Source organism: Gordionus sp. m RMFG-2023, chromosome 3, assembly GCF_954871325.1.
Source record: "Gordionus sp. m RMFG-2023 chromosome 3, tfGorSpeb1-WG-v2, whole genome shotgun sequence".
Classification (NCBI taxonomy): Eukaryota; Metazoa; Nematomorpha; class Gordioida; order Chordodea; family Parachordodidae; genus Gordionus; species Gordionus sp. m RMFG-2023.
Window position 1 is genome coordinate 49,991,925 of NC_088777.1, and position 72,089 is coordinate 50,064,013.

The 72,089-nt window shown below is 26.9% G+C and overlaps 2 protein-coding genes and 1 long non-coding RNA gene across 4 annotated transcripts; all 3 read right to left on the reverse strand.

The window, feature by feature from the left end:
* Nucleotides 1–896: 896 nt before the first annotated feature.
* On the reverse strand, nt 897–2,709 carry LOC135926628 (uncharacterized). Its single transcript, XR_010571933.1, has 4 exons — nt 2,650–2,709; nt 2,051–2,176; nt 1,432–1,624; nt 897–1,321 (listed from the first exon to the last, which is right to left on the reverse strand). It is a non-coding gene; the product is annotated as an uncharacterized LOC135926628 (long non-coding RNA).
* A 19,572-nt stretch (nt 2,710–22,281) lies between these two features.
* Nucleotides 22,282–35,109, reverse strand: LOC135925908 (exocyst complex component 7-like). Of its 2 annotated transcripts, XM_065461478.1 has the most exons (18): nt 35,015–35,109; nt 34,885–34,969; nt 34,701–34,809; nt 32,622–32,739; nt 31,381–31,422; nt 31,144–31,264; nt 31,020–31,083; nt 30,493–30,664; nt 29,738–29,799; nt 29,015–29,242; nt 28,603–28,842; nt 26,532–26,598; nt 25,729–26,092; nt 25,420–25,518; nt 23,293–23,428; nt 23,149–23,190; nt 22,873–23,006; nt 22,282–22,422 (listed from the first exon to the last, which is right to left on the reverse strand). In XM_065461478.1, exons 2-18 carry the CDS (start codon nt 34,953–34,955, stop codon nt 22,320–22,322), a joined length of 2,172 nt encoding a protein of 723 aa, XP_065317550.1. In that variant the 5' UTR covers nt 34,956–34,969; nt 35,015–35,109; the 3' UTR covers nt 22,282–22,319. The 2 variants fall into 2 exon arrangements, with proteins under 2 accessions (XP_065317550.1, XP_065317551.1); XM_065461479.1 differs by lacking the exons at nt 32,622–32,739; nt 34,885–34,969; nt 35,015–35,109 and having other exon boundaries at nt 34,701–34,756.
* Nucleotides 35,110–35,649: 540 nt separating this feature from the next.
* On the reverse strand, nt 35,650–36,909 carry LOC135927085 (piggyBac transposable element-derived protein 3-like). The gene has a single exon (XM_065463022.1). The coding sequence runs from the start codon at nt 36,907–36,909 to the stop codon at nt 35,650–35,652; it is 1,260 nt and encodes a 419-aa protein (XP_065319094.1).
* Between the last annotated feature and the right edge of the window lie 35,180 nt (nt 36,910–72,089).

Here is a 72,089-nt window from a genome sequence, read left to right on the forward strand (position 1 = left end):
GCCACCTATGAGCAAAATCTTCAGGTTTGTATAATATTCATCTAGATAAAATATTGAGTTAGCCGTTTTTAAAGGCTCAAATCGAGCTGTTTAACAACACTTTTCTATAATTATTTCAAGGTTGGGGAAAAAAAAATTTACTTAATTTTTTTTTTATAATTAACTTGATACCGTATAACATTTGAGAGGTGGATATTTAAAAAAAGGAAAATTTTTTTAGATTTAGATTTATTTAAAGCAGAAATCTATAGATCAGGGCCCAAAAAAATGATAAGATTTTTAAAAATCGAAACAAATCTTAAATAACATATTAAATGTTAACTTATGAGGATATTTTGCCTAATATTACAGAAACTGGGCCTCTAGCAGGTATTTTAAGTTTTTCAGGGGTATGAGAGCGTTCGCGTATTCTATAATAATTTTTTTTGTATCTTAAATATCGCTAAAACTGGGTTCGGGGTAAGACCATAACGTTATACTTGGGGTCGATTTTTGATCCAAAAATCAATTGAGATTCGAAGTTTATAGTTTTAATCTTATTTTAAAATGAATTACAAACTCTCAATTTCTCAAGCGTTAGAAATTTTCTAATAATAAATAATTCTATAGTGATAATTCTACGATTTCTTTTATTTCATAAATATATATATACGATATCACTATAATAATAATGTCACAATGATACAATTCTAAAAATTTTCAAAAAAAATTATAAACAATTTAAAATCTTACCTAATAAAAATTATTTTTATATTGTTGTAATAGTGGTAGTTTTTAAAAAATTGAAATCACAAATATAATATGTATTGTATTATAAATATTTTGTTTAGAGAGTTGATTTATAATATATTGAATGATATATAAAATTTTTTTTTGCGAGTATAATTGTGATAAGATAAATGATAATATCGAAAAAATGTATTATGCCTTAATAATTCTCTTAATTTTAATTACCTCAATTCAATTCGATAATTTAAATAAAAAAATTTTCTTATAAGAAGGGGAATTTAAGAGATAAAATTTGTCATTTCTATTTTTGATAATTATACATTTAAAGGTTGTAAGAGAGAGAAATTATAAAAAAAGCGTGTAGAGAAAATTAAAATTTAAAAAATGTAAAAGTTGAAATAATGATTGGTATAATATAAAGTAATCATTAAAAATTCAAACATTTTCATTTATGTAACGATTGACAAACGATATTTTTTCAAAAATTTTTTTACTAAAATAAAATATTATCTATTTTATTTTCTGTTTTCTAAGGATCATATCCAATTGAGAGAAAAACTTTTGCTCCAACACTACTACCGCTGGCAGTTAACTTTAAAAAAATGAAGATTAGCAAATTGAGAGAATCAGATAAGTCCAAGAAAATAATACATTATTTATCTAAAAAAATGGTTAAAATTCTGACAAATATCTTTTTTTTACCATTAGACAGGCACCCAAGCCTGGATCGGCACCTAGCAAAAAATTGACGCTTTCAACAGTGAAAACGCCTTTGTAAGGAGCGGTACCTTATTTCTCGTAACCGTCGTTCCAGCAATCGGTGTGTTCATGCCAACTACTAAATTTGTTGAACCCGTTATCACACCTGTCATCATATCAAGTGTTCCTACAGCAACTAAGGATTGATAACATAATTATGTGACAAAAAATATATATATTATTTTGCAATAGATTTTTAAAATATTTTTAACTTATCAAGGCTTTTTTTTTAAAAAAAATCAATACATAAAAGTTTTATTCCCCATTAAAATTAAACGGATAACTTAAGGCTGAGAGCCGCGTTAAAGAGGACACAAAGATATGTTTCCAAAATATCAAATTCATTATAGCAAATATAGCTAAGTTAATTTAACATTAACTAATACAAATCCAGTTATACAAAAATTAAAATTAGATATTGTATACATTCAATAAAAATTAGAAACCTGAGTTTCTCAAATGATTTTCGTAACCCATATTATCGGTTTTACGAGATAAAAAAAATAGAAAAAAATGTATTAATTCCTTTCTAAGAATTATAATTAATATATTTTTTTATTACTATTGCTAAAGTAGGGAGTGGCAGAAACATTTGATGCTAATCCTTGGACAACTAAAAAAGTGGCAAAGCAGTCTGGCGGCACAAGTTGTGAATGTTTGAGACAGGGACCATTTATCGTTCCTGATACTAAAATTTTATTTTATTTATTTTTTTTTTTACAAAAAGAAATGTTAAGAGTATTTTTATGGTAAAATTGTAAATAGAGGGAACAAATATTAGGGTTATGCTAAATTATAGAGTTTTGTTAAAAATCACTTATATAATTAAATTTAAAAAAAAACGATCGTAATTTTGTTTTTTAATATATATATATTTATATACATTATAATTTAGAGGGTTCATCATTAAAAAAATAAAATAAACTTTTTTTCTTTCTTTCTTTCTTTCTTTCTTTCTTTCTTTCTTTCTTTCTTTCTTTCTTTCTTTCTTTCTTTCTTTCTTTCTTTCTTTCTTTCTTTCTTTCTTTCTTTCTTTCTTTCTTTCTTTCTTTCTTTCTTTCTTTCTTTCTTTCTTTCTTTCTTTCTTTCTTTCTTTCTTTCTTTCTTTCTATGTAACATTTGAATGACATATATTTAATTTGTTTTTTTTTCTTCTACTACCTCTCGTGGAATATGAGTAGGTGAAGTTGCGAAGGACGCAATTCGGAGGTATCTCTAATGAACAAAAACATGTGACTCCTGTTTCTATACAATTATATTATAGTAGAATATCAGTGAACTATTGATTCAGATAATTATTATATAAAAATATGTATAATGAAATATTCCGATAATAATAAAAAACAACTTGTTTTTTTCTAAAGAATAAATAAATTTCTTTTCTTCTTAAATGTAATTTTGTTTTTTATTTTAAGCTTAAGGATTTACTAATAATTCATAAAAGAAAAGTAAACACTTACCAACATGTTGTACGAAGAAAGGTGCTACCAATATCAATACCCATACGGATAAGAATATATTTTTCGATGGATATTTCATTATTTCATATTTTATTTATTTTTAATTGTAACTTTAAAAAAAAAAGGAGCAAAATATGGAATGTAATTAATTTATTTTAATGGAAATTGGGAATATTTATTTTTCAAATTTAAATGGATGGTTTTGTGATATTGAAGAAGGTATTTATAATAGTTTCTTAATATAATAACCTTGGAAGAAAAAAGTTTCAAATTTCATAGAAATTTTACACAAATTTTTTTTTATAAATTTAACCAAATTTAAAAATAATAAATATTTTTTTCAAGGTAATCTAACCATTATATGTAGAATTTATTAATAACACATTTAAAAAAATAAAATAACCTTTATAAATTATTGTCGTTTTTATATTCTTGCATTATTTTTATATCATTTTAAGTCAGTATCTAGTCAGATTTTCTGGTCGTGTGTTGTGTATTTTTAACGCAAATTCTTTTGGGGTACTCTCCCATTAAACATTTTTAGCCATAAATGGATGGTTGAAACCTCTAAAGTTTTGATTGTAAAACAACAAAACAAATTATACGTGGTTTTAAAAGAGTTGTATTCATGCTTTTTAAATTTATTAGTAAAAGGGGTGAAAAAATATCAAAGTCCATATATATAATAATTATTTAAAAAATTTGGGATCTCTATTACCTGAACCGATTATTTTAGAGCATTCTTTCAAAACAAAATTTTGTCTTAAGAGGAAATGTATAGTGTTAAATTCCCAAAATTCTGTTATATATGGTATTACTCTAAGGTCTTAAGATTAGACCAAGAGTTTTTAAGCTTTAATTCTGGGCAAAATAGTTTACTTATTATGTTTATAAGCTAAAATCTTCATTTATCCGTTTAATTTTTTAAATTGAATGAAATCTAAGTTTTAAATAATACTAATGTGTAAATTAGTGATGCATCGTGCCTAATTTTTCAATCCCAGAACCCGAAATTTTTTTTTTTTTAAATTTGCCGGCTCGGACCGAATTTATTTAAATATAGAAAATTAATTTTTATAATTACTCAAAATAAAAGATATTATGTTATATGGCGTCTAGTCCATAAATAAAATTAAATATTTTTATTTTTACATTAAAAATTTAACACAAAATTGATGAATTTAGACATATTAAAAATAATTTCCGAGGCACGATCCGACATGGCCCGAATTTTTTTAAAGAATATTAGGCCAGATCGAACCCGATTTTTTTTTTAAAAAAATTGGCCAGGCCCGGTCCGAAGCTTGTTAGAGCCACGTACAGGCCAGGCCTACTTTTGCAGTTCTCCTAGCGTAAATAGAGAGATAATAAGGATAAACTATTATTTATTTTATGACCTTAGTTCTTAAGGAATAAGTATTTTATGGCGTAAAAGTGAGGGTGGGGAGTGTAAAGATGCTTTTTATTGAAATCCCATGGTCACGTAAATAGATGATAGTTTTATTTTATAGGCCATTACCCCTATCTTTCCAATCGAAAATAGATTTTAATTTTTTTAATAAATATTGTTCGAATGATAAAATTTCCTTATTTAAGCCAAGTCGACTATAAAGGAAAGATATCTACCAATAAGGTTTGATAAATTGATCAACCCATATAAAAACCAAATTTTCTATCATTGTTGAGACATGCATTCAGGTGCAACATACTAAAACGTATAGTTAATACTATTTATAACTTAACAAATAGCTCAATTTAATATTTTTATTTGATAGGAAATGACGATGATAAACTAAAATATACACACTAAAAAAATGCTATTGTGGAATGGAGGTGGAAGGGGGGGGGGGTGTTGACTTTCTAACCTTTCTTATATTTATAATGCAACATACTAAAACGTATACGCAAACTTAAAAAAAAACTTCAATTTAATATTTTTTTACTTAGTAAAATAAAAACAGATTAAAAAATACCATTTGGGGGAGGAAGATAAGAGTGCTTACTTTCTAACCTTCCTTATCGATCCATGAGTATTCTGTTTTTTAGCCAAAGTTTATATTCCACCAAAAAAATCCATAGATAAGAAATAACAAAAAAAAATGTATACGAAGATATTTCGTGTTAATTCAAAAGAAACCGCTATAAGGATATCAAGACATTTAATGAAATAATTAAGATAGTCACAAAATGACCCGCCTATTCCTCCCTCCTTTACATTTAGATTCGATTCATTTATAATGTCTTTATCTTATTTGTTTAGGGCAAATCAAAATTTTCGACAAATTTATTGTCAAAAACATTTTTAAAAGTCTTATTATTTTTACCAAAGCTAGGCTTATCATTATATTTAATAATATACTTTTCAAAGATAAATTTATATTTCTGTTATGTTAGTAAAACTATATATTTCAAAATATTTATATTATTTCAGTTTCGAGCTCCCAATTTATTTTTTTAAAAAATGACTAATCTAGTTTTTGTTATTTTATGAATTTATTTTTAAAGCTTAGTTAAATTGACAAATTTATAGCGCCTTCCCTATTCATTTTCGTCTAAATACTGAATTCACAGTTTTGCGAATAAAAGGCGAAGTTATACAAAAGCGAAAGTAAAATTATTACATTCATATCATATCTTTGGTGGACTAAGGTCGCCAACAATCTTAACATGGCCCCGATAGGCCATGGCGTATTTATGGATAATAAAGAATATATAAAAAAATTTTTAATACTAATTAAATTTTTATTTTCAAATTTTCAAATTTTAGTTAATTAGGATACCCCCGGGTTTTATGAAGAATTTTTTTTTATATATATAGATACAAATCGGTTATTTTCAGCTTATATTTTAATTTTTAATTAATATAATTAAAATTTAAAAAATCAATTATATTGATAATCATTCTTAAGAGTCAAAAATTAGGAATATTTATTTATTAATTTAATTATATTACAGATATCTGCTGTTCTGCATACCTATCTGATTTTAAAAAACTACGCGGATAAAACCAAACTTATGTGAGTTATTATTATTATAGATATATGAGGTTTTTTTTAGTAATTATTGTAAGAAACTTACCATTTTGATTCAAATTCAATTCTAGTTTAGTAAAAAATTTTTGTGCTAAGTTTAATTCTAATTGCATGATATTATTTTAGTAATTATAAATTAAGCGAAAAATTAGTTCGAGTTCATTATAGCTTGATATATTTTTTATCATAAAAAGTGTGGCTTCTAACAGATTGATATTTTAATATTCACTTGATATCAAGCTATAAATTATATTAGTGGATAGTTTAGGGCTATGCTACCAAGATAAGGGTAAGTGTTTATATAAGATTATGAGAAACTCAGTAATATTAGAAACCAGACACAAGATTCAGATCAAATCTTAACGCTAAGATCATAAACAGTATTAGTGGTTAGATTATGATTTTGCTACCAAGATAAGGGTTAGTTTTTATATTAGAAGAGGATAAATACTCTTTTTATTAGACAACGCCCACACATTTGGTAGTATCTAAAAGATACCTAAGGCTACTGATTAGATGCTTATTTGCCAATAAGTTTCCATTAATTTATATAAACTACGTGGTTCACGTTAAGGAATGATCTTAATCTTGTTATCATATTAGGGCTTAGAAGGCATGCAACAGAGATAAGCGTTTATATTAGAATATGAGAAATAGTATATTTCATTAACCACCGAACTCATTACATTTGGTAAAAACTAAAAGATACTTAATGATTGCTTAGTGCAGGTTAAGTCACCAAAATTTTGAATTGCGTTAGTGGTTAGTTTATTGTTATGCCACAAAGGGTTATATTAGATTATGATAAATACTATACTTTATAAGGCACAATAACTAAAAATCAATCCTTATCACAATTCCATTCAATGAAAAGAATTGTAAATATTTTACATCTCAACATGTATAAACACATAAAAGAATCTTATGAAAGAAATGGAATTGAAAATCTTTAAATAAATATAGATATTAATTTTTGGAAAATGAAATATAAAGCTCTTATAAAGATATTATTAGCCTATATATTTTTTTGGACCAAATAAATGATATAATTATTAAAAGTTAATTAATAAATCCATATTTATATTTAAAATGACAACATATACTATACTAATCTTATACATGCAATAAAAATTAATTATCATATATTTTATTTTTTTTTACATTTAGTACTTATTTAAAAATTTTTGTTTTAACATGATCTATATAACAGATAATGTATATAAGAACGTATAAATAAAATCTATATTAAAATGGGACAAAATGTACGAAAAATTTAAAAAATAACAATGAAGACCGGGGATGGTATAAAGCGAAGGAATAAAAATAGGAAGTAGAAAGGTCTATGATAGCTCTTTGACTAGTAGACTACCATTGAAGCTTATTGGACTTAAGTATTGCTATGGCAAGCCTTTGTCGAAGAAAAAAACCCCCTCGAGGTTCTTTTGAATGTTTGCTGATTTGATATCCTAAATTTTTAAAAAAAAGGTAAGATAAGTTTGCCGAAGGTGGCAGGTGTGGTTAAAATGATTGGAATGAAACAATGGTCATTAGTAATTTCTGTGTATTTCGAGGTTTTAAGTTGTTTCTTCTGGTCGAGATGGGGCAAGGGGGTCAATACATGAATAGTCTTATACCAACAATTGGCCTCTCCTCCACGGAATTTGAGTGATCCCTTCAGGTCATTTACCGTCAGATCTAAAAAGACCCTGGGGTTATAGTATGGATGAGAGGTGTGCTGATTTCAAGGCATGTTGAATGATTGAATTACATTGCGTGTGTATGATAAATCGGCCATTGCAGAAGCGACAATGAAAACTATATCTTCCATTAGTTTCAAAGGGCGAGTTACAACCTGAACAGATATGAGGGTGTGTGATTGAGCTATTTAGACTAGTACCTATGGCGTGGGTAAGTTCATTGTTGGAAAGTTGTGACAGAAATAATGGCCTCAAAAACTCATACTCAGTTAGCAGGGAAGAGAATAGGGTGCGGTCAGTTAATTGCATGCTAGATAAGAGAGTTCAAAGCAGCGAGAAACTACTGGAGCATCCCAGCCTTTCTGTCTATGGTTTGTGTGGGGTGAGAATTAACATTGATCCAAGTTTTACAAATATTTGCCTCAATAGGAAAGGTCTTCTTTAGAATGATTGGCGTTGGTTATTTGCTTTGACAAGAAACTACTCGATATGAAAGAGGTTATTGTTAGGTCATAAGAAGATCTTGCAAAGTCAACCGGATTTGGTAGAGATAAAGCTTAAGCCCAAGCGGATTTGTTGAATCTTAGGTTTATTATTTTTCCATTAGGTCTTTTATTCAGTTTTCAAAAGTTTTTAGTGGAGAAGGATATTTAAAAATGGGTATTAAGCGGAGTGCATAAAGAATTCTTGGTATAAAAAAGAAATTTTATAATAAGAAAAAGAACATATGTCAAGGAAGAAGAGTAAAGATATACTCCAGTTTAAGAATGATGTCAAGAGTGGAGTGAAGGGAGGTACAAATTGCCTCACGTCCTCCTTGAGGAGAACCAAGATGTGTTAATTCACTAAGAGCAGTGAATTTAAAATTATGAGTATTTGGAGCGTTTGAATTCAATTGGACGAATTTGGATTTGCTCGGGTTAAGAGAGAATCCGATGGCAGTGCCCATTTCATGAATTATATTAACTGCTTTGTCAATTTCACTGCGGGAAACACTTAAGATTCCATTATCGATGTACCAAGCATGAAGCGATATACAAGAGGAGTTTATTGATTTTATTATTTTATTGTTTCAAAGACTAAAAAGAAATGATACTAGGGGGTCCTTGTTGAATACCATCGACTGAAAGTATTTTTTTCTTGTTAAATTATAAATTTGTTGGTGATTGGTAGCAAGATAAAAGAATTTGGTGTAAGCAGGGAAATAGGAACAATTGGAATGCAAGAGGTATGGGCACACAATGAGAGTGCCAATAAGGTTGAGGATGGGAAAACGTAAAAGAGGAAAAGGCCAAAACTTCAATGGGGCCATAAAGTTAGAGCCAATTTAAAGAAGTATAAATTAGATAAAAGAGATAGAATGAATAACATAAAGTGGAGAGAGATATTGAAGGAGCTTACCACCAGAAAAGGTGAAAGCTAAAGAGAAAAAAAAAATTTCCATATCATCAATTCCCCCTCTTTAAGTAGTGATTCTAGTGTCGATCAAACAAATTTAATCTTAGCAATATAAAGAAAAAAATTTAATAACTGGAATAAGAAAAAAACAGATATAGAGAAAAAATTTTTATTTGTATCCGAGTGAGAACGAATAAAAATGAAAGATATCGCAAAATATATAGATATGTCTTTAATCTATAAATAAATTAGGACCCTAAATTTATTTTTAGTGGACTAAAAAATTTTGATTTAAAAATAGTAAAGTAAATTGTAACATTACCGGCATATTGATAAAATAATATTTAATATAATCATATTTAATGTAACATTATTAAACTGTCACATATAATGTATTGTTTTTATTTCAGTTTAAATAAAAAGCTTAATATATTAAAATATATAATCCTATAAAATTCAGTCCGCAAGTTGGCGTTTTATTTTTTTAAATAATTTATATTTATTTTTTGCTTTGTATAATTCTAGAAATTATATTAACATTTTTACTTAAAAATAATCTTTACATTTATTATCTATAAATGAAATTGACTGAAGCAAATTACTTTTTAAATTGCTATATTTTAAATATAATTTTTTTTTAAATTAATTGCAAATGGTTAAATTTTTACGGATATCTATGTCTATGTTTAATTTTAAAACCCTAAACTAAAACTAAAACTAAGATAATATGATAATTTTTTAAATAATTTTGGTCTACTTGCTGTTGCTATTAATATTTTTCCTTACAATGGGCTCACTTGCCATTAATATTTTGTCTAATATATTGCTTGCCATTTATATATTTATTACATTACATAGATTTATTATAAAATCCTATAAAATAATATACTTCTCAATGTTTATCAGAGACCTGCAGAGTACTCAGGCCCAGCGCGTAATACTTAAAGGACGAGTATTTTAAATAACAAATAGTTTAAAAAAATTCTAGCCTGGCTTGAAAATATAATACTTTAATAAACTGGGCTGAAATTTTTTTTAAAATCCGGGCCGGGCCAAATCGTATCCCTGCAAGTCCAGGGTAAGATAATATTTTTGTAATAAATTTTAAAAAAGTCAGAGAGTGTATTTTTATTTTTGCACATTACTAACAAAATAAATGACTGTCCATATATAATATTGTATTAATATATAACGAAACAGATCTAAAAACTACATAGACTAAAAAAATTTACAAAGTATATATTTTATTATAAATTTTTTTTTACATATATTTTCGTAACTTAAATTTATTTTTAAAATACAATTTAATTATTTTTTTTTTCCAAATGTTTAATATTACGACATAATACAAATTCATTTTCATCAATTCCATCTATAAATCATTTCAATATTATCAATTCCCTCATTAAATTAAAATAGTGATTCTATTGTCGATACATATCTCAGCAATACCCTAAGAAGAAAATGTAAAAAGTGGAATAATAAAAAAATAGATATAGCGAAAAATTTAACCCATTGCCGATAAAAACACATTGACGCTAACATATATATTTAAGCAAATGTTCCGGTATTTGTTCCCATTCGATACTTTTTCAATAATTTTAACTAAAGTTCTCATCCAAGAATGTTCCCTTTTAATTTATCGACTATATTTACAATGTAAATGCTTTTATTTTTTTAAGCTGACACAATTTTTTCATGTATAAATCAAATTTATTTTCCGTCTACATTTTTATTGATTTAAATATTAATACATAGGTAATATTTTATGTACTCTATTTTTGAAATGTTTAACAGATTTTCTTAAGAGTGACACAACTTCTTCTCTGTAACCAGGATTAAAGAGGAGATTAAGATAGAAAGTAAGTATAACGTACACATATTCCATTGAGGTGCAAATACTGAAAGCCAATTCTTCATGGTCAGATATAATATGAGGTTTCAATGAGTGGATGTATATTAAGTATAGAGGCTTCGGAAATAGGAAAAGGAAATATTCCAACATATATATGAGCACCATTCTTTTATTTATATTGTATTCTGTCCATTTAAATTTTATTTTGAGTTCTTGATCGATCAAATCTGGGGGACTTTTAGTCCTATCGTATTTGAGAATCTTTATGGAACTGTTCCTTACTTTTAAACTGATAACGGTGGGTTGGAATTTTAAGGTGGAATTCATCTCAACTCTCTCTCTTTTTTGATTTAACAATTTAAGGTTAGATTTATATTTCAGCAACTTCTTCCTATGCTTCAAGGACCAGATGTTAAAACTAATGATTATACTTAATGGTAAGAATTTTGTCAAAAATTCTCTCAAGAGTATATATGTTATCCAAGCATTTTTCTCCCAAGATATTTTGCGAGGTAAAAAATTTGGCGGATACAACATGAAGGCGGCAAAATCCATGTCACAAATATCAATATTCACCAATTGGAACCACCAAGCAGTTGGTAAGAACCATATTAGTACATAAACGAAGCATCCTAAGATCATAAATTTTATCCCGCGCATGGTGAAATGTTGCCTGTAATGGAGTGGATATAATATGGCTACTATTTGTACAAAGGCGAATAGGACGTATATATTGAAGGAGAGGTTCAAAAAAATACTGGATAGTGGAAACACTATATTAGCTAGGTAATGCCTAAAAGCCTTACCATACCAAAATTTCCATTGCCGATATTTTGCAAAGCTCCCTAGCAAAGGATACCATAACATAAATTTCATGGTGACCAGATTTATAGTGTATAAGGTTTTCATCAAAATTACTCTTACATATTTCGACTCATCCTTCCAAGCTGCATAAAGTCCCATCGCATTACCTATTATACCCATTATCCATATAAACAAATTAAAACTTATGTAAAATCCAAGCTTCTCGAAAGTCTTTGAAGGCTCGCATTGTATACTGGTGTTATTATAATATTTTTCCAAGAATGTGTGTTGATTTAATGATAAAAAATGGTAGACGTACGATACGTTTTCTGTAAAGTTCAAAATCATATTTAAATTTATGGGAAAATATAAATTCAAAAGAAATAAAGAATCAATCAAAAATAATCTTATATGTTTTAATAAAAATTTACATATTTTTTTTTTCCTAGAATTTATATTGATTAATTATTTATATGTCTTATAAAAGTTGATAGAATTAAATTTTTTTAAAAAAAAATATTAGTTAAAAAAAAAAAAAATTGTAATATTAAGCTAAACAATCTGAATAGATTTTTAAAAAAAATTTTTATAAAATTTATATTTAAACATTACATATTAATTATCATTAAAATAGATACATAAAGTAAAAAATTTATATATTAGTTATTTCTAAAATTTATTAAAAATCAAATCATTACAATTTAATTTTAGAATATCAGTCTGATATTAATCATATAAATAAAGTATTTTAGTAATGATTCATTATAAATAATTAATGTATGACGTCAATGGATCTAAAATCAATCTTAATTATTTTTATTTTCTTATTGCCCTCATTTATTTTATTTGTCTCCATACCCTCGCGTGATATCAATTGGCGAGATAGTTTATCACTAAGAGATTTATCACATTAACACTTTCATCGAGATTACGTTTATTACGGCGACATTAAAAAGATATTAAAAATAGACCATTCATAATCGTAATATTGATCTAATTTCTAATTTTTTTTAAAAAAAATATTAATTTAGATAATAGAAAAAATTAATTATAACGAAAATAAAAGATCCAAGCCAGATGCCAAAATTATTTTTTTCAGGTAGCATGTTTTAAAAAGTCAAATATTTTCTTTTTTCGAAATAAATATTTGTTTAATTTTAAGAAAATGTAAAAAATTTTGTTAGTTGGGTAATATGTTTAAAAAATTAGGTAAATAGTTATATAAGCTTACTTTAATAATGAATATGTACCTAGAATTAGAAAACAAGTATAATTTTGTTTAAAAATTTTAAGTTAAAGTTTTTGTTGAAATAAGGGTTCGCGATTTTTGTTTGTTATGTTAAAAATTTTTCGTGATAAAGTTTTTTTTAAAAATGATGTAAACTATGAAAAAAGTTGATATGACTATTGGTTGAAATATAAAATTATTTAATTTTGAATATTTATTAACTTTTTTATTTTTCCCACAAGTAAGAGGGCTTGAATTAATTGATGAAGGAAAGGAGGAGCGCTGGTTGCGTCCCAAATAAGGGATATCCCATTGGACCTGGGTGTGCAGGTTAAACCGCCGGGTCTGAGGCTCCTGTAATGAGAGGTTGGTAGGTTCAAGGATGTTGGGTATTTTAGCCTTATTAAAAGCGTTATGTATGATTTTATTAATTGCTTTATGCCGAAAATGGCTACCTTGGCTGCGAGTACAGTTTAGGTCATGTCTGGCGTTAGGTAGAATGGGTAAGCTGCATAGGTGGCAAGTGTTTGACTAATGTAAGCGAATATTCAAGTCTAAATCCTATACTAACTCTCAGTTGGTCATTGATTAAGAGATTATCTAAGGTTTGGCTTGGAAGTGCTTCGAGCCATTCATGTCCGCCGTATTTATTGTTGAATTGTAATAGTTGTATATCGCTAATATCGGTAAGGTTAAAACTACTTTGTAATTTATTTATTACGGGTTAGATGATAGATTTATTAGAGATTTCGGTTGGAAATATATAACCGTTTGGGGTAAGTAGATTCCATCTTTCAATTGCTGCTGTTAGAAGATCATCATTGGGAGTTATGAATGATGAGATCGCAGAATTGAGCTATAGACGATTTGAGATGAGATAGGGAAAGTAGTTCTAAGTGGATCAAGTCATACCACCTGGTTTAACGGGTAATTGGGCTAGGTGCCAATTAAAGTCTGATAATGAAAGGTTGATAATCCTTTCTATAAAGGTCTTTGGGCGAATATTGTGTTGAATGAAAAATTTTGAGGAGATGAATGAGGAGGATGAATGAAAGAGATGTGAGATTTTAGGAAGATATAAACACTTTTTAATAAGTAAAAAAGCTGGTGCGATGGAATATGATTGATGAACTTTTCCAAGTTTTGCATCTCAGAAAAGGTTTTATCGATAATTTTTTCGGATATATTATTATTGAGTAATGGGGAGCCCAAGAGTTGGATCTCTTCTTTTTCGATAATAATGTAACCTTTAAATAAATTTAAGGGAATCTCAAGGTTGAGGAAGCATATTTCAATTTTAGTTTTGTTTAATTCTAAACCAATTTTTCAGCATTCTCTTTCGAGGTGGCTAAGGGCTTTGCTAATTTGATGTGGATTACCACAAAGGATGCCATCATCTAGGTACCATAGGTGAAGGTCTAGGTCAAAATCATATTTATCTTTCATCATATTGTGGATAGCTAAGCAGTAAAGAATAGGGCCGAGGGGTCGCCATGTTGTACTCCCTCTTCGGAATATATAACGGATGTTATATATTCCGAAGAGAGAGTAGAGTAATGGGGAAATTATAGTAAAAAGATTCGACCGAGGAATGTGATATTGTAATGAAGGCATTTTAAAAATCGATTTTGCATATAACGGAGTTTATCGGTGAATGTTGAAGGTAGATTCGTAGGCTCTGAGAGGCTATATCTACGCCTCCTTTAGTTTCGTATCCTAATTGGTATTTGCCAAGCATGGAAAGAGTATCGGATTTTATTTTTTTTGCAATAATTTTAGCTATCAGCCGTCTGAAAAAATGAACCAATTGCAATTGGGCGGATGCCTCCATTATGTTTCTCAAAAGCAATCAAGTTAGTTCCAAATATAATTTGATGAGCTAATGTGGGAATATCTTTAGTAGTTATATTATTAGGAAATGTGGTAAGTGAGTTAAAAAATTATTGGAATTATGAGATTTTAGAAATGTTTGGAAGTAAGATGGTCTATAGCCATTCAGGCCTGCTGCTGAAAATTTATTAAATTCACTTACTGTTTCACGAATATCTTGGTTTGTAATTATGAAAGTGGGGATATTGAGCGGAAAGTATGGTAAACTAGTATAAGAGGCATATGGATGAAGGATTTTAGGTTGTCAAGGGTCAATTCGTTAGAGGGGCGAGTTTTGTTTGTGAAGAGATTAATTCTTGTGCACCGCATATGACGCCTTCATTTATTTTTTTGGATATTTTGTTGCAGGTAAAACTGAAACTTTCATTAGAATTTTGACCGTATTCTAATAGTGATAAATTTTCCAAATTTTTAAGTCTGTCTTTTATTAGGTTAGGTAGTGAGATAGATTTGTTATCTTTTGGGATTGAGAGGCATTTGAAAGGGAATGTGAATAGATTACTCCAATGATTTAAATTTGACAAATCTTGGTTAATATTATCTTATATATTTTAAAGGTTACGTTATATATTTTAAAGGTTACGTTATTTGAATATTATATTATTATAACTTTCCTCCATTTAATATTATATTATGGAGGTCATTATAATTTCATATTATTAGAAGTTAAATTACATAATTATAAAACACTATATATAGAACAGAATTTAAAATAAAGATACCATTGTTTTAACTATAAAAAATGGCGACGAGGTAAAATAAAAAAGTCGCGCGGTTTTTCGATCTTCGGTCAAATATTATATAGAATTTTAAATTTTTTTTTTGTTTCCAAAAAAAATAATAGATCTGTTTAGAAATTATGGATAAAATAATATTAAATGATTTTATAAAAGATGAATGTTCTATTGACGACTACATCGACTATATAAAATACATACTGAATGTTAAAAATATTCTTCAAACTGACGCCACTTTGAAAAAATTATCTATAGCTTATGGAGGAATAAATATTATAACTGATATAAAAAAATTACTCTTTCCATGAAAAATTGATGATGTAGTATGGGCAGATATATACAAAATTTCAAAACAACTTTATAAAGATGAAAGAACTGTTTTGGCATCTGGAATTGATTTTATTAGATTAAGTCGGCCCTACTGAATCCGTAATGAGCTATTTAAAAAATATAAGCTATCCCGAAGATGTGAATTTGAAGATAACGTAGAACTAAGAATTCGCGATCAATTAATCGCCGGACTAAAGATGTCACAACTAGATAAAGAATTACGTTTAAGATGCTCAGATACTAAAGACTAAGATCAACCATTAAGTTTAAACAAAGTTGTAGAAATGGCTTTAGCGATGGAACGGGGCCGACTTAGAAATAAATAATACTACTAAAATGGTTTATAAAATCAAAGAGATGAATAAACATAATGATAATAATAAACGATTAAATCAAAATGATAAAAATAATCGACACTATCAAAATAATAATAAAACATAGGTAAAAAGAGAACCAATGAGATATAATAACTACCACACAAATAAGAGAAAATCGTGCTATTTTTGTAATCGTTTTCATGCTATTAGAAATTGTCCAGCATACGGAGAAACGTGCAACAAAGGTATAAAATCAAACCACTTTGCCGTGTGTTGTAAAAGTAGAGGAAATATTTACGGTACAAATTACAATAATAATGACGATGATTCAGATTTTTCAATAAGAAAAATCTACAAATATGGACAGCACCCAACAATTACGGTATTAATAAACAACCACGAAATTAAAATGGAATATGATACAGGTTCAGTAGTACCTTTATTAATGCAACAATATGGAATAAAATTGGGAGGCCAAAACAGAATGGCTAGAGCTCCAACTACATATGGAAACAATACAATAAAAATTATGGGCGAAGCTTATGTAAAAGTGCAATTAGATGATAAAATAAAATAAATTGGCTTCCGTTATTAGTTACAAAAACAAAGGATGCAGCACTATTTGGATTTCCATGGACTATAGAATTTGATTTATCAAATTTAAAAATCAATATGATCAACAATAAATATAATAACAATGATAATGGTAAGGTGAATATTGACAAAGTATATAAGGAATTCGCTACGGTGTTTGATAATAAATTAGGATTAATAAAAAATGTCGAACCAGTAAAACTAAATTGGAAGAAGATACAAAACCAATTGCACCAGCTAGAAGAGTATCGTTGGCTTTAAAAGTAGAAATTGAAAATGAACTGCATTTGGAAGAAAATAACATAATAAAGAAAATAGATCCATCAAGAACAAGAATGATGGAGTATTCCAATGGTAGTGGTAAACTTTAAGTAAACTACGATTATGTGGAGATTTTAAATTAACATTAAATAAATTTCTACTAAAGGACCATCATATTCTACCAATGTTTGAAGAATTAATCGCAAAGATCGCTAATGGAAATAAATATACAACATTAGATCTCAAAGACGCATATCTACAAATGAGCATTGACGAAGAATCGCAAGAATTATTAACAATGGTAACACCAAATGGATACTACCGCTATTTAAGATTAGTATTTGGTATAGCTACAGCACCAATAATATTTCAACGATATAGACGATTTACTGGCTGATTGTAAAGATACAGCAGTTTATTTAGATGATGTTGTAATTACGGGAAAATATGATAATGAACATATAGAGAATATAAAACAAGTCCTCAAAAAATTACAAAATAGGATTAAAAGTCAAAACAAGAAAATAAATTTTATGAAAGTAAAAGTATCATATTTAGGATACATAATTGATCAAAATGGAATACACCCAGATAAAAATAAAATAATTGCAATACAAAAATACCCAACTCCAAAAGATAGACATGACATAAAATCATTTTTAGGTATATTAAACTATTATACATGATTCATACCAAACTTACATGGAATCATAGCCGAATTACATAATAAAACTAGTAAAAATGTTAAATGGAATTGGACTAAAAAAGATGATGCATTATTTGAAAAAAGCAAAAGGAATAGTAACTGAACAAAATACTATACAATTTTATAAACCGGACCTTGAGTTAATATTAGAAACAGATGCATCTAACCAGGGATTTGGAGCTGTACTTATGCAAAAATATGATAATGGTAACGAATTCCCAATAGCTTACACCTCGAGAACTTTACAAGATGTTGAAAAGAATTATTCAACAATCGACTAGGAGACCAAAGCGATAATAAACGGCGTAGAAAAATTTTATAATTATTTGTATGGACGAAAATTTAAAATACGAACGGACCACAAACTTTTAATAAAAATATATGGTGATAACAGATATTAGGCTCATTAACAAAATCAAAGATTATTACGTTGGGCTTATAAATTATCTGCATATGATTATGATATATTGTACAAGAATGGCGCTAATAATATAATTGCAGAAGCTTTATCACGAAACCCAATAGAGAAAAATGATAATAAAATAACGAGTGAAAATAAAATAGGGAAATATATATGAAATCTTACTTATGACACATTAACTCTATCAAGAGAAGAACTTAGAGATGAAACCGCGAAAGATCCAATTTTAAGAAGAGTAAAATATTAATAAATGGTACATATATACAAAATCAAACACCAGAATTACAAGCTTATAGAACAAGAATAGATGAAATAGAAAATGATTCCTGTATTTTATATTGGAATGATAGATTTATCATTCCATACTCACTACAGAAAGAGTGTTACACATATTGCATACGAGACATTCGGGTATTACATCAAGGAAATCCATTACAAAACATTATATATGGTGGGCACAATTAGATAAAGATGTCGAAAAATTAGTTAACCGCTATATTGGGTGTCAAAAACATCGCAGAGATATACCAGGAGTTGCCGTATACCCTGAGAATTCGCCAGCACAACCTTGGGAAAGGGTACATTTAGATTTTGCTGGACCACTAGGGGGATTTTAATGGCTGGTGGGAATCGATGCGTATTCAAAATGGATCGAGATAGAGAATTAAAGATACCACAAGTAAGAATTTAATAAATAGATTAGAAAAATTGGGTACTCAATATGGTATTCCACATCAATTTGTCATGGACAATTGTCCACAATTTATTTCAAATGAATTTTATAAATGGTGTAAAAACAAGAATATACAACATATAAAAACTACACCGTACCATCCGAGAAGTAATGTGTTAGTAGAAAGATGCATACAGACTATCAAAAATCGGTATTTCGCAAATAGAGAACAAACGAATGATGGGGAAAAATGCCTAATTGAAGTATTATTTACGTATAGAAATTCCGAACACTCCTCAACGGGGCGAATAGCAGCAAAGCTATTTATGGGGAGAAGATTAAATATATTATTAGACTGGGTCAAATCTTCAATTATTGAAAAATTAATAACTTCTGTATAAAATCTGACCAGTTAGAAAAAGGCGTACATAGATATTTTGGAGAAAAGGATTTAGTTTGGATAAAACACCCAATTGAAAAGGGATGGCATGAAGGAAAGGATAGTAAGCCAACAAGCTAAATTCTCTTATAATGTAGAAGAAAAAGGTGAAATCGTACGTAAACACGCCGATTAACTACTACCAAGAGTTGAAACCGAATCAATAAAAATAATGACATTATAAAGTTAGGAGATGATAAAACAGTAGAAACAATGGAACTTAGTCAAGAAGAAATTCAACCCCGAAATCCAACGATGAAACGAAAGCAAACAAAAAGATTAATAAATGAACTCGAACTTGGTAAATAAAAAGATTGATAGATGATCTTAACTTAGTGGGAAAGAAGATGTTATATTTTAATATCTTATATATTTTAAAGGTTACGTTATTTAAATATTATATTATTATAACTTTCCTACATTTTGGTCAATATAGTTGCATATTATTAGAAGTTAATTTACATAATTATAAAACACTATATATACAACAGAATAACATAAAGATACCGATTGTTTTGACTATAAAATTATCAAATAATTTAGTAAGATGGTCAGTGATCTGGTAATTAGCACAAAAGGGATGTGTCTTATTGTTGGTATTTTTTTAATAAAGATAAATTCTTCTAGTGATTTGTTATTTACATGTATGTGTTTGGTATTAATTGGGGATTCTATTAGTTTTGTGCAAAGTGTATTAGAACCTGAGCAAGGGAGGGCTTGGGGGCCATGTTTGTATAGATGGTCATCTTTTTTTAAATTAATAAGTTTATGACAGATTGGGCAGATTCCTTTCATGCTAATGATGAGAAGATGGTTAAATACCAGAGAAGTTTGCTACTTTGAGTCTAAGATAGTGAAGGTCACGATCTTTGGTCCGGACCGATACCCACGGACAAGACCGGACCACGGTCCTTAAGAAAACGATCAACCCAAACCGTGGTCCTAAATAAAAAGACCGGTCCAGGACTACTTTTTATTTGTTAAAACATATTTTTTTAACCTAATTTAATTTGTTTTATCATTTTATTAAATATAAGAGTATTATATAAACAATAAATTTTACCCAATGGTATTGAAGAAAGTGATTTTTGTGGAGGGCATAGAATAGATATTTTCATTTTCATCATTAAAAGTATATATTTTATGTTTTATCAGATGTCTGCTTAAGGTACCTAATTATTTTATTAAGAATAAGGTTAAGTTATTTTGACAATGAATTATTCAGACAGTTTCTCAAGAAAAAATAGAACTATATAAATAATAACATTTTAATAATAATACTGCTTATTTTGATTAATTTATTGCTTAAAAAATAATGAACAATTATTTTGTTACTTGTTGCTGACGATACATTAAATTTGGTACTGCAGTGAACACACACTATATGTTTTTTATTGTGACTATAAGTAAAATGTTTCTTGGACAAACTTATGGTTTTTATATTGTAAAATAAAAATTAATAAAATCTAAAAAACTTATCTAGAAAAATATCATAAAATAAAATATACAAAAAAAAATTATATTAATTGAATAGTATAGCAAACTTAAATAATAATAAAAGACCGGCCCGGACCACGGTCCTCAAAAAAGATCGATCCGACAATAGGTCCGGTCCAGTTCCGGTCTAAGATCGATAGGACCGGACGGTTGATCTTCACTAGTCTAAGACAAAAACATTGGAGTAGAGTTATTTGCTGGTATGTTGGTATATAAGGGTTTTATTGTAGATGGAATCAGAATAATTAATTATGTATAGTGTATGTGAGTTTTAGAGGGTTTCTCATTAAAATTATTAATCAAGAAAGGGCTGAAGGAGAATATAAAGTGTTTCTTTCTTTCTATGTAAAATTTGAAAGATCCATTTATTTAATTTGTTATTTTTTTTTACCTCTTGTTGAATATGAGTAGGTGGAGTTGTGAATGATGCAAGTCATCGCTATTGTACATGCACATACGTTTGTTACTATATAATTATAGTTATTAGTGTTCTATAGATTCAGATAGTTATTAATATTATATAAATAATAAGGTATAATAAAGTATCCCGATAATGAAAAAACAAATAATAAAAAATAACTTGCTTTTTTTTAAAGGAAGAAATTAATTCATTATTTTTCTTAAATCTAATTTTTTAAGCTTAAGGTTTTACTAATTCATATAATGCATAATTAAATGATAAAAAATTAAATTTCAGAAAAATTGTTCAGAGTTTAATAAATTTCAAAAAAGACCCGCAAAAAATAGGACCCCCCCCCCCCGTAAATTTTTTTTAGTTGAGTCCGGATATTGCAAAGCCTAGTGACGTCCCTGCAAGTAATATTTCCTCAAGTATCTCGTTATTATTCGCGATTCTACTCAAGTCCACTAGGTCAAAATTCTCCGTCAAAAAAGCATCTTTGGCTGATTAAAAGATTTTTTGAGTGCTAATAAAATTAATAATCACTTTAGATGTCGGACTAGGTCATGTTGGGGGGGGGGGTAAAAACTTAATTTAAACTAGTTAAAAGAATTTTTAAGTGTCATTAATCATCATTCTTAATTTTAGGATCAAAGGTTATGGTGGTGAGTGGGGAGGAGGATCAAAGCAAACAATCTGAAAGGAGTTAAAATAATAAAATATCTTCACATGTTTTAAATTAAAACTAACAACAAAAAAAAAATCTTTTTAAAAAAAAAAATTAAGTAAATAATAATCAAAATGCTTGGTCTTTTATAACAATTCCATTAATACTTACTTTCCTGTGGGGAAAAAAAATCGGTTGATTGGAAAGCTTTTAAGAAAGAATTTCTTGGTAGTTTTCGGGCCATGTAGCCCCCCCCCCCTCAGATCATTACACTTTAAGGAATTTTATAGCCCCTTGATTACCTTATAATAATTTATTTTCTTCAATATATTTTTTACTTTATATCATAAATGTAGATAACGAAAACACAATTTTCAATCGAAATCGTTTAATAACAAATATGCTTATAAAAATTAATCTCCGTTTTAATCAGTTCCAGTAAAAAATTGGTCAATTTCTTCGGAAATTCGTTCATTCTCGTATTTAATATATTTTTCGGGATTTTTCGAAAAGGGAACATTCATAAATCTAAAATGTAAAACGAGATTAAAAAAAATAAATTTTACAATTAATATATATTTTTTTTCCTCCTTTCTTCTTCTGCCTTCACTCAATTTAACTTGTCTCACTGCAGAAACAACTATCAGAAAAGAAATAAAGAAAGAAAGAAAAGAAAGTTATTTTTTTTTACAGGAGAAAAGAAGAGGCAAAAAAATGAATTTCTTATCAAATTTAATAAGTTTTTAGCGTTTCAAAAAATATTAGCGATCACGAAACATAAGCATATTTTTTTCTCCTAAAAATGTTAAAAATAATGATAAAATGGAAGCGACTAATAATTGATAATATAAGAAATTTCATTAGATATTAAGATAGTAGCTTCCAAGATATAAATAACCATTGAAAATTAGGCGATTTTTTCAAATGAAATTTACGATAGATATATATTTAAAATAGGAAAAATATTCGAAATCTTACTTGTTTCTAAATTCTTTGTATAACGGGAGGATGAAAGCCTTGGTCTCTAACCTCAACGTTTCTCTCATCTTCGGGTCGGCCACGAAATATTTTTTGTGCTTATTGGCTAATTCTTCGAATTCCTTGTTGAAACCCTGGATATAAAAGCAAATAACATGCAGTTTTTTTTAAACATTTATCTAAATTTGTTTGCTTGGCTTTTCTTCTTTCTTTCTTTCCTTATTTCATTCTTTTAGCGTTAATATTAATAACAGTCGAAAAAAAAGAAGAAATTACCGTAAATTTGTCCTTGATAGCTTGTTTATCCTTGTCTTTCAACTTTCGTTTGTGTGTTATTTTGGAATATAAAAAAAATAAAGTGTCAATCAAGTCGTTGTAAAATGCATATGTTTTTTTTAAACCAAAAAAAATATAATAAACTTTGAAGGAAGCCGTGTTAGCGGTTATGCTTCCTTTGCTAGAATAGACATCGGGCGAGGTGACAGATGTCATAGCTTTGGGAATGTTTATGTGAGGACCGGATTTTTCATTCATGTAATACAAAGCCTTACCCCAGCTAAAAAAAAATTTTTTTATATATTTATTTTATAAGAATACTCCAAATTTTCTTTAATTAGAGTATGAGGTGTAATATTCTATTCTACGCGTAATTTTAAAATTATCACGAATTTATAACTGTCAGTTTGTATGGACCTTTATGGACGTTTGTCTTATAACTCGTATTCGAGGGGAAGTAGTAATACCGTTTTATGTAATATAATTTTGCTTATTTTTTAAATTGTTAAAAAAAAAATATTATATTCTATTTCTGTACTTTTGTTGGTTAATATTTTACCATGTGAAATTATTTTTGTTTTTATAATTATGGAAACATAATATATAAATGTGCTTATTAAAACAACGGGTTTCAGTAAATATTGTACTATTATCAATTTTAATTTTAGAGAAATATTTGATAAAACATATGCGACCACGACAAATAAAATAAGGGATAAAACAAAAAGAGATAAGCTATAAACCTACCTTCTAAATATTCAGATTAGTAACGTACAAACATATATATAAATTAGTTTTTGCTAATCGGCTCACTTTGAGCCGATTTCTAAAAACGGTTAACTTTGAGCCGATTTCTAAAAACGACTAACTTTGAGACGATTTCTAAAAACGGCTAACTCAATATTTTACCCAACAGAAAAATATTATGAAAGCCTTGATATTTTTGCTCATAGGTGGCACAAAGATTCGAACATCTATCAACGAAATCTCGAGTCTTAGACAATATTTTTTTTTGGGCTAAAATATTGAGATAGCCATTTTTTAAAAAATCGGCTCAGCTGTTTAACAACGTTATATTATAATAGCCATTATTTTATAAAACAACTCGGGCCAACTTTATATTCTTTTTTTTAAAAAAAGGGGCCATTTTATATTAAAAAAAACATATATAAAATTTACGAGAGAAATCCAAGTCTATATTCGCGCAAAATTAAAGGGGGGGGGGGGGGATCTAATAAATTTTCCTAGAAATTTATGCTCGAAAGGGAACGACATCTCCTGTACCAAAAGAGGGAAAGATACATTTTTTTTAAAGGGAAAAGTTGCTGGACCGGAATAAAAAGGGATAGTTAACATAAAATAATAACATTTAAAAGTAAGCCCGAAATAGACACTCAAAACATATGCTGTAAAGGGGAGGGTGAGGGGTGGTAAATGATTAGCATTTAGTAAATGTAAATTTTTTTCCCCAGTTTTAAAATAACTACGATTTATATATCAACACCTGAGACTTGGTGAGAATTCTCGCACGGGTAGAGGCCTGGTGCAAATTTAATAAATTTACAGTTTGGCATTAGCAGCCATTTAAAAAAAAAGGCAAATAGGTTTTGCTTTCTCAATACTGTTTTTAATACTTCGTTTTGTAATATTATTATAAAAATGTAATTATAAATAACTTACTTATAATCCTAAAAAAAAAAGGAATATTTAAAAATTAAAGAAATAAGAAGGCAGACGATAATATAATTTTTCAAAGACAACCTCATTTTAAGCAAGGAACGCGTTACGTTCTTTTTTATAAAATTTAAGGCAACATATAAACGCTCAATTTGTGTGCGTGCACTATTATATATATTATTTTGTTATAAGCATTCTAAAAAAAGGTAATTTTTTTTTGTGAGTTTTCTCTAGCGTTCTTCTTACGTAATTTAATTAATTTATGTAAATTAAATTTTATAATAATTTAAAAGCTCACTGGAATTTTACACTCTTATAATAATACTATTTAAATAAAACACAAAATCTTGCTAGTTTTGGTCATATATATTTGGTTAAAAAAAAGTAATAATTATTAGGAAATCGTATTGCGTGAAAAAAAATACTCCAGTTTTGGCTTTCCCTAATTTCTAACATTAGAATATTTTTTGACCCTTTTAAACTCAACGTAGAATAAAATAAGTACGCAAGGTCGTCATCTAACCAAAAAATAAATAGCATTCGGATTTCAACAATAACATTTTCGTTTTTCAGGGGGTGGGGGGGGGGGATTACCATTGCGAATAAATCCTCTTGAATTCCTGAATCTGCTGTTCGTAATATTCTTCCACTCTAGGAGTCGATATCTTGACCACTTGCAGCAAGTGAGCATTCCTTAATATATAAATAAACGCGTTGGTAATAATATTAAAAATATTTGTGCCTAAATTAAAGATCTGCCAAAAGCAGTCCCGACCCATACCCGGCTTTTTCTCTAATCTCCTTCCTATTCTCTTCACGCTCCTTTCGTTTTTAAGGGGAAAAATGAAATATAAATGAAAGAAAATGAAAAAAAAAGGAAGAAGTAAAATTGATTTTTTTTACTTCCGTAAGAATTTGAGCACGTAAGAGAAGTTATTTATGAGGAATACGCTACCCAAAGCCTCCTCGTTGTAAGCCTCGAATTTAAGTCGCAGATTAAGGCCCAACGTCGATAAAATTCGGCTCAGGTAAACGGAAAAGGCCTTTTTGGTGTCGGCCGTCACGTTGTTAAGTTGGACAAATGTCGAGTTCACTTTGGACATATTTTCGTCGCCCGTGGGGGTAAATGAACCTGACCTAGGGTAACTTTGATAATTATGATTAGATCTGTGAGAGGGTGAAAGGGAAGAGCGAGTTGAATGAGAAGTAGAATCGCTGAGAAGGGTACGAGGGGGCGAAATCGAGGATAGAGGGTAGGTTATGGGGTCTAAATTTCGATATATATAAAATAAAAAAGAAATAATTTTAAAGAGCTTTTTTTTCTTTCTCTGAATGAATTCCAGGAGGAAAAATGTATTAATCACTGTGGAGGTGGTGTAATAAATGGTAATGGTTCGTTTTTTTAAATATATTTATTCGGCCATTAAGAGAAAATAAAGCCATTCATCTGAGAACCCTTTTTTTAAAGTTTATGAATCGTGTCAAGGTTACCTACATCTCACCAGTTGGTAGAGATTTATTAAGAATAAATAAATATTATTACAATTCTTTCTCCTTTTTTTCTTTTCTTTTCTTTCCTTTCCTTCTTTCTTTCTTTCTTTTCTTTCCTTCTTTCTTTCTTTCTTTTCTTTATTCTTTCAAAAAGTATAATTATCCCGGGTTTCGAAGTGAAGCATCAAATATCTTATTTAAAAACATGAATAAACCTTTTTTGATGAGAATGTTGCCGATGATATCCATGAACTCCGATATGTTTTCCAGGAATAGGCAAGTCTTTATCGGTGAATTTAAATATTATATATATATATATACACATTATTTCTTTTATACTTATGTAAACAATTCGTAGAAAAATTTTGTGACAATTGGACTCGGGTCCTCCTTTTTTGGATCGGACTTTTTATTTTTTAGATTGACACTTTTTAAAATGGCACTTTTCCTTTTCTTTTGATCGGAAAACCCAGTAACGATGGCACATAATATATAATTTTATTTATTTGGAATATTTTTCAGATTTTTGTTTTAACCCCTTGTTTGAATATTTTTAGTTTTTTTATATCAATATTCTTTATAGACCTAAACAATAGCATATGATATTGTATTCCACCCTCATAGGAGAAATTAATAAGATATGTTCATAAAAAAAAATAGTTTTAAATCAAATTAAATTATAGAAATCATTTTTAAGACATATTTATTATCAGAAGTAAAAGGGATTTAAATCAAATTATCTGCTGCCACCTTCATTCTTTAGTTTTTTATTTATACTAAAAAAAATTAACAAATTTTTGATAAATAATAAAATTGGCAGGAAATTTTACATGATAAAAAAAGGCACATAAAATATGATAAATATGCACCCGACAAAAAAAAGCTAAACGCGAAACGCGGGAAAGAACGATAAATCGCAACTATATAGTGTTCACAAATTGGGCGTTTACGTTTTGCACTAATTTTTTAATCAAAAAAAACGTAACGCATCCCTTGTTTAAATAGAGGTTGCCTTTTTTATTAATATCCGTCGATTCAAAATTTTAAATAAGTTCTAAAAAAAGGATTTGTTTTTGAAAAATACGTCTGCCTTTTTATTTCTTTAATTTTTAAATATTCTTTTTTTTTTAAGATTATAAGTAAGATATTTTATATTACATTTTATTATATAATATTACAAAGCGAAGAATTTAAAACAAACAATGAAAATGCAAAACCTATTTGTGTTTTTTTTAAATGGTTGCTAACGCGATAACGGTAATTTTACCAATTTGCGCGAGGCCATTTGAAATGCATTATTGGCGTTTGCAACGCCGCATTTGAAGCATTCAATTTGTGCTCACTATTTTAAATGAGCTTTGATCATTTCATTTTTTTTTACTATGGTAAAAACTAAATTAAACTCTAATTTCGTTTTAGAAGATTTTTTTCCTTGATTTTCTGGTATCATGTCTAAACGGATTTAATTTTTAGATATTTGTCGAGGGATTTTTGACCTTCTCTTCTTAAACCTATTAAGAAAAATTATACTATGCAAATTTAAAATGACGATAAAATGGGTCATTCACATATGTTTAAAAAACGTATGGATGTATTTTTAGTTACCTTAAGCCTGAACTTTTTTTAAACTTTTACTATACGTTGGCACTGTTTTTTAAAATGGATGACAATTTGAATTCGTTGAATCGTAGAGAATCCTCAGCTGATTCAGGAATATAATCATGATACCATTCAATGTTATATAATAACTAGACTGTCAATACATTCATAATAATGAATTTGAAAACGTGGTTGAATGCAAATCAGCTGGACCCGCCATTTTGGTAACCCATATAGTACTTATTTTATTCTCATATTAAAAACTACTATTAAATTGATAACTTGCTTCCTTATTATCTTGATGATCAGGCAATTCTTTAATAAAGTTTGCGTCAGACATAGGAATAAATTGGCCTCTCGTTTAAAAATTTTAATAATGATATGGGTAATCAAAATGGAGTTCCGGTTGTTTTCATTGATGTACACTTTTAATGAAAGCATTGTTAGTCTAGGTATTATTATATGTCATTGGATGCCATCATTAATCAATTTATGTCATGTTACCTTTTACGTAAAAAAAATGGCAAGTGTGGGGAGAGACTGAGCCACCCACTTATTTTTAATATAATTGAATCAGTCAAATTGTAACGATGCCCAATTGACTCCGCCAAATAAACAGTAAAATGGTTCGATCGCTACTCCACTTAGCAAAAAAAAAATTTTTAAAGGAATAATCTTAATCGCTACATTGCTAGTTATCTCGTGGACTATTCCATCTTTAGGTAGGTTAGCGTAATAGTTGGTGCTGGACGAGTTCAAGCTCGTGTAGCCCTCAAATTCGTTAATATTTGACGAGCCAGAGAGGCACAGCCCCGAGGCGTTGTTGCTTCTGATGGTTTCCAGGTAGTTTTCCAGGAGTTCGAAGCTGACCTCGGTCATGTGATCCATCAAGCTCTCGAATTTTTGTTTCGTGACCTGTTTGCAATACTAGCGCGAATGGAAATTTAAACAAAAAATGCTTCGCTTTATATAAAAAAAAACTTCTTCCTTCTCTTTCCATATTGTTTTCTTTCTTTTTTCTTCGTTTTATATAAAAAACTTCTTTCCTTTCTTTCTTTTTTTAAAAAATGAAGCATATAATATAAGAAAAAAAATTTACTATAAAAACGGAATCTAGTTGAGGCTTAAGCCCCAATAGGTATTTGAAAATCGGGAATATGCAAATGGCCACGGGTGAAAAGTCCTTGGCTTTTATGGCGGTTAGAACGGCGTTAACGATGACGTCACCTTCGCTGAGCATAGACTCCAGCGGGGCTTGAACCAATGCTCCGAATATTTGCCAGAACAAAGTTTCGGGGAGGCATAAACCCATGAGTTTTTCTTCGAGCTAAAAAAGAAAGAAGTAGGTTTAGGGTTACACAAACGAAATGGGTGGGGGGTAATGAGTATAGTTAGGTAATTACTATATTTTTAGCCGGCTAAAAAACGGCTAAAACCAAATTTTTAGCGGAAAGCTATCATTTTGGCTTTGGAGGGTTTTTTTTAAAAGATAGCAGCTGAAATTTGAAGGTAGCTAATAAAATAAAAACGCCATAATGTTAACGGATTTTATCCGGCACTTGAGCCGAATTAGTCGACATTTAGACATTACCCAACTATAGCAATGAGTAAGATTTGAATAAACAAAACGCGCGGTCAAGCTAGGTAAAATAAGACCTATAACATACTTAAGAACAAAATCCTACTATCCCAATTTACAGTAAATATAAGTCACGTGATCAGTAAAAGACATGTGAGGGCACTCCGTCACTTACACGTCGTTAACATATGTTGTTTATATTTTACTTTTTTAAAAAAAGGAGTAATAGAAAGTTATTAAAACCTGCATGAGTTTTAGTAAGGCGTGAAATGCTGTCAAGTATATCTCGATATCGATATCTTTATCTAAAAAACGTCGCATAAAAAATAATTTTTAAATTCAGCGATTATATCGCGAATGACATGAAATATTTTTAAAAAAATAACTAAATTTACGAACCCTTGAAATGGTTAAATAATATGAAATTTTAATGTTTGAAGTCAGCTGCTTTGCTCGTAACTTTTATATTATATCGGAGAGCTCCCATGCCAAACAAATAATCCGGGCTGAGTCGGGTTTAAAAATTAAAAAAATAAAATATATCTGGGCTTCAAATCCGAATCGGATCCAAAGTTTCGACCTCTGAGGTCTCTGGATAAATATAAGCGTATTATCTATTATAATTTTTGTTTTACAAAAAGAAAAAAAATGGAGTAAAACAGCTGACTCCGAATCAGAGGCCTGCAAAAATCCTCCTTTAATCTTGACCAGGCACAGTTGTGGATCAAATGTAAAAAAAAAGAATCTTACAGGGAATAAATCTAGAAACCTTTCTTATTTTTTCTAAAATTTATTTTTTCAATCAGGAAAATAAATGGAGGAATAGGAAAGAAATAAAACATTATTCGGGCCATCAGCTGATTTTATTGCCATAACGGCATTAGAGGACCAAAACGAGAGGCCAGTTTTTAATAATATTTCGTGTCATGGGTGTAACTCTTATCTTTCTTCGCTCCCCATCAAAAAAAAAATCTATAACTTTGATATAAAATACATACCGGACGATGTGTTCGCATTAGGGTTCGCGTTGTTATTAAGGGAGGGAGGCAAATTACTCGATTTGAAGGAAGCCGACGAATTGCGGAAAAATTTTCTCCTGAAATTTTTGAAATTAACGAAACTCTCGGAGGAGTTATTAGTGTAGTTGGAGAGCTTGTAACTGCTACTCAGCTGTTTTGGATATTAAAAATAATTGCTTCCAATAAAATTTGTATAAATATCGAGATTTTTGAAATCCTATGAGCATGCAGGATGTTGTAGCCCGAACATTAAATAATTTCTTGCCCCACCCCTATCCCTAAGCACTCAAATCAGAAGAGAATTGAGCTATATATGCCGAACCAAAAAAAAATGGATTCTGGTTCCAAATATTTTTCAAAGGGTTTTCTATTTCCGGTTCCCATAAATTTTGAAAAGAGGGTGGAGGAATCTGACCACAAACTTCATATATTTTTCATGTCCCAACGTTAAAAAAATATTTCTAAGGTTTTATAAAAAAAAAAATTAAAAAAAAATTAATTCTCACGAAGCTAGAGGGAGTCGAGAGCGAAGATCCGCTTCCGCTTTGAGATTTAACGTGATCCCTCAACCTTTTTTTAAAAAAAAAAGAAAAGCGGACACAATGTTTACATTTAATTAACTAAATATACCCCCTCAAAGATTGTGCCAAATTGTCGCCCCTTACGTTGGAGTAGGTTCCCATAAAATTAGGTGATTCCGAGCCCTTGCTTAACCAACTGGATAATTTGTAGAGGTCTTGACAAACATTGACTTTTTACATTACATTACATATATAACATATTCTTATTTTGAAAATATATAAAATAATAATCTAGATTAAGATGATTAAAAAAAAAATCCAAGAAATTTATTTAAAATAAATATACCCGGGAAATTTGTTATAGTTTGGACATTTTCGGGAGTCAAATCTTAAAAAAAAAATAATCGATAAATATTGTATATAAGTAAATATAGGTTTTAGATATAGATTAATTTTGCCAATGTACGGTGTTCGTATTTTGGATACGGAATTTCTCGATTTTTAAATCATCTGTTTTTCAATTTTCGAAAAAATCTCATTCGACCGGAAATACATTTAGGCATGAAAGAGGGGGGGGGGAGTGAACAATACCTTATGAATTTCAGGGAATAAAAAATGTAAATTCGAACCCCGGTTAATATAGCCGAGAAAAAAAATATATTAATACAAATTATGTCGTTATCTCTTCCCTTGAACATGCGTCAAACGGAACTAAAATATGGGAGGATAAAATAAGAGCCCTTACATCAGAACCCAAGGAATTATGATTCTCTTTAAAAAATAAAAAAATATTCAAATTACCATTTTTAAAAATATAATTATTCATGTTTTTTTTTGGCGGGGAACTTGTAGTTCCAATTCTGTTTTTTGTTATTGTTATTAATATTATTGGTTATATATCTATATATATTCAAATATTTATGGCGAAAGCTGTTTAAAATTTTATAGGATAAGAGTTAGAGATCTTATTCAGGCCCGGCACAAAATCTAAAAATGTTGTCATAACCCGAAACTAAGACAGAAGTACCTTCGGACCCCGAGAATGTGGAAGGTTGGACCGGGCCTTGGAGATCATTAGGATAGGTTATTCTACACATGCTAAAAAAATACATTCTCTCAGTAAAATCGGGTTTCTAAACAAAAATTTTTAAATCGCACACTCAGTGGATAATTTTGTTAAAAAATTGAGAGATTTTCAGAATCCCGAAGAATTCCGTATCCCAATATGACACGTGTATTAATATTGTAAAAAAAGGTTTCTCCGAAATTCGCGAAAATTCGAATTCTCGATTTTAAATCGTAATCGTTTTTCATTGGATGATTTAAAAATAGTGATATTCCTAATTTTGCGGGGATAATTTTTAATATCCCGCAAAAAAAACTTATGATCAATTTATAAATGTTAGTTCGATTGGGCAATAAATGCTCCCTCTTAAGAGTTCTAATTGAATCCTCTTTACAATTTTATACAATCTTTTTTTTGAAGTACTAAATTATAGGTGGATCGGGTAATCGATCGAAAACTCCTACAAATAACTTTTTTTTAAGGAATGTTATTTCTAATTCATAATTATTTGTTTGTTATACCTTCCTCGTTATTCACCAAGTCATTTATGATGTGGGGCGGAATGGGCCTGCTGTTTTGGGTTAATACGTATTTGAACTCCTTCTCCAAATTGTTGCATCCTTGATTATAGAGTTCATTCTGTGGCGAATATTGATAGTTTGTCTTATATTATCTAGTTACGCGGTTTAAGATCCAGAGGCCCGCTAAAAGTAGGCCAGGATAGTTTCCGGCTCGGCTCTAATGGGCGTCGCGCGACCCGAGCCTTTTTTTAAAACATCTGTTCGGGCTGAGTAAGGTATAATATTTTCGAAAAAAAAAAATTCGGGCTGGGATGGTGTTTAAATTTTTTAAAATAAAATTGATATATATTTTTTTTAAATTTTTGCAAGAAACAGGGCGATAATACTCGACTATGTTCAATGTAAAAACTATACGAGACTAATAAAAAAAAATTGGTTCAGGCTTGGGGAATTTTTGAGGTTTGAAAAAATTAGGATGCATGGCATGATCTTCTAGAGATCAACATGGTGTCCAAAGCCCTCCCTCCATTGATTAGTTCTAAGGTTTGCTATTTTTTGTTTTTTTTACTTCATAAAAAATCAGTAGGAATCAGATGGATTTAGAGATCATAGATGATCGAATTTCCATTTCCATCATACAAAAAATATTTTAAACTTCTAAAAGATGTTGATCCAAATGATCAAACAAATTTAAGGGCAAAATGTCTTTTGTGTTTAAATAAAACTATTTAATTTCCAAAAGTGAGCAGCTTCAATCTAAAAAAGCTTCTAAAAGTAAAAAATCTTTCTTTTAAATACAAATTAATTTGGAAGATTTTTTTGGATTCCATGAAATTGATCATCAGGAAAATAATATATTGGACAAATATTTTTTAAATAATAATACCAAAATTGCTATTTTTGATAAATTCCCTGAATTAAAAAATATCTTTATAAAATACAATACCCTGATTCCCTCTAGTGCTCCTCTGGAGTGCCTATTTAGTATTGCAAAACAGGTCTTAGGAAAGAGGCATGGATGTTTGTTAGATTCTAATTTAGAAAATTTATTACTTTTAAAAGCTAATAAAAGGTTATAAATATTTTGATAGATCATTTAATATAAATAAAGCTTTTTGATAAAAAAAATATATATTTTGTTTTGTATACCTTCAAAATGAAAATCAAAGGAGCGGTTATGGAGTGGCACTCCATTACTTGGAGTGGGAGCTAGCTCCTTTTAAAAATGTAGCAGTGGGAGCGGGAGCTAGCTCCTTTTGAGAAAGTAGGAGGGAGCGGGAGCTAGCTACTTTTAAAAAGGAGCAACTCTGATAATCATTTTACATATTTTTTTTCTAACTTGTATTAGGGTCAGGGAAGGTTTTTATTTTTATTATTATTATATCCTATTAAAATTACGAGGGTGGACAATTATAAATCAAACTATAAAATTGGTAATACTTGATTGTATAAAATTTAGGGGAAATTTCGTATATGTTGTTAAAGCCTTTATTTTTGATCATTGGGTCTGAGTGTTTAAGAAAGTCAGGTTCAGAACCTGGTTATTATGGAATGTCCATAAAGATTATTTCATTTGTTGTTTTAGTCTTTTAAATTAAAAGTTACACCTAATAATTATTCTTTTAAGTTAGAAATGTAAATGGTTTATGATGGTGAAAAAATGAAATAAATTTCATAAAGTAAAATTTAAAAAAAAATATATTTGATTAGTAGTCATTATTTGGAATTTGGTTAAATGCATTATCATATTCAAAAATATGATTCACTTATAAGTATTCAATCCAACTATCTAATCCTTCCTAACTGGGACAGATAAAAATGAAAAACACTTACATAATATTTTAGAGTATATGAATGATTATTATAAAATTGAAATTCAAATAGGAGCATTAATGCACTGAATGACATTTAAACAAATTTTAAAAAACCCTGATCTTGTCGAGATTCAAAAATAAAGTTCATTATAGAGATAAAAATGAGATATTTAAGTAATCAAATTCAAATAATGAGTAGATTAAATAAATATATATAAATAATTTATTTTATTTCTACTTCATAAATTATAATTATTAATATTACAATTTTGGATAATTCATTGCTTGATAGGAGATTCTCAGCAAAAAAATCTTTGGCAACAACAATCTTATCCATCTGGCTTAAATATTCCTCAACATTTTCATCAAGATTTCTTGAAAAAAATATATATTTAACTGTTTTTGGTATTTAGAAATGCAATAGTTTATTGTTGAATTTTGAATATTACGTTTGATTTATTATTTGTTCAGATTCTTTAAATGTATTATAATACCCTAAAACATGATCAAGACTTTGCATCAAGTTTTCAGCATCTAATAATATAAAATATTTAATAACCATAAGTGTAATAGCTATACTTTTCAATCTTGTTTGTAAATTTCCAGATTCTTTATATATAGGTGAGACAGCTTTCTCAAGTTTCTCCAATTTTATATCAAATGTATTTAATATGTTAGCCATACTAAGGGTTTCATTGTCACATTTATTTAGCATATCTTTTAGACTGTTAATAGTCCTAATTTTCTTTATTTTTTTTTATTATTATTTAATAATCCGAAAATAATAAATTCATACTTTCTCCAATTCCATTTATACGATCAGCTGTATTCAATGTGTATGATCTTATAGTTTCTTTGATGGCTAAATTGCTAAACAACACTCTTTTTGAATATATACAAAAGAAAGAATTTTATATATAAGTTACAAAAAAGCACAAGTTAGTAGGATTCAAATTGTGCTAAAAGTATTGAGATTCATTAGAGAATAATTTTGTAGTATTGTCTGAAAAATAATATATACGATGAATATTAACCCTTTCGCGCCCGACTTTTTTCCCCTCGATGAAAAAAAATTTTTTTTTAAGAGTTATTTTATATAGACACAAATAACACATTTTTATCAAAAAAACTTATTTCGAGTATTTCTATCAAAAGATATTCAATGATTCCAATTGTTATCAATGGGCAAAATGCAAGTTCATTTAAAAAATATTTTATTTCATATGAAATGACAAATAGCAATTTCGTTTATTATTTAAACATAAATAGATATTACATTTTTTGCAAATAATTCTTGAATAGGCTTCTACGCAATACTTGCACCTTTGCTTAATACTTACGGGCATTAGGAAATGACCTACTTGGTCATATCTTATATCCGATATAGGGGCAATGTTGATAGCTTTTCTTCTTTTAACATCTATGCTGGAAGGTCTGCCGGTTTTCTTTGTATTATCCTTTCCTGCAAGCATCAACCCTTTTGCTATCTGCGATTTAAATACCAGTAAAGGCATAAATTTTATATTATTTAACGCTTTCATATGGCGTCTATATAGGAGCCAGACATTTACCACACAAGAATTCAATAAATGGAAAACCATTCGCATATAATATCGTTTCCATTCAATATCTGTCCGATATAACTCCACCAGCATATCGTTAAGATCTACTCCACCCATACCCTCATTATAGTTTTTAATTATTGCGGGCATTTCTACATTTATAAAGACTTTATCCGAAACAGACCATCGCTTAACTTTGGTTGTAGGTAAAACACCTATAAAGTTAGATATAGTAGTAACGGCTTTGTTGTCCTGCCACTTGCAGATAATAATACCATTCTTTTCGCTTTTGTAATCTATGGCACCTCTTCCTTCTTTTTTTAAAGCCTTATCATTTTTAAGTGTGCACCCTGATAAGAGATTTGATCTTATCGTTCCAGATACCATAATATCCCTTTTTTTAAGCATCAAATATAATTGATATGAGGAGAAAAAATTATCCATATATAATTTGTGGTTTATGTTTGGAGGTATAATTTCCGATATCCGAAGAACGATATCCCCACTGATACCCAAACATGATTTTATGATGTTTGTTGACTTTCCCTGGTATATTTCAAAATCATACATGTACCCGGAAGAGCCACATAAAGCAAACACTTTTATCCCCCATTTATGGGGCTTCGATTTGATATATTGTCGTAATATTGATCGTCCCTTGAAGGGAATTATGAATTCATCGATGGCTAGCTTCTCTTCAAGTTTAATTTTTTTGAAATTTTGTTTTAATTGGAATATGAAGGGTTGAATTTTGAATAATTTGTTGTATCCTTTGTCTTCCCTAGCTACCATATCCTTGTTATTATTGACATGGAAAAATTTCCGGATCAAAAGGAAACGGTTGCGGGACATAGTTTCCGCTATTTGTGGAATAGATGTTTCAACAGACCAATATTGTCGTATAGAAGGCATCTTAACTATACTAGTATATAAATGTATCCCAATAAATTTTTCAATTTCATCACATCGGAACATTGGAATGAATAAATATTTGTTTCCGATACAAAATTACTGATTATCTGATTGTCAAAAAATTTACGAAAATATGGTAGTGGAGTTGAATCCTCTTCAGGAATTTCTAATATAGGGATATATTATGTATTCATATTTCCTATGTCTTTCTTAGACCACATGGGGTTATCTTTTATTTTAATTATAGAAGTATCTTCTATTATATCCTCCACATCAAGGCCTAGTTGATTTGTTATATAAGATGAAGTCGGCAAATCATCTGCCAGCAAAGAATAATAATTGTCTTCTTCGTCTGAGCCCTCTATATTAGCCTCAGATATATCACCCTCGGGAATAAGTGTAGTCATATCTAATAAAAAACATTAGTCATAAAATATTTTTACAAATAAAAATAAGCCTGGAACAAATATGAAATATATTTTTATTAGTTTATACAAAATAAAAATATAATAAATTACTTGTATTGTATATAGCTTAATATAAAAGCATGGTAATAATTTATTCCAAAATAATAAATTTATTTATAAAAAGTAAGTAAACATATAGTTGATTTTACTCTATTATATAGAATTAATTATAAAATACTAGGTAAATTTCCACTTTTACAGACATATTTGACAGTTAGGGAATATATTACAGTTAATAAAATAACAAATTTTACTAATCAATGCTCGATATTAAATATAGCAACAATTTGCATACAATTATTTAACGCCATCTATTTATTTTAAGTAAAAATGATATTTAAATTTATTCATATTATTCATCTCATAATGTCTTTAAAAGATATTTTCTGATGTCCTTATCAATATTTTATAGTTTTCTGTAAAATTTATAATTTACTATATTAGTAAAAATTACTTGATTGTCATTTGATAATTAGATATACTTAGTGTTGTTAAATGGCTCGTTTTGAGCCGATTTTTAAAAACGACTAACTCAATATTTTAGCCAGAAAAATATGGCCTAAGCCTATAGATTTCTCTAATAGATATCCAAACCTTTGTTCCTTCTACAAACAAAATCTTCAGACTTGCCTAATAATATTCTAGATGAAATATCGAGTTAGCCGTTTTTAAAAATCGGCTCAAAACGAGCCGTTTAACAACACTAGATATACTGTAAATCTACGACATATAATATTCCACTGTTTATATTGTGCTTTAATATTTTTTTTAATTTATGATTTAATTTTATCAATAGTTTTATAATTATATTTTACTTTTATTAAGATAAATAAATTAAAATTACATACTTTATAAAAAATTATATTTGATTTATATTATTTAGTAACTTTATGGATTTATTATTAATAATTATAATACATTTCACTTCTGTCTTAAGACTTATTTTTGGCTTATATTCCATTTATTAAAAAACATTTTTGGTTCATTTTATATATTTAAAATTTATTTTTCCAAAAATCTATAAATTATGATGAATAGTTTTATAAAAAAATATCAACTTTTACATTCTTTCTTTTAAATTATTAATTAAGATATATGCATACATATTTGAGGGTCAGGGAGTGGAAGGAGAACTAAGGGGGATATTTTTTATTAGCTAAAAATGATATTTACAAAAGGTGCTGAATTTTTGAAGGGGGGAAAATTTCCCCTTACCCCCCCCCCCCTAGCTACGCCTATGTGCGTTTGCCTTAATTTATTTGTTGGGCTTTAGCAGTTCCAACAAACTCTCTGTTACAAAAAAAAGTAAACCACTATCGCTACAGCTAATGTTTTCAAAAGAAGTAGCTCGGAAGTATCTAATGCTACTCTTTACGTTACTTTGGAATTTTTTTAAAATATTTTTTAAATATCTCTATTTCCACAAATAAAAAATATGACTAAAATTTCAAATTATATAATTTTATTTTTATTGCATCTCAATAATAATAACATTTTCATACTGTCATATCCAAATCTAGAGAGACAATCGGAAAGTATTGGCTATCACAAAATAATCTTTCATCACTAGCACTTAAGGGCAATTCAGTATTAAATTAATATATACGTATTTTTTATATAAAAAAATCATCAAAAATATTTATTTGAGTATTTTTAGATTTAAAAAAAGTTCTTTAAAGGATCAATAATATTATTATTTCTAATTGTTTTTTTATAATATATTTTATATTAATTTATATTAGTCAGGGCGTCGCTAGCCTTTAGAATCTCAGGTTGCTCAACTAAAAATTTTTTATGTAGCGGGCTTTTTTTCTTTCGGCCGTGTTTTATAAGCATATATATAATTAAAACAATACAATACAATTCTAATTTTTTTTAATACAAAATCTATTTATTACAGTATAATTATTTTCAATGGATGATATAAAAAAATTTGCGTCAAGAATTACAATTATAAAAATGGTTTATTAATTCATTCATATGCCTCAATTGACAATGGTTTTAAAGAACCACATAATATAATATAATTCTTAACAACTTACACAGACAAAAGGTCATAAAACTAATATAACTCTCTGTTACCGTTTTAGAGAATGTTTTATAGAATGGACTATAAGGAAAAATTTATAAGTCTAACCAAATCAACAATTCTTGAACAACCAATCCTAATCATAAAACAATATGATGGTTAGAGCTTCCTTTTAGATGACATGATGGAAGCTTAAGTAATCGAAAAAATTATTATGAGATATTAAATTTCTAAATATTATATCAATTTTTCATGATATATAAACGACTAGACAGTTATTGCGCATTTAAATTATGCAATCATATGCTTTCAGCAGCAAGAGTAATAATTCTAAATTACAGGGACGTCGCTAGCCTTTACAATCTCAGGGGACTCAACTAAAAAAAAATTTTTTCGGCCTTCGGTCGGGTTCTATATTAAAATATTATACTTTTTTAAAATTTGCGAACTCTGAACAATTATTCTGAATTTCATATTTTGTCATTTATTATATAATGCATACAAAATAAACTAGCATAAATTAATAAAACAATACAAGATATTTCTAACAATAATATTTTTTAATACAAAATCTATTTATTAGAGTACAAAATATTTTTGATTGCTGATATAAAAAAATTTCGCGTCTAAGAAATTACAAGTGGTAAAAAAGGTTAATTAATTCATACATATGCCTCAATTGATAATGGTTTTTAAAAACCCCATAATATAATATAATTCTTATCAACTTACATTGACAAAAGGTCGTCAAACTAATATAATTCTCTGTTAATATTCTAAACAATGTTTTATAGAATGGACTAATAAAAAAAAATTTATAGGCCTAACCAAATCAACAATTCTTGAAGAAGTGAATATAAACGGCCAATCCAAATCATAAAACTATATGGTAGTTAGAGCTTTCTCTTAGATAAGATGATGGAATCTAGATAATTAATCGAGAAAATTATTGTGAGATATTAAATTTATAAAAGATTATCTTTCATTTTTAATGATATATAAATACACAGTTGACCAATATTGCTTATAAAATATAATATGCTCTCAGCAGCTGTAGTAATAATCTTAAATTACATAGCCACTCAAATGATAGATGCTGGTTAATTTGCAGTCATAGCCATGACACTAACGATGTTAACTCTTATCAGAATTTATTATGTTAGATAATTGATAAAAACATTAAAAATCTAGAGAAGATATTATGCAAATATATTGAAGCCTTAAGTTATTTACACGGTAGGGATGCCATATTAGAAATAATGTAACTATAAAATAAGAACCAGAGTGATATGATCAAAGCAATTAAGATTTTATATATTATTGTCGCACCACCTGTTTGTATGTTATATCTTAAAATAATAGTAGTTTGTAAAAATATCAAAAATATACTTGTATTAAAAATTAAACTCATTTCACTGCAAGTATAATACCGCAATCCCCTCATCTGCCACTGTAGAGCCCGTTTTTATTCCCAATATTACTTTAATCCCGATTGTTTCTGACACAATCGATACTATTGGACCTAGAGCATTGGAATTTATCAAGGCATTCGGCCAAAAGATGCGTTTAATTTCGGGGGAACCTCAAGAAGGTTTTTACCTATGCCAACGTATCTCAATGGAAATTTGTAGGTCGCATAGTATATCAATCCATGTTGCTATAACCTAGATGCACCTCCACTTGTTCTTTCTCTTTTTTTTTAAATATTACATTACAGTATTTTATTACTTTTTTTTAAAAAAAAATAAAGATTTTTATATTTTTATATAACTTGACCTTTTATTGAATTTTATTCAAATTATAAATATGAAACTTTTGAAACTTTTTAATAAAAATATATATTACATTGTAAAGAAAAAAAGAGAAGTATAGTTAATGCTATTAACTGCCAAGCGTTTCTGTCTATCAGATAAAAATTTTGAAAAACAATTGTTATTAAAAATTAATAAAAAATTTTTTTATAAATATAAATATCTTTTTATTCACAATATTATATTATATTGTATTTATATTTATATTATCAAAATAAAAAAATATGATTTTTCAACATGGTTAATATATTGTGTTTAAAAATATAAGACATTTATTTATATTAATTTATCATAAAATTTTGAATAAACATGAACGTGTTCCATTTCTGTCTTTTTAGAAATGTTTAGAGCACTACATATTATTCATTAGAAGTTTATAGTTACCCGTTGATAATGAAATGAAAATGATGTATAAAAATAATCTAATTAATAAGAATAAGAAATAAATATTGATAAAAATATATTAAAATAAAAGAATAAATTTTTTTGTGTTTCATTGATAGAGATGTCATCTAGAATCATAAAAACCTTAGAGTTTTCATATAACAAAAAGAGACTTACACATTATTCGCACAGAATCAAAATTTAAACGCTTAAAATTTTAAGCCTCACTGAATTTTTCAATAGAAATAATTAAATCGATGCTCTTAATGAGTTTTAATAATTCTAGTTTTTTTTGGAAAGGGGGGTGGGGTAGTAATTGAATTTTAAACATTAGGTCAACATGGTAGTGTTATTAAACGGCTAGGCCTCGAGATTTCGCTAATAGATGTCCAAACCTTTGTGCCATCTATGAGAAAAATCTTAAGGTTTGCCTAATATTTTTTTTGAATAAAACATTGAGTTAGCCGTAAAAATCGTCTCAAAATGAGCCATTTAACAATACTACAAGACGGACAACAAATGGAAGTTTAATAAAGAGATTAAATGATTACATCGAGTTTCATCTCTCTCTACTAAGTCTTTGGGGTAGATGGGGGGCTAAATTTTTTTTTAGTATAATATCTCAACATGTGTATCAAGTAAAAGCTAAAAGGACCCACGTATTATTAGGGCAATGTTTCTGTTTTGGAATGTCAGGTCAGTTTCTTTTATATCCTGTTAAAACAAATTTCATATAATAAGTCCCCCACCCTTCCGATGTAAATAAATAGTTATTCTACTTCTTAGTATCGACAAAATTTAAAATTTTCAGAGTAAGAAAAAAAAGCAACTAAGGTCTTTCACTGAATTAATTTAGGTTTTAATAGAGTGCCTATATATATATAAATCAGAAATCTGCAGATCCCAGCAAATATATTTTGACGTTCGAAATTTTAAACATAATTTTTATACGATATAATACTTAAATGGTTTTAAAATTTGATAATGAAAATTATTAAATTGCAAATTGTCTTTCTTCTTTAAAATATTTTTATAGCAAATTTATTTTTTTAATGCTAAATATTATAGGAACACCAGACGCTATTATGGATTTCTCCAGGGCCAAGAATCACAATATAAAGATGTCCGTTCTTTTTATATATGACAATATTTTCATATATTGCTTCCTATTTCTCGGATCAAAGAAAAATAAATGAAAAGAAGCTTTCTATCCACAGTATTGGCCAAGGGATAATTTTTTACATTCTTTTCTGGTTCATATTTTAAAACAAGCACGGTTCCCTTCGTTAGGCTCACTCTTTCCCTCTGTTTCACAGAGAGTGGGACCCGCCGGCATAAAGCCTTAAAATGTAACGTTAAGATTAGTGTAGAGGGAAAAATGCTCAATTAGTAAATATTAGCTAAGCCTCTGGATTGGCACGGAAAGAAGAAATAATAGAATCTATTTATAAATTTAATTATTTAAAATTTAGTTTTAAGTTCAGGGTTTCGAACCGTTAAGTATAGCGGTTCGGTTAGTTTCGGTTTTTAGTATAAAATTTTATAAAGGTTTTGTTCCATTCCGGGTTTTTTTTTTGAAAAAAATTATATTGGTTCGGTTTATAATTTATAACGGTTCTTTTCGGTTTGTTCCGGTTTTGATAAAGTTGAAAAAAAAATTAATCATTAACCATATACATTAATCTTAGAGAAAAATCTTTTTAACTTATATTTATATTTTTCTTATTTAATTTAACCATGAAAATCTAATAGATATTAAACTTAGTAAATATAAATTAGACAAAATAATTTTTTTTATTTCATAAATAAATAAGATAAAAAAACAAACATGCGCAAATATAGTGAGGAATAAAATAACACATAAACATTATGAAATTTAAAACTATTTATGTTTAAAAAGAGAATTAGAACGGTTAACTAAAATATTTTCTCATATTTCAGGATTTAAATTAGTTCTCTGCCAAAAGAGTATAAACTTAAGGCTATAAAAATGTTCTATCTATGAATACCTGCGTAGCTGGAACTGCTAGCACAATATAAGCTAACTTATAAAGTTCTGGCATACTGTTCTTTACATTTTCCCAATAATTCAAAAGATTAGTATCTTTTTCTTATCTCTCTATATTATCAAATGACCGAATAATATAATTTTATTTCTATATATTTATCATAATTTTCTCCCTGAGAATTATTCTTATTAAGGCATTCCGACTTAAATAAATCTTCAAAATCTTTATCAATATTATCTTATGAACACGGTATAGTATCTAGAGTTTCATTATTATGATTATTATCAAGTTCCAAGTTTTAAAAAAGATGTTTTTGGCCTCTTTTTCTTCAAATAAAATCAGTATATGATTTTTATTAGATGTTAGTTATTAATGGTAGAAATTATATGATTTTTCCCTAAATTATTATCAAGTATTATTATAAAAGCTAATTAATATCTAATATATATATAAGAATAAACATGTTAATTTAACCAAGAATAGTTTTGGTGATTTTAAGATTATATCTTATCTAATTAACTGGTAATTTGACTAATCTCTATTAAATTGAGTATTTAAAGTAAAAACAATAAACTTAAGTAAAAAAAATTTTAATCTGAAAAGAAATCACGAATTTAAAAATTTCCCCCCAAGGAAAATTAAAATTTTAATTTGTAAATTAATAATTTAAAATTCATAATTTTTTAAAAACGTTTAAAAACCGGTTTAAACCGGTTTTAATTTTTATATTTTCTTTATAACGGTTTGGTTAGAATTCAGAAAATTATAACGGTTTATTCCGGTTTGGCGGTTCGGTTCGGTTTGAAACCCGGTTTAAAAATAAGTATATATATATAACTATTATTTTCTGCTGGGTTATATATATCCGAAAGAGCCTTTATCCAAGCCACATTAATTATTATAATATTATACATTATTATATTTTAAAAATTTATCACATAAATTTGCCCACATGTATAATATATACCGTTAATAAAAAAAACGCAATTTAATAACCTTAAGGAAACTGAGGATAGCCTTATTTCGAAGGCAGGTACTTCCTTATCCGATAGTTTTAAAATATTTAATTTTAGTTTCATAAATTATCCCAATAATTTAAATGAAAGAAAGCGTATAGTAAAGGAATAATTTTTATCAATTTGGTAAGGAGAGAGAATTTCAGACCCCTCCCCCCCTCTACCTCCTATTCCATTTACTATTATCCCTATGTTTTTAATCAAGGATTCGAACTTTAAAACAAGAATAAATTTTAATAACAATTGTAGGCATAAATACTTAAAAAGGTGTTTGATTAATTAATAAATTTATATATATATATTTTAATTAAACATATTATAATCATATTCATCAAACATTGCAAAAGAAAATTCCGAAAAAAATTTCACATCTTTTTTTCCTTGTAAAAATTTTTAAATTTTTTTTTACTATTGTCAAATATTAATTTTTTAATTTGGATGGTTTGATAAATAATTTCTTTTATATAAATTTCAACGATGTTATTTATTTTTTTTTTTGCGAAAAGCTAATTAAAATTCTAATCAATCTAATATATACTTTATATTGTATATAATATTATTATAACTATACAGACTCAAATTTTTATAACCTCGTTTATACTAAGAAATACGCTGATGCACTGAAAAATTATTAATATTATATATATAATCTGCATCATAAAACGATCGATTATACATACTTTATTTTTCATTAAACAAATACATTATATCTGAAGACAGAGCTTCCTTAAAAATGTGATCATTTTTTTTACAATAATCTCCACTAAAAAAAACTAATTTCAAAATATCACTTTTGATTGACATTTTATATATATCATTATATTATATAACAAAAATACAAAATTACAACACATACTTTTACAACCTTGACTCAACTGGGTTCTAAAGAGTTAATGAAATGCTAACTTAAAAATCATTTAAACAAAAAGAACCACCTAAATATTATAATTCTATTATTTTTATTTTCTCAGCATAAAATTTATGATTTAACAATTACACTGATTTCTTAAATAATTTAAAAAATTTCTCGAACTGGAATTACAGTTGTTCTCTTAATGCAAATTTTGATAATATAGATAAATTCGCAATTTTTTTTTTTTGGGGGGGGGGGGATACTAAATTGAAATTTAGAAGCTAAGCATCATTATGCTTGTCAATTTGACGCCATAATATATGTGTAGTCCTGACAGATAGATTTAATAGTTAATATATAAAAGAATTTATGTAAATATATAGCTTGCTTAAGCTTCAAAGGAAACCAATCAATTAAAACTAATTTATGATGCGCTCTAGTATGTTTCATTAGTTTTAACTATAGAATGAAGTTGATTAGTTTTAAATATTAAAAAACACCAAAAAATAAACTGTCGAGATTACTTTAATTAATATTTAATATAATCGATGGAGAAAATTGATTCAAAATTAGAGAGCTTGTAAGAATTATACACATGCTGGAATACTTTCCACTAAATCATGTCTTTAATAGTTAAAGCCCTAATAGTAATATATTATATCAGAGTTGTTAGATATCTAAAGATAAAAATGTTGTATTTTATTTTACTTTTATAATAAAGTAACTAGTACATGTATTTATTCATAGACACATTTAATAGATACACTTTGATTCAATTATATTTTTAAGGTTTCTATTTATATTAAAAATTTTTTTAATTTATTAAGTTTATTTAATTCATTTATTTCAATTCAAGACAAGTTTAGTTTTACAAAAAATAAAGAAAAAATTGATATAGAATTAGCAAATATCTCAAAATAGATCATAATTTCTTCTCAGCTATGATCGTTTAGGAAAAATAGAAGAATTAATTGAGACAGTATTAGTCGATGCGCTTTCAAAGTTTAATGGTAATATTAATTGGAGATAAAGAACGGAAATATTTAATGTAATATTTTTCAACACCCTCCCAAGAAAAAGATGCAACTACATAAATTTCGAGTGACTAGACCACAGATGATTTTTCGACTATTTTTTTTAAAAATACAATATTATAAATAGATATTGGTTGGATCATAAATATCGTACTGTGTTATATTTAACATTAATCGCAAAAATTCAGACGCTTTTCGACATAAAATAATTGTTTATTTATAAAATTATATGAAAAAAAATCTATATAATAAAAAAAATTCAATATAAATTAAGGGGTGATTTAGAAGGTCACGTCTGATATTTCCAGGGTAGGTTATAAACTCCATACATGTTGAACAACGATTTCGGCCATAAATTAAAACTTTCGATCAAAATTTTAAAAAAAAAAATGCACGCTATAAATATTTTAAGTTCTAAAAAAATAGGCTAAAAACCCAGATTGTAATATTATTTTTTGTTAAATAAATTTAAATAAATTTTTCCAGCATTATTTTAAAATTTGTTTTACAAGACATAATAGTATGGAATATACGTAAGCTTTATAATCTTTGTTAAATAAAAGATTGATATAAAAGGTCAGGCTTACAAATAAATATTCTAAAAAATATGTAAATGACCAAGCTGAATATGAAAGATCTAAAGTCGGATTTCGTTGAGCGATTGCTCCCAATATATAAAAAATTGAAGTGGGCAACATGAATAATATGAATTGGATTATAAAGAGAATGTTCATTTTTAATCTTCTATTAATTTCTTGTTTTCTACTTTCCGTCATGGTTAAATTTTCTCTCAAATCTACTCGATTCTTAGATGGTTAGAATTAGATTTCAAGACTAAATTAGATACGCTTTGCGATTGCTGATTCACAGATTTCTCTATTACTACAATATTGCTTGATTTTAAATTTTTGCGGGAACTGATTCCTCTATTAAAATGGCTATTAGCAATTTTTCTCCTTCTTCTTATCACTAAAAAATGTAAAATAATTGTGACAAAGAAAGGGATAATTTTGGTTGCAAACACTCTCATTATTAGATAACCCGTCCATAGATTTTGTTTCCATGTGCTGGCCTCGGCTGGATAAAAATAGGTTCTAACATATATTAGATAGGTCGCGCCTGCAGGTGAATAAGCAGAATTATGGTCAATTTTGTGTGGACAATAAATAACGTTTAATTTATATAAAATTGCAATAGGCATACACCAAATTATTGAATGGAAAAAGCATACTATTAACCCCCATTTAATTGTCTTCGCGTTGCAATAAGTTTTATATTTGTATGGACATGTTATTGCTATAAATTGGTCTATAGCAAACAATAAAGATATCATAAAGCTGTATATCAAAAATGCTTTTAATAAAGGTATATGAAAATGAATGATATAACGGTTCCAAATATAATTAAGCCATAATTTTTTTTCAAAGTTTATTGCATCTGAATCGAGTATAGGCCATGTTATCAAAATATACATATAATTATATTAACTATATAGAAAGATTTTGTTAAGATATCATTACCTCTTTCAAATTTTTTCCGGGTTATTTTGTTTGAATAATTTGAGTCTAGGTATGAAAGTATTAGACCTATCCCATTTCCTATAACGCCTATAATTCTACAATAGGGGTCAAATCTAAATATATTATCGTTGAAATATATGTTAATGGTTTATAATCGAGTTCTGAACAGTTATTTGATTCCATATATGTATAATTCATGCTATAAAATTAATTATATTATTTAAATTGTATCAAATAGTTTTATGAAGATGCAGGATATATATACAGGGTATTTGTTTGAAAAATTTGCTTGAATTTTATACTTTATTAGAAAGAATTAATTATAAAATAAATGAATTTTTTTTTAGCAAGATATATGAGATTGTTTGAAAAATATGCCTGAATTCCATAGTTTATTAATAAATTTAATTATCAAAAACAATTAAAACCTATAATATTTATAAGAAGTGAAAATATCGATTTATCTTAATTTTAATAAATATGACTCTAATTAGAAAGCGTCTAGTTGATCATAATTCAATTAAATCTATAAAAGTAATCAAAATATTGTCCTTCACCCCCAGAAATTGGGGACATGGAAAACATGTACCCCCCAAAATATTGTAGTTCACCCCCAGAAATTGGGGCCATGGAAAATAAGTACCCACCAAAAATTGGCCCAAAAATTGCTCCTCTACCCCCCTCCCTCCTCATTTTCTATGTACAACTCTTTTTTTTAGAAACTAGAATATGAAATATACTTAAAATAAGAAAAATTATTTTCTATGAATATTCATATCACACGTTCTTCAATAAAGGTATAAATATTAGGGTTGGCAAGTCGGACAATTGCCCGGTTAAATAAAATAAAAAATATCATATAATTATGTTGTAATTTTCATCATATATCATGTTTAAGATTAAGTTTTAAGGATATGGTATCTATGTATATAATTTTAATTAACAAAGAAAAAGGATTAACCTTTGTTATATATATACAATTTACTTTCATGTCAACAAGAAGAACATAATATAATTTTTTAATAGTTATTCGAATTTTCTTGTAATAAAAAAAACAAGCGATAAATTATTATAAGAGACATTATTTTCATCCTTACTTACTTATCGCTTAAACCAAACAAAATTGTTGTGATATAATCCTATCCTGACCTTTAATCCCTGATAAATTGTAATTTAAAATAAACTTATTCTTGCAATTCTTAATCACCGAAAATCCATATATAAAAGAGTTCCTTTTTTTGAAGGAGTACGCTCTATTTATATCGTACCCCCAAGTCTAAATACCTCTCCTAGATATAGCTTTAAAAGAATATAGTAGTGAAGGTGGCGGATATAGTACATAAAGTTTCTCATTTACCGATAGCTTGAGTTGTGTGGAGAAATATTCGAAATAAAAGCATTATAAATTTTATCCTAATGGTACCGGTTCCCGTATTTTATAAGTTTTTAAATTATCCATTTCCCAGCAATTTAAAAAAAAATTATAATTTGAAGATATAAATTTTACAAAATGGTATTCTTTATTTATGGCTAATGAGGCTAAAAAAAGTGCTTAGAGAATTTTAAAATTCAAATTAGCATTTTAACTATTTTAAATATGGGATATTTTTTCCGGGATTTTAAACGAGCAACGGTATTTATTTCACATATATATCAATTATATTAAAATTATTAAATTTTTTTATAAAATTTTCCAGCTACAGAAATCTAAATGCCATATCATCTACTTTGAGTACAATTAGTTTAACGAGGTAGTCTTCTTCAATAAAATGTATTCAACAAATACAAATTATATTATATTTAGAAACAACATGTTATTCAATTGTTGCCAAGGCCCAATATTTTCTCCATCATAAGAAATACTTTATAAATATGTTTGAAATTTGAAAAAAAAATGATCTAAATACAACTGCTAAATAAACTTTTTTTATGTAAAAGCGGTTATCTTTGACAAATAAAATATGTTGAATGCGGGAAAAATTTATAATCATTAATAATTCTTAAATATTATCTAATGGCCAGTGGAAACATATTGGATTGGATCAGAAAATTTTAAACAAGCATCAGTCTTTTTGCGCTCATACTCTGACAACAAAGTAATTTACTGAATTTGGGGCTTAGAAAAGGAGAGATATAATGATACTTATTATTTTTAAAAGAAAAATTCCATGTAAAAAAGTATTATTATATTTCTTAATATTTAGTTGGTATCTTTGCTGCTTTTAATTTGATTGAATATCACTTAAAATAATAGATTTGTTGAATATATATTTGAATAATATTTTAACTAGTAATATTTTCATTGGATTAAAAAAAAAATGGAAGTAGGAAATACGACAAGTTAATGAATGTGATATCATATAATATAACAGACATTTTAATCTATAATTTTTTTTATTTAATTTTTATAGATTATTTTTCTAAAAGATTATGAAATTTAGCTAAAAATTTGATGACGATATAACCATAAAATTAACTTTGGATAACTTCGTTAAATCATATTATTTTTTTAAAAAATAAAAACTGTGTTCCAATTGAATTGATACTCTCTTTGTAGCAATATTAGAAAGAACTCAATAAAGTTTAAAGATTGACAGAGGGATTAATATTCAATTTTTGTTTCATATTGCATAAAATCCTATAAACAGAGTTCAAAGTTATGCACATTCAAGGTTGTACAAATAAAATTGGACATTTTTAATATATAAATTTTTTATTAAATTAAACTTTATATTTAAGTAGCCGATGGTAAAAAAAAAATTGTTTTCAATAAAGATGACTCGAGTTTAATTATAACTTTAAGACAAAAAAAAATTAGGAGTCAAAAGGTTTTCGAAAGTATTCCTAACAGGAACTGGTCCATCGCAGTCTTGAATCGATTTATTGCTAAAATTAATGCTACCGAATCTGTAAAGTAATATAATGTTGATTTTGTTGAAACACTCGTATTGAGTAAAGATGACCAACCTGGAACCCACAGAACAATTGGAAAAATATCAAGAACTGGTATTTCGCACTGAATTGAATTATTCCCAAAGAGCTGCAGCAGAAAGTTTCAAAAAAGAAACAAGCCCAGGACCCAAATGATGCGAATAATATTGCCCGTCTGGTATGTACCAGACAACTTCTAAAATACCCTCAAGGGTTTGTTCATTTTATATGGTTCAAGGATGAAAATCTGTTTACATAAACTCCACTAGTAAATCTGCCAAAATAATAGTCAATGAGGGGAAAACAAGTTGCAGCCAGTCGATTGCTAGTATAACATTTGACTCAAATTAATCTTAAATATTGATATTTTGTCCTATTTTGAATGTGCATAATTTTGGACTCTGTTAATAGAATCGGTTGAAATATTCAGAAAATATAATTTATCCCTATCTTTATCAATAGATTGAATTATCTTTAGAATTGACAAATTAATTGCTAAAATCAAATGTGTATCAGTTCGATTGGAACACAGTGTATATATTTATTAATCCTAAACCTATAACTTTTTAACAATTTAACCCTATCTCTCTTCGTAGCGTTTGGATTGCTTATTGTAACAAAATCTTCCTCTTGGAAACTTAAATATTTTAATTAATAATTTACAGATTAATTATAGTTATGGATTATGAAATTAATATATTAGTTTTGATAATTTTTACATATATCTTCTTACATAGTTGAACTTACAGGTTTAGCCAGGATTTGGCTAGTAAGAGAGGATTGTAGGCTTATAAGTTAGTTTCCACATAAATTTTATTAGAGATAATATCACTTATTGTAGGGCCCTTTGATGTTATATTTTTTAAACATTTTCTTTAACATTTTTTAATATAAATATATTTATAAAAAACCATCAACTTTTATACTTATTCTTCTTTCAAATTATTGTTTATAATGATATATATATCTAATATTTGTATACGCAATGATATATATGAGAATAGTATAATTTCTGAATGAAAATTTTCTCTTGCCACTCCCCTTCCCCTTCGCTTAAGATTGAACTTGAAAATACTACAATATATACACTACAATTTTTATTAAATTATGGGTTATTTACTGATTCATTATTCATTCTTTGATATGGAATTTAACTAGATTATTTTATCGAACCGAGAGTAATTTTCTATTTCAAGCGTTATTCTTCGATGGCCAATTTGAAGGCAAATTTTTAGGGAAAATAATATCGAAAATGTATATTTTAAATTAATTATTAATATTTAAAATACATATAATATATGTTATATATAGTATACAAAAGTATAATAGATTAAATTGACGATAAAATTAAATCAAGAATATAAATGAAGTTTATAGAATTTCAAATACAAAATGTGATTATTGACCATAATATTATAATACAAACAAAATTATGACATTTTTTTATTTATTATATAAATATATAATAAATGTGTGATTAAGAGGTTTAGAAAAAATACGGGACTACGCTTCATAGACTCCCTTTTAGCAAATTTTTTTTAAAAAAAATTTAAATCATCTATAACATACTTTTTAATTTTGAAAACAAAAAAAAACAACTGATTTCATATGAATTGTACTTATGGTTCCTACAGTGTAAAATTTGGTTGATGTTTTTATCATATAGTCAACATGTTGCCATTTTAAAAAAAAAATACTATCTTCCCTAATAGAGAACTAACTTGTCGATTTCTAAATAAAAAAGAGTTTAAAAAAAGCCGATATGGGTTGATTCTTCAAAACGGCCCCATTAACATATTAACTAAGATTTGGCAAATAAATGTCTAATTATTTCTGCCAGATATGCGCAAAAATCCTTATTTTTACATTATCTAAATCTGGCCTATTTTTATAGAACCCGGCTTTCCTAGATTCGAAACCATAACTATAGGATTAGTGATCCACGCACTTACCGACTAAGCCATAGATGCTTTTCCACTATTTTTATAAAACTACAGATATTATAAAAAGACATTAATTGTTCCCGATTATATCAAATGATTGGTTAGGTTTAATATTCGTACTATGTTATATTTAAACATTATTCATAAAAAAAAATTTAAGACTTCTTTGGCCATAAAAATTATATGATATTATTTTTAAAAATTTATATATAAATTAAGGGGTGATTTAGAAATTCACGACATTCTGTCTGATATTGCCAGGGTAGATACATACTCCATACATGAACAGTGATTTCTACCTTAATTAAATTTTTCCTATTTTAAGTTTTTAAAAAAAAATTTGCCTAAACCCCCCTTACAAATAAGTAAAATATTTTTTATTTTGTCATATAAATTTTTTAAAAAACATAATTTTTCCAACACTATTTGAAAATTTGTCCTATAAGACTTAATAGTATGGAATACGTAAGCCCTATAATTTTTGTTAAATAAAAGATTAATATAAAAGGTCAGGCTTACAAATAAATATTCTAAAAAATAGGCAAATGACCAAGCTGAATATGAAAGATCTATACTAGGATTTCTTTGAGCGATTGCGCCCAATATTAAAAAAATTGATGTGGGCAACATGAATAATATGAATTGGATTATAAAGAGAATGTTCATTTTTAATCTTCTATTAATTTCTTGTTTTCTACTTTCCGTCATGGTTAAATTTTCTCTCAAATCTACTTGATTCTTAGATGGGTTAGAATTCGATTTCAAAACTGTATTAGATCCACTTTGTACATGCTGAACCACCGATTTCTCTATTACTGCGACATTGCATGATCTTAAATTTTTGGGGGGACTTGTTGTGATTCCTCCATGAAGATAGCTATTAGCAATTTTTCTTCTTCTTTTTATTGTCAAAAAATGTAAAATTATTGTCACAAAGAAAGGGATAATTTTGGTTGCGAACACTCTTACAATTAGATAACCCGTCCATAGATTTTGTTTCCAAGCGCTGACCTCTGCAGGAAAAAAATAGGTTCTTACATATATTAGATAGGTCGTGCCTGCAGATGAATAAACAGAATTAAGGTTAATTTTGTGGGGACAATAAATAACGTTCAATTTGTATAAAATTGCAATAGGCATACACCAAATTATTGAATGGAAAATGCACATCATTAACCCCCATTTAATAGTTTTTGCGTTGCAATAAGTTTTATATTTGTACGGAAATGTTACTGCTATAAATTGATCTATAGCAAACAACAAAGATATCAGAAAGCTGTATATCAAAAATGCTTTTAATAAAGGTATATGAAAATGAATGATATAACGGTTCCAAATATTATTAAGCCATAATTTTTTTCCATTGTTAATTGCATCTGAATCGAGTATAGGCCATGGTATCAGAAATATGCATATAATTATATTAGATATGTAGAAATATTTTGTTAAGATGATATCATTACCACTTTCAAATTTTTTTCGGGTTATTTTGTATGAAAGATTTGAGTATAGGCATGAAAGTATTAAACCTAGTCCATTTCCTACAACACCTATAATTGCTACAATAGGGGTCAAATCTAAATATATTATCGTTGAAATATATGTTAATGGTTTATAATCGAATTCTGAACAGATATTTGATTCTATATATGTGTGATTCATGATATACAATTAATTAAACTATGTATATTTATATCAAATACTTTTATGAAGATGTAAAAAATATAGGGTATTTTTTAAAAAAATTTGCCAATTCAAGAGTTTATTAATAAATATAATCATCAAAGATAATGGAATTTTATTTTTAAAAAAACTTAAATTAATATTTATTAGGAAATGAAACTATCGATTTATATTAATTTTATTAAATGTGACTTTTAATTTGAAATTTTCTTGTTAATTTAAATTTTAAAAAATATAGATACAATTTCCTTAAAAAACTTAATTTTAAACATAATATAATGAAAATATATATAACATAATTATGTGATATATTTTATTTTATTTGACCTTGCACGGCTTGCCAAACTCCAGTATTAATACCTTTAATGAAGAAAATGTAATATGAATATTCCTTAGAAAATAATTTTTTCAGTTTCTAAATATTTTTTTAAAAAAAAAGAAAGTTTTTTATGGGGATGTAATTTACTTATCGTTTAACTGAACTAAAATTCTTCTGATATAAACCCCTAAAAATTATTATTTATATTTTATAATTATATGCAATTTTTAACCACCGAAAATCCATGTATAAAAGAGTTCTTTTTTTTTGAAAGAGTATGCCATATTTATAATTATAACTTTACATAGTCGAAATACCTCTCCTAGATATAGTTTTTAAAAGAATATAGCAGTGAAGGTGGTTGAATACATTTAGTTCACTATATATCCATTGTTTTAGATGGGTGGAGAAATAAATTAAATAAGGCGTTATAAATTTTATCCTAATGTGACCGGCTCCCGAATTTTATAAGTTTTTAAAATATCCAATCCCGGCAATTCAAAAAAAAATATATAATTGAAGAATTAAATCTTACTAAATGGTATTATTTAATTATGGATAATGAGTCTAAGAAAACTGCTTAAAGAATTTTAAAATCCAAATCAGCCTTTAACCATATATATGGGATAAAAATTTTTTCCACGATCTTAAACTAGCAAAATTTTTTTAATTCACATATATCCATTAAAAATTATTAAATTAAAAATTTTTTTTTTAAAATCATCTACTTTGAATACAATTAGTATAACGAGGTAGGCTTCTTCAATAAAATGTATGCAACAAATATAAATTATATTATATTTACAAACAACATGTTACTTCTAAGAGCCCAAATCTTCTACATCATAAGGAAAATTTATAAATATGTTTGAAATGATACAATTGCTCAATATATTTTTTTATGTAAAAGCGGTTATCTTTGATAAACATAATATGTGAAAGGCGGTAAAATTTAAAATCATTAATCAGATTTCAACATCAAGCTAGTTGGAGGGGCTTGCCAACTTTGCCCTTTACCGGAAGTAGCAATGAATCCTCTTGTTCAGAAAGGAATTAGTCCTTCTGGGGTATTATCAAAGAACAGAGAGATTGATTAAAAGCTTCGACTACTCATAAGCTTATCAAAAAGAAAATGATTAGTCAATTAAACCAGAAAGTGACTCTGCCACCGAAAGTGACAATAGAAACAAGTATTTCAAGAATGAATTAAGATATTAACAAATTTGATAATATGTATTTATTTTATAAATTGTATGTTGTTAAAAGTATACTGCCATAAAAATATTTAATTAAATATGACCGTATTTGACCATATTTGACTGGTCAAATATCAGTCAAGTCCATATCGTATTTGACCACGCAATCACTCAGCCTTCATTAATATTATTATGCTCGAAATATATCAAATTCAAACTGAAAAAAATCTTAACAACTACCCAAACCAATCCTTCTGATATAAACGGAAGTGCATCTTAAAATCTAAACCTGTAAATGAGAACTGTAGACAGGAAAAATTTCTCTAAAAATTTTGTGGAAGAATTTTCTAAATTGGATAAAAAATCTTATGCCTAAGGACGGTAGCAAATTTGTGAAATTAGATATTTGCCAAAATGAGAAATTCGTTTAATGAACGTAAACAAAAGCGAATTGAATATAATTTTCATTTAGAATTTTGTTTAAAAAATTAATTTGTGCTAAGAGGCAAAATAAGAAATTTTTTTTTTTCATAAATAATTTGTGCAGACACACAAAATCCGAAATTTTATTCAAGTTTGTGATAGGCCTAATGCTATCAGAGGAATCAGTTAAAGGAACTTTTAAAATCTATACATCCATTAATTCCTATACATTTGGTAAATGAGAATATGTAAAATTATAAATATGATATTTTTTATATTTGAGGTAATTGCAAAAATTGAATTTTTCAGGAACAGACTAATCCTTTAAAATAAAAATCTTAGTATTTGCAAAATAAATAGCTATAGAAATTATTTTAGCTGAGTGTCATGAACAAAATATTTTAAATATTGGTAATAGCCTGCTGTGCTGCCAAAATGTAGAAAAACGTACTGACATATTTTGGGAAAAATTATGAAGGTTCATTAAAAGGAGACGAGGATAAGACAAAAGCCACTGTGAGAGTTAGAACAATCGGTTTTTCAAAATTGAGTGGTTCAAACATTTGTATATCTGGGGCTCTTTCAAAAGACTAGAAGCTAAATCGGAGTGGATTAAACCAAATTAGAACATGGATGTATGTATACCAGAGATTTTAAAAGATATTTTTAAAATATATCTAAATACAGATCTATGACCTAAAAAGTAAATAGATATAAATACATGATCTAAAATAATCGTATCTAGATAAGAATACAATATTTTCTTTTTATTACATATGAGTACTAATCAGTCACATCATGAATTTTCTGACCTATTTTATCGCGTAAATTATTTTGGCGCGAAAATTTTAATTGTGTCTTATAGTAACATTCCTTATATATACATTTTTTTAAATAAAAATTCTTATATTTAAAGTGAGAGTATTTAATATTAGTTGTTCCCTATATTTCAAAATTGACATTTTTCGTAATATTTAATAACATTTTTTTTAATATTATACTCTGATATTATTTTTCAAAAAAATATAAACCAGATAACTAAAATATTCCTATATTCTTTTCCGTTTTATATTTTAAAAAAGTCTAATTAAAAACTTTTTAATCGAATATATATGTATGTTACTATTAAGACTCTAATATGATTTCATCATCTGATTATTCTTCTGATGACAGCTTTTTAGGAGATGGCCACGATAACGAGGATAATAATTCAACATTTTCAGATAATTTTACTATTATAAATAGACAAAGAGATATAATATGGAAGGAAAAAAATTTAAATATCCCTAAAAATTATCTAAAATTCAATGAAAAGTTCACTTTATCCAGGATACTGGCTTTTCATACTCCCTAACAATGTTTATCATATTTTTTGAAAGATAATTTCCTAGATTTAGTAGTTCTTGAATCAACCAAATAAGCAACATTAAAAAATATTAACATACCTATAAAGATTTCTATCATGGAGTTAAGGAAGTTCATTGGGATTAATATTCTCATGTCGATTGTCCATTTATCATCCATAAGAGACTATGGAAAGATGTAATTGGAAATGATTTCATAAAAATGACTATCACTAAATTTGAAAGCATTCGATCCATTCTTCAATTTAATGACAATAATAATTCTATAGCAAAAGGTCAACCAGGCCATAATAGGCTTATAAAAGTAATCTCAATTGTGAAACACTTTTAAGATAGGTTTCATACACTTTCTAAAGAGGAATGCTTATCAATCGATGAGCAAATTTGCTCAACTAAAGCTCGTATACATTTAAAAAAAATATATGCCAGTGAAGCCTCACAAATGGGATTTTTAATGCTTCATTCTATGCGGTAAGATTTGCCTAAGATTTTGAACTATATTCTGGGTAGGAAAATGGATGAATAATCGTCAAAGGCGCAAAAATCCACTATGTAAAGGCGCTACACATGTAAAATGCTCGAAATGCTAATGCGCATTTAGTTTCCATGCAATTAAAAACTGTTTATTTTATTTCATGCCAATATATAAAATACAATAAATTGTTTGTTAAATACAATTTGTGACTTATATGCAACATACATTATTATGTTCAAAAAATAAAAAAAAATAGAAAAATAAAAAAAATTTTTTTTGATTAATATGTCAAAGGGAATACCTGAGAATTTTTTAATAAATTATTGCAAACATCATGTGGTAAAGGGTTGAGATACAGTTTTATAAAAATTAAAGTGTACCAAGCAAATTTTATTCAGTTTTATATATTATTTATAAAAAAATATATGATTAATTAACTATAAAATATTATTTTTAGCTTTTAATAATAAAACAGTTTTTATTATTAAGTCTTACAAAAACACATTTTTAGCCACACCTTAAAATCTTTAAATTATTAAGCTGAAAGGTAGCGTAGCACTTTATGAATTAAACATATTAATTATATCGATCATCTAATAATTTATAATATATAAAGATTATTATTAATTATAAATACATATATAGCGTTTACCAGTGTAAAACTTGTTCTCAATTGAGGAAAAATTAATTAAATATTTTTACAAAAAATGGTACAAAATATATTGAAAAAATAACTAAAGAATTTAGAAATTAATTTCTACTTACCGAATTAATCAAAATTTAATCCAGTTTGAAGGTGATAAATAATAAAAATTTTCAAAGAAATAAAAATTTAATTTACTTTTTTAAAATTTTAGCAACTTTCCTTACAATAGCAATGCGAAATAATAAATGCACTTTCTACCAAATTGTATTTACAAAAACCAAAACAATGTAAATGATAAACTGCATGCCAGTGTTTACCAAATAAATTCAGAGCAAATACTCTGGCTTGTAATGGAAATGGTTATATATGTGAAAGCAATAACTAAAATATACTATTATCAGTATTAGCCTTATAGAAATTCCCAATTATTAAAAAAAAATAAGATTTCTATATTATTATTTTTTTCAATAAATTATGGTTTTAAAGCCTTAACGGACTTGATATAAATACAAATATTAGGCATTAACATTTGGAGTACATTTAATCACAAATTTTTCTATAAAATTGCTCATAACCTACGAGGATTTATAAAAGGAGGTCATCGTATACATTAAATATTTTCGGGCACTTTTCACACAATCCCCATTAAATCAAGAACAGATTTTTTTTAAATAACTAATTTAGCCAACATGTCGAAAGAAACATTGGGTACCCCAAAATTCTTTAACCTGCCGAGTTCTATGTTAAATCAATAGAAGTAGGAAATAACAAAATGTTCAGATATACAGATTATTAGAAAATATCATTTCAGCTGGGATTCGCTAATTGAATACCAATAATATCATCCCATCTGCTTTGATTAGTTACGATATATGTTGTTACTGAATGGTACCCCAACTTATAAATAGATATGTTTAAAATATAGAGGGGAGAGAATTCTTTAGTCTCATAGATCTCAAAGGACACTTAAACACCGTTAAGCTATAAAGCAAATTTTGTTAGTTTTAAAAAAATTAATCATAAGTAAATACGAGCTTACACAAACCTTTCTAAAATATCTGAAACTATGCCAACAAGTCAATGCTAATTTCATAGAATAAATTAGTAACGTATTTATTTCCCATGTGATAAATAAAACGTAAATTGGAATATTGATATGCGAAAAGAGATAGTAATGATTATTATAAAATATAAATTAATAATAATAAAACAGAATTATTTTTTAAAATTTTTTTTAAGCTGCATTATAATTTTTTTAAACTGGGGGAGGGGGGGGTGGAGAATTGTCTCCTTGCCCCCCCCCCAACCCGCTGCTCACCCTCCTGTATAAATTTTATTCAGCCTTAATAAAAAAAATGAAACCTTGATTTTTCATGCAATCCTTATTTTTAAAATTAACATTAAATTTTACATATTTTTTAGAACTTTATAATCAAAGCTTAGATGAATAAATTTAGTTTGACTAGAATTCTTCAAACACACACTCAAGATTTTAAGGAATATAAACTATATAAAATCTTTTTAAAATAATCTTATCTACCCATTTGCCGTAAAAGGAGTGAGTTTAAATAACCATAATTTTAATTCGACTGATGGTTGCTAATTCCCTTATATCCTGTTCCCATTCATAATCTTTTAAATAAGCATCAGTTTTTTTGCGCTCTTTCCCTGGCAAAAACATAATTAACTGAATTGCAGAGAAAAGGAGTGACATAATGAAACTTATTTAAAATAAATTTTACTCTCAAAAAAATTTTTTTTTAAAATATGGTTGGTATCTTTTTTTGCTTTAATTTGATTGAATATCACCTAAAATAATGATTGGTTGAATAATTAAATTGAATAATATATAATATTTTCTAAGGATCGAAAATATGGAAATAGGAAAATATGATAAGTGAATGAATGTGATAAATTGTACTGTAATACACATTTATAAATATATTAATATTTAAATTTTATAGATAATAATGGCGATTTAAAATATCCGGCTATAAAATATCCGGGCTCATTTTCAAAGATAAAATTGGAATATCTGTTTAAAATTACACGTATACAAAAATGAGACAAGGATAGGGAGTCATCAAGATATAAGGTAATATTAATTTCTTTTATCGGACATGAAAAGTTAAATAAATAAATAAATACGGATATAAAAATAAATAAACTCATTATTTTATATATAAACTTACAAATTATATCCATAGATAAATAAAAATCACTGATAATGATTTGGAACGTATTTATAAAACAATATATATGGCAAAACACAAATTAGAATATAAATTAGTGGCGTAGCTACGGGGGTGGTTTTCGGGTTTGGACCCCTCCCACAGCAAAAATTTCTTTTTAGATTATACGTTCAAAAGACTTAAGTGACTTTATATCAAATAAATACCATTAATATTTATATTTTTCTGGTTTTGATGTTTGTGGAAGGATATTATATTACAATTGAAATTATTCTGGATAGTATTATTATAAAGTCATTGAGAATAATCTACTAAATTATAATAGCATATTATTGATGCATTTAAAAAATATTATATTATCGAAGATATGGTTATGATTTGTAAGATAAACCCGACCGAAGGCCGTGCAAAAGGACCGAAGGCCCGTTAAAGATGGATCTGGGGGCGAAGCCCCCAGGCTTTTATATGTATGGACACCCTCTAAGAAAAATTCCCAGCTACGCCACTGATATGAATATAATAATAATCACATGAAAAATACTATATAAATATATGGTACATTAAAATTAACCTTCAATCCAGTCTTAAAGTTTGTTTGCAGAATTTCAAATAATCCAAAACTTAAACAAATTTAAAATAATTTTTCCATCCTAATTTGTATATTTGATATATATGGCCTAATAGTACTCAATATATATATTTGATATTTTTTGTTAAATATAAAATTAATATAAAAATTTAAGGTTATAAATAAATATTCTAAAAAAATTGAAATTGAACACATTGTGTTTAAAGTATTTGAACTATAGTGACTTTGAACGACCGCCGAAATCATAAAATAAATTGCAATGGGTAATCCGAAACACATGAATTGAATCATAAAGTGAATATTCATTATTAATTTTCTATCAATTTCTAGCTTTCTCCTTTCCATTGTCGTTAAAAAATTTATGGAATTCTCGTGATTCCGAGTTCGGTTGTTGTTAGCATTAGAATTCGAGACCGAATTAAATTTGTTTAATGGATGCAGATTATCCACCGATTTATCTCTTTCTACAATATTTACTAATTGTGGATTTGCAATTTTTTTTTTCTGCTTCGCGATTTCTATATTGAAACAACTTTTATAAATTTTCCTCCTTTTCTTTATGGACAAAAAATTTAAAATAATTATCACGAAAAATGGGATGAGTTTGACTGCAAACACTCTCGAAATTAGAAGGCCTATCCATATATTTCGTTTCCGTGCGTTGGTAGGATAAAAAAAATATCTAATATATAATACATCGTATGAGTCTTTGAGAGGATAGGAATAATGGTTGTCATTTTTTTGTAGGCAATAAACAACAGTTAATTTTTGCAAAAGTGCAGTTGGCATACACCAAATTAGTGAATGGAAAAGGCATAATATCAACCAGAATTTAATCATCCTTAAGTTACAGTAAATTTTATATTTGAAAGGACATGTTATTGCTATAAATTGGTCTATAGCGAACAATAATGACATCAAAAAGCTGTATACCAAACATGTTCTCAATAAAGGCATATGAAAATGGATTATATATTGGTTCCAATATTTATTAAACCATATTATTTTGCCAATGTGAAATGCATATGAATCTAGTATAGGCCATGGTATCAGGAATACACATATAATTATGTTAATCATATAGAAGGCCTTCATTAGAATACCATCGTTACCCATTTCGTATTTTTTTCGGATTATTTGGTCAGAATAATTTGAATCTAGATATGAAACTAAAAGACCCAATCCGTTTCCTATAAAACCTATAATTAGCACAAGAGGCGTCATTTTGAGATATATTATCATGGAAATATGTGATAATGGTTTATAATCAAATTCTGAACATTCCGGCAATTTCAAATACGAATGATTCATGATAAAAAATATTATATACTTTAAATTGTTATAAATAGTTTTATGAAGAAAGATTTGAAACAAAAGTAATTTAATTTAGAAATCTGACTTTTTTAAAAGAAATTAAATTTTGAAAAACATATATATCAAAAAAAAAATTTTGTTCATTAATATAATTAATTATCTTACAATATATATATATATTAAGTATAATCTTCAAAAAAAAAAGTTAATTTTAAGAACATAATTCAGTTCCTAAAAAGTAACAATAGTTACATTAAAAAATATTAATTTGTATGTTCTGCTTAAAGGAATAGGAGTTTTTTAAAAAAAAACTATTATACGAGGCAACTGTTCATTAATAGACGTTGATATTGGTGAATAAAATATCTTAGGCTTATTTGTTTAATCTTATATTATACACTAGACAAGTATTGTTAAAAAGTCCGATTTGGGTGGATTTTTCAGAACAGCCTGATTAGAATTTTAGCTAAAATTACGCAAGTATCGGGATTTGGAAAATAGATACCCAAGCATCTCTGCCAGCTATTTACAAGAAAAATTTTTAGGCTTACATAATGTTAATTTTATTGTAATCGGCGAGTCTATAGTTAGGTCTCTTGAAATTCCGATTTTGCACATTTCCTATAATTTCACGAATATTTTTCCCCTTCCATTTATTTATGATAAGATGAACATTTAAATATTATATTTCATTATAAATTTTAGCCTGTAAGTTTTAGGCGTTAAATGTATATCTTATGATTTCCGACCCCTGGAAAACAGCTCCACATAATATATTTTGCTCCAAAGATGTTCACCAAAAAATTGCTCTCCCGCTCCTCTAAAAAAATTTATTTATTTCTAAATATTTTAAAAATATCTTAATTTTTTTTAAAAATTTTATAATCAAGTTGAGAAGAATAAGGAACAATTAAACATTGTGACAATTTATTTTATTTCTACACCATATTGTGCAACTTGCATTTATATATCTTTCTATTCACATAACATCTATTTTTTATCTTAAATAACATTAAAAAAAGGCACTATTATGTTTTATAAAAAAATCACTGAAAAGGCATTATAAAAAGAAATCAAAAATAGAAGTTTGCCCTGTATTTAAATAATTTCTATTTTCAATTACGATATAGCTATGCCAATCGTCCCATAAGCCGGGCTCATGTCGGGATCGGGTCTAAAAAATATATATAAAAAATGAAAAAATATGATTGAAAATGATGTCATTTATCAAATATATATAGGATTTAGAATTTATATGTGTTAATATTTTACTACATTTATTTTCATGAAAATGGGTTTAATTTATATGTTTAATTAATACTTTTGGGGTGGAAAATTCAGGGGTATAAAATATTGTACGTTAATCATGTAGGATAAGATAAATATCCAAATAATTATATTAAATATATATACATTTTTCTCTTTTAATTTTTTTTCTCATTTTGGAGGAATAATTAGTATCTACACATGAAACCTATTTCTTTCATATTGATATAAAATTCGTTTAATTTTAGAAAATCTTATTTTTATTCATTTGAAGATAAAAAATATTAATTTATGTTTTTTAAGAAATAAGGATTATTTTTTTAATCAGCTGTTATCTTTGTAACATGATAATTTTTTTATAACCAGTCATTATTTCTGTTCCTATAGTATAGTTCATTAACTTGAATATGTTGTTATTTCATTTATCCTCATCTGATTCTAAATTAACATTCACAAAAATATGACAAATAACAGAGCATCATATATTCAATAAACTAATTCTATCCAAATCATATGTAAAATGTTCCCCAAAAGTATAATATCAAGTTTCATAATCTTTAAGTTCTATTTTAGTAAAATTTAATATATTATATAATATTACTATAAGTATCCTATTAATATTTTATTTTAGATTGTTGTATTCTATAGTCTTATAAATTAATATATGAAAGATACATAAAGTAAAAATCATTAAATAATATATATTATATAGAGGTTGTGTTGTGATGATTTAATGAAACATATTGACGATTAAAACCCATCCATATAAAATTATTTTCTTTGCAAAAATAATTAAGATATATACAAAGCATTATTGTAATTTCATTTATTACTCCTTTTTTTTTCTTTCTTTTATTTCCACAATATAATTTATTTATTTCAAAATAATAATATCCTATATTAACATATCAAATATAAAATAAAATAAAACATTATATAAAAACGGAGATGGGACTACAAGTTCCCGAAAAACATGAATAGTTATATTTTAAAATAGTTATTCGTAGATTTTGTTTTAGAAAATAGTATTCTTTAGGTTCTGATGTACGGGCTCTTATCTTATCACCTATATTTTTTATTAAGAATTTTAAGGTTCCGCTTGGCATATTTCCAAGGGAAGAGATAAAAAAATATAATTTGTGAATTTGGAATATTTCATTGTTTTTTATTTCTCGGCTATATCAACCGGATTAGAATTTAAATTTTTTGGAAAAGAAGATAAGCATGTGAAGTCCCAAATTAAGGATTTCCCTAAAGACCAAGGCACGGAAGTTAAGCCATCATCTAATAATAAATTTGTAGGCTCCAGGATGTTTGGCATTCGGGCCCTGATAAGAGAACGGCTAATAGCTAAATTAATTGCTGCATGCCTTGCATGATTGCCTTGATTTTATATATAATTTAGACCATGTCTCCCTTTGGAGTCAACTAATATTTTACATTTGATGCATGTATATGGCTGAACTATGTTACATCAACTCTTAATTGTTCATCTGATAAGAGGTTACCTAGGTTACGACTTGGTAATCCATTCATAACCATTAGTACAGTCAGCATTCTGCTATAGTTGAATATACTCCAATAATTTTTAATTAAAGTTTCGAATAGATTGGTGTGTTAAGATTGTGGGTAAAACAACTTCAGGTGGAGCTAAAGATACCCAAGCTGTCAAGGCTGAATTTAAAATGTTATCTTTAGGAAAGATTTTTAATTATTTTTGCAAACAAAATAATTTTATATGTATTAGTTTTAATTTAATCATCAATATGTTTCATTAAATATCACAACAGTGTACATAGATATAAAATAGTGAATATCTTTTATAAATTATTTATTTTTAGTTTGATTATTTGAAATTTAATTTTACTCATGAATTTTAACATAATTTAAAGTATTATAAATTAATTAATTTTATAAATGATTAAATTTTATATGACATATAAAAGTTTATATATATATTAAGAATTAATAATAGTTTTTTTAAAAAACTAATAGCTTTAAAAATATCAAAACACACTTCCTACTATTTTTAGAATACTTAAAGGAATCCGTTTATAGTTAGATAAACCTTATCTTTATCAAAATTAGCACATAATTGGAATTCATTACAATTATGGGGTGATCATTATTTAATATTCAGTTATAAAATTTATGAAATACCAAAAAGATCTTTAAAAAAATATAAGAAACATATCCAGTCACATTAAAAATAGAATCATATAATTTCCTCAGTTGTCTAATTTATTTATTTATATTACATTAAATATTAAAAGAAATTTTAAAAAAAATTTATACATAAACGAACGTGAACGCGTTCTTTTTTTTTTGAAGGCGAACTTTGAAAGTGGACACGTTCGTTTAGATCGATAAAAGTTGACCGTACACGCGTTCAATTTTTTTAGGAATTTTTACAGTACGAGTCATTATACCTCAGAATAAATCATGTTATACAATAATGAGCATTTGAATTTTAATAAATAGTTTTATGCAGATAGGGTATAACATTAGAAAATTTAATTAATTGTTTTTTCAAAATTTTATTAATTAAAACTATTTATAAAATAATATATATTATAGCTATATCATAAATAACTCCGAAATTCACATTTAAAATAATGTATAATTAATTATAGATTTAATGTTGTCTTCTCTAAAAATAATGATTCAAATTTTTTGTCTAATGTATTAAATCTAGCTTCACTGGTATTATTAGAATTCAATTCTAAAATATTATTATCCAATGGAAATTACCAATAATATATTAAATGTAAAATACTTTAGACACAAAATATTAATTATAGAAATGAAAATTAAAAAATGATATAAATTGTATTATTTACATTATGTAGTATACATTAAGTGTGAACAATAAATATCGTTTAATTTATATAAAATTGCAATAGGTATACACCAATTTATTAGGAAAAGGCAAACTATTAACTCCCATTTAATCGTTTTCGCGTTGTATTAAACTTTATATTTGTATGAACATGTAATTGCTATAAATTGGTCCATAGCAAACAATAGATATCAAAAATGCTTTTAATAAAAGTTATATGAAAATGATTTGTATAACGCTTTTAAATATTATTAAACCATAATTTTTTTTATGTTAATTGATTCTGAATCAAGTATTATAGGCTATGGTATCAGAAATATGCATGCATATAATTATCAACTATATAAAAAGATTTTTTTAAGATGATATGATTACCTCTTTAAAAAATTTTTCGGGTTATTTAAAATGAATAATCTGAGTTTAGACACGAAAGTATTAGACCTAGTCCAATTAATATAATAGGAATCAAATCTAAATATATTATCGTTGAAATATATGTTAATGATTTATAATCGAATTCTGAACAGCTATTTGATTCCATGTATGTATTATTCATTCTATAACAAATTAAAATTAATTATAATATTTAAATTGTATCAAATTATGAAGATTCTAGATATAGGGTATTGTATTAAAAATTAACCTGAATTCAATACTTTATTAATGAATTTAATCATCAAAAATAATTGATTTTTTTTAGCAAGATATATGGTATTGTTTGAAAGATTTAGCTAAATTCAATACTTTATTAATAAATTTAATTAACAAAAATAATGGAATTTGTTTTAAAACCTAAATTAATATTCATAGGAAATAAAAATACCACTTTATCTTACATGTATTATAGACTTTAATTTGAAAGGGTCATTTTATCATAATTTAATTAAATCTAAAAAAGCAATCAAAATATTGTCCCTTTCACCTTAAAATTGGGGCCACGTAAAACAAGTACCCACCAAAGATTGGCCCAAGAATTGCTCCCCCCCCCCCAACTTCCTATGTAAAACTCTTTTTTATTAGAAAACTAAAATATGAAACATACATAAAAAACTAAAAAAATTATTTTCTAAGAATATTCATATACATGTTCTTCATAAAGGTATTAATACTATGGTTGACAAGTCGGGCAATTGCCCTGTCCAATGAAATAGAATTTATCATATAATTATGTTGTATATAATTTCATATTATGTTTAAAATTAAGTTTTTAGTATAATTGTATCTATATTATTTTATTTAACAAAAAAAAGATTAATTTTGTTATATAAATATACAATTTACTTTCATATCAATAAACGAACTTTATAACTTTTAAATAGATTATTGATTATCTTGTATAAAACGAACGATAAATTTTTATAAGATATATTATTTTCATTCTTACTTATACTTATCGCTTAAACCAAATAAAATTGTTGTGATATAATAGAATTCTAATCTTTAATCCCTACAATTTATCATTTATAATTTTTTAATAAACCTATTTATGCAGTTTCAATCACCGAAAATTCATTATAAAGATTACAAAGGTTCTTGAAAGAGTAACTTACCCAGTCGAAAGGCCTTTCCTAGATATAGCTTTGAAAAAAATTAAGTTTTAGAGAATGGGGCTAAGAAAACAGCTTGGAGAATTTTAAAATCTAAATCAGTCTTTAACCATCTTAAAATATGGGACGATTATTTTTTTCCGGTATCTTGAACGATCAGGGGTATTTAATTCACATATATACATTATTAAAAATAAGATTTTGAAATCTCAGATTAAGTAGTTTCACTAATATCTAATGTTTAAAATATAATTTTATTAGCAAAAATATAATATAAAATTAGTTAGGTAAATATAAACCTATGGACAAGCTTTTTTTTACATATTTTCTTTTAGGCAAATGATAAATGAGCGATTAGATTTATTTTATATTTGGATTTACTGCGAAATAATAACCCTAAATTTATTGTTGATACCTTTTAGGAAGAAATTCCACCAACTTATTTTATTAAGAAATTTGTTTACAAGAATCTTGTAAATGTTAAGGAGACTTTCTAGCATAATTAATATTCTCCGTGTAGGGCAATTGAATTTTAAAGTTTTGGTATTAATTATATCTGTGTTGGTACAATGTAATCTATATTATCAACCTCTCACCAAAGATATCAAAATGTTCATCCGATTAGAATCGTTATCCAAAATATAGACATTTACAATGCTCAACCTCAATTTTCACAATCTCTCTAATGAGGTCTGAAATTACTTATCTAATTTTTTCAATCAGGATATTAATTCTGGCAACCTTTTTATACCATTAACTATAACTAAATTATGAATATGCCCTATGACCATAGTCTCCCAATATGACACTTCATTTTGTTTCAGTATCAGTTATCATCTGTTTTGTTTTGTTTTTTAAATGGAATTACTGTTCTATACTATCGATCTCATATATTATGGTTTAGCCAGTATGTTATTGGGTAAAATATTTTCGACGCTTGAAATGTTCTGTGTCCATAAAACAAAAATGATATAACAGAATTATAGTTCAGAATAAATCAGATTTAAAACATGAGCTTTTATAGATGAATAAACATCATCTATTGTACCCGACTAATGGTTGTCCTATCAAGCAATTCTGATGATAAATTAATTATCTTATATTTCTATTTTTTAGATATTTATTTTTTATTAAGCATTTCATTTAAATTTTAACAATTTAGAAATTCAGTCATTCCTTTATTGTTTATATAACCAAATAGCATTAAATTTTACACATCAAAACACAATTATACCCGATTAGATCTTATATGTTTTTTATATCAAAACAATACATTTTATATTCTATAAATTTTAAATTTTAACATTTAAATTTAAATTATAAATATAATTAAATAGAATTTTAAAAATTTTACAAGCCGAACCGCTGCTGAAAAAGATAATGGCGGGCTAGCCTAGCATGCCGTTCATCTTATTCGGCGACTTTTTCGACATCAATAGAGGTATTATGATTATGTCACCATAAAAGTATTTTTGAAAATGTTAGTAATTTATTGATTGACATAAGATATCAAAGTAAAAAAATACTAATTAAGGAATTTACACATTATTATATAGAAAAAAAGTAATAAGTGTCAACAAAACAATTATTTATAATATAAATATTATGCATTTTTTATTTTAGATTTTTTTCAATCTAGCGTCAATGTTTTTTTCCAGCAATATGTTGTTGTTTTTAAACCTTAAATCGTTTTTTTGAGTTCGCTTTTTTTTAAAATTTAAAAGTCCAATTATACCAAAAAAAAGAGTATTCCATCTGTAATTCTACCTTATATAAAACTCAAAAACCAGAGTTGTTAAAAGATCGAATCAAAAGTTCTTCGATCTTGGATTCGATCCTAAATTTGTCAATTTTCTTGGATTTAAGATCCTGGCCTTAAATTGTGGATCGTGATCGAGATCATTTATTTAAATATTCGATCCCGAACCTTTTAATTATTTTTTTTACTTAAAAAGCATTAAATAAAATAGAAATTTTGAAAATAAAATTTAAATATTATTTAAAAAAAAATATCTATCTACATCATATTTTATCAACCACCATTCCACCAGATTTTATATTTCAACAATTTCCCAAATTTTTTGTAAGAACAAGTTATATTTATTTATTAATTATATCATAATATAAATTCTGGGTTTTAATAATGTCCTCCATTATAGATTTAGAAGATGATACATCTACTTTTATTTATGTGACAGCAGATATAAGTGAGAATGAGAATCTTTTACCATTTCCTAATTTACGTAAGTATTTTACTTTATGTGAAAAGGATGGAAGTAACCAAACAATGATCTATGCAAAATGCTCTTTATGCAAAAACAAAATAATATCTTCAAAGATTAGCAGTTTAAACCTAAAGAGCATTTAGAAGTAAATAATTCTTTTAAAAATACAATTTTTATTATTTGTGAAGATCATAACAATATGCATATAATAAAAATTATAGATTTCCTTCACTATATGATGACAGTAATATATTGGCATCAATAATTCACCCAAAATTTAAGCTCAATTGGCCTTTTATTAATCTACCACAAAATTTGTGGCTAAATGAAAGGTTAATTGCCTATTTATAAAAAAATTAAAATAGCTGAGGATTTTGATTTTAGGTAATTATAAATATATTTTAATAATTTTTATGTGTTTTTATTATATAAAATTGAAAGATAAGGAGCTATCACTATCACTATTTTTTTTTAAAGTAACGTCTAAGCTACCTGCTGAAAAAGTTAGCGCGCTACATTGCTAACTAGTAATGATCTCTTATTAATGAAGTTAAATAAAATGGGCTGCAATCAACATTTTCAAAAGTGTAACTATTTGAGAATATATATTAATTAGCAAAGGGTAGTGTCAGGGGGGAATTGCACTTTATTTTTGGCATTGCTAAACCCTTTAAATTACTAGGAAAAATATCCTTTTTATAGTCAACCATTCTAAACGGTTTATATTTTCTGCAGAGAGATAGGCGTTTCTAAAAAGAGCATATCGTGTTATTCATAAAATTTGAAAAAAAAAATGATATTGTTAGATAATAGAATAATCAGTTTTGATCATATAAAAAATATAAGAATGAGTTATGATAGCGATATAGATATTCATCGGATACAGCATATTTAATATAATATGCATCATTCAATTCAAGCAAGCAATGACATTTTAGGATTTTTTATTGCAAAGGAATGTACCTAATGTCCCTAAAAGTTAATTTAAGAAAAAATTAAAGCCTTCATTTGTGTTTATTCGTTTAGAATTTTTATTATGCCAATGTGCTCTATTAAACTGTGAAAATAATTGCCAAGGCATCTTAAATTTGATATGATTTTATTT

Excerpts from the sequence above, each read along its gene's own strand:
- LOC135925908 (XM_065461478.1), bottom strand. The coding sequence starts at position 34,955 with ATGCAAAGTCTTGATCATGTTTTAGGGTATTATAATACATTTAAAGAA. Across the intron at positions 26,599-28,602 it reads TCCACGAGATAACTAGCAAT|ACTTGCCTATTCCTGGAAAA; the intron begins GTAGCGATTAAG and ends TCACCGATAAAG. Across the intron at positions 23,191-23,292 it reads CTAACACGGCTTCCTTCAAA|TTGAAAGACAAGGATAAACA; the intron begins GTTTATTATATT and ends CACAAACGAAAG.
- LOC135927085 (XM_065463022.1), bottom strand. The coding sequence starts at position 36,909 with ATGCCTTCTATACGACAATATTGGTCTGTTGAAACATCTATTCCACAA.